The sequence below is a fragment of the Spermophilus citellus genome, assembly GCF_964194105.1.
Source record: "Spermophilus citellus genome assembly, chromosome: 2".
Classification (NCBI taxonomy): Eukaryota; Metazoa; Chordata; class Mammalia; order Rodentia; family Sciuridae; genus Spermophilus; species Spermophilus citellus.
This window is the reverse complement of record NC_138183.1, coordinates 258,391,104-258,459,414: the sequence shown is the minus strand read 5'-3', so window position 1 is coordinate 258,459,414 and position 68,311 is coordinate 258,391,104. Positions and strand designations below refer to the sequence as shown.

Here is a 68,311-nt window from a genome sequence, read left to right as displayed (position 1 = left end):
TGCACTAAGGTCAAACCCCAGCCTCAGCCTCTGAAACTACAGGTACCTCAGACTTCCTCGCCTACTGTTTCTGACTTGGAAGATGTAAATTATCTACTACCTTGTTCCTCCTGATCCTGCATGAAAATTCTCATTGAAGATTTGACTTCTGACCCCTGAACATACTGAGGTTTCTTTTGACACCAACTGTAGTTAACTTCTCATCTACAAAAACAATTTGGCAGGCTACTACCATCACATAAACATTTTAATTTAGCCTGATCTTGTTTCTTGCTTGTTATCCACTCATGTGTATCACAGTCCTGGGAATCCAACCCCAGGCATCACACATGGCAGGGACAGGTTCCACCGCTGAACTTCATTCACAGCCCTGGGAGGTAAGCAGCTCAAGGATCAGAAGACTCCCTTTCCCCAGCACCACTAAGACCAGGAGAGACAAGCCTGAGGCAGGCAGAATTCATTTAGACAGCTTAAGAGGAAGCCCAGAATTCCTGTGGTGCCTGTGCATGTTTTCTTCTCATGCATAACTCAAAGGATACTCTGGCCAGTGAGGAGTATCTCAGTGGAAGCTGAGAATTGAGAATGGGAGGATGGCAGGCTGCAAGGGATCCTAGACAGCCTCATGAGACTATCTCATAAAGAGCTCACTACAGCCAGCAGCCAAGAGGCAGTGCAACAATCTTTAGTAGCTTGTGGACACAGTGCTGTGGGTTGCGCAAAGCATGGGAGCCTCAGTCCTGATGGCTGTGCATGGGACCCAGTCTGCCTTTGATGCACCAGTTCACAGAAATACATAAGTGGATAACAATAGAAGATGGCAATAGAACAGTGGGAATCAACAATTGTGCACAGGAATCTCTGGGAGATGTTTACTGTACACCACCTGAACTTGGGACAAAATTGAAAAAAACACCATGGAAAGTGTGAAAACTGCCAGTGAACCCTATTCCCCTCTAACAGAAGAAGTAACTGAAATTAAAGAGGCACTTTCAGGAAACCCAGGACTGTGAACCAACCTTTTTATGAAGATTATCGGCTGATGAAGATAAAACCGAGTGACCCTTCAGAACTGGATGACTTAAAGAGTAAAGAGGCATTTGAAAAATATGCAAAAATCTATTGAGGAGTGAAAATGGCACTATAAGTAAACTAGTGTGGAATAGCTTCAGCATATTTGTCTTAAGTTAGTGGGGGAGAAAAGACTTAAAGAGGAATGATTCTCAACACTGCTACTGGAGGAAGATACCCTTAACTTCTCAGTAATTGCAGATAAACACAATATGCACCTTCTACAATTCCTTATGATTTTTAGAGTAGGCTTTAGGCTTTGGTATTCAGAATTCATAAAATCATCATGGTAAAAACTACTTATAAAATTATGTAATTCAAGGACAATCTTGTTATAAGCCTATATAGTATTGTAACTTGCTTACATCCATCACTGGATTTGGGTCAATATACTTAAAGATCTTCCCATTATAAAAAACTGGGAATGGAGAAAAGTGTTCTTTGTACAGTGTTAGAAAAATAATACTGTCTTGGTTTTATAATATACTGCATTTGCTGGTGTTGCTTTTATGAACTGAAGCCACAGTTTTGTAGTAAAATAAAAAACAAAATATTCAACTTCAAAAAAAGCAAAAGGAGACTGGCGCTGTGAGGTAGCATGCCCCTGGTTTCCATCCTCATGTCCACAAAAAAAAAAAAAAAATCTTGTGCTCTTTGTCCTTCTTTTACTCTTTCATTATTTATCTTTCTTGAAAGGCAGCATGAAAGAGAGAAACTTGACTCTCCCCTTCTTTTTCTTCTCAGTTTCTCCACTGGGTTGGCTGATCATAGGCCTTTACACCTGCACTCACATGACTCTCAGCCTCAGCTTCTGGCAAAGCTGGAACCATAGGCCACCACTCCTGCTGCAGGTACCAAAGGTTGCCACATCTGTTGCTGGTATCACAGGCTGTCACACAGACCTTTCTTCCAGTACCAACTCTAGCTCAATTCTCCACTAGCAATAAAATTGTATAGGTTACTAGCATCCCATAAATGTTTTTTTTTCTTTGCTTTATATTTTTCTCTGATAATTATCCATCCATTCACTAATTTATACTGCAGTCCTGAGAATCCATTTCTAGGCATCCCAGAGAATGGCTCTACACTGAGTTTAATACCCAGCCATGGGAGTTACCACCTCAAGGTAGAGGAGGCTCCATGTTCCCCAACAATTTAAAGATTCCAGAAAGAAAGGCAGAATAAGAGAGACACTTGACTTTTCATTCATGGTTTCTTTCATGACTTTCCATTATTTTCAGCCTTTCTTTTTCTCTTCAGACTCATGGCTGTGTTCCCCGAGCTAGGTTTCTACACCTGCCTTAATGCACTCCCTGGTCCCACCTTCTGGAATTGCTGGTTTCACCGCCGACCACCAATACTTGATTCTGATCATGAAAGGTCCAAATTATCTTCTAATTTATTCATCCTGATCATGCACAAAATTTCTCCACAAAGATTTGACTCATGTCTTCTTGAACACACTTTGATACATCTGACACCAACCACAGTTAACCTCTCTGCTAGAAAAAAAATCTGCAGGCTATGAGCATCACATAAACATTTTTGTTGTGCCTCATTGGTTCCCATTTATTCAGTCATTTATATTGCATCCTGGGAATCTAATCCCAGGCATCACATTCCAATGATAGGCTCTACCCCTGAGTCCTCTCCAAATCCCTGGGATGTTAGCACTTTGAGGTACAGAGGACCCTGTGTTTCCCTACAATGCTAATCTATAATTGACAACCAGAGGCATGCTGAATTTGTTTGTTTCACTTAAATATGAAGCCCAGATTTCTTTGATAACCATGTTTGTATTTTTTTTAAAAAAATGGCCCAGTGACTAGGAAGGCTGAAGCTGGAGAATATGAGAATGACAGATTCAAAGTGATCATGGGCAGCAATGACAGAACCTGTCTCAAAATAAAACATAAAAGAGGAAGGAGCTGTGAACTATCATGCACCTCTGTTCAATCCTCATATATGAAAAAATCATTTGTTCTCTTTTTTATTCCTCTTCCACCCCTCTCTTTCCTTATTTCTTTCTTTTCTGCAGCTTTTCTTTTCTGGAAGAAAGGCAACACAAAAGAGAAAAACTCAACTTTTCTGTTTCTTTGGTGATTTTTCATTCCTCTCAGCCCTTCTTTTTCTCATGGTCCCACTTTGTTTGCTCAGGGCAGGCTGGTACACCCACACTTATGTGTTCACCCAGCCTCTGCTTCTGGAATTGCTGTGAACACAGGCTTCTATAGCTACTCATTTTCAATTTTGTAAGGTCAACATCATCTTCTGATTAGCTTATCCTAATCAAAACCTAAACCTAACCTAAACTCTGACCCTAACTCTCTAACACTTTCACTAACCCCAGCCCCAACCCCTTCCCCAACTGCAACCCCTGACCCAATTCTAATATCAACTCCAACACTTCCTACCCACAGATGGCAGCAGATCTCAGATCCACAAGGCAGACTCCTTCAGATGCCAGTTGAAAGCAGCAGGTTCCCAAGTGACCTAACCTCCTGTTCAACTTGGATACAAATGAGAGGTTCCATGACTTCCTTCTGTTTGAGTCACTCGCTGAAGTGGCTCACAGCAGCCAGGAAAGCAGTGTACTTAGTTTTGCCAATTCACCATTAAGTATATCTTTCAAATATATCTTAAAAAATATGCTTCAACAGGCAGATGATAACGCACACAGGGAAAGGTAAGTGGTAAAAGGCATGTAGCTTTCATGGCCTCTCCAGACAGCACCCTCCCAGCACCTTCAGCAACAGAGTGCCCTTCAATCATGTCCTTTTGCTTTGTATGGATGCTTCATGAAATAGCCATGATTCATTAAGTCATTGCCCAATTGTGATCAGCTGAACCTTCAGCTCCTCAATCCTCTCCAAATGAGTGGGAATTCTCAAGTTCCAACCCTCTAATCTTAGGGTTGGTTCCACTGCACCCAGACATCCTGGGCACCCAGGAGCCCTAGACTGGCATTCGCCTCACTGGCATCAAACAGACACTCTGCTTCATAGATTTTAGGATCAGGAGCTAACTGCAAGGAAACCGGAGCAGAGACCAAATGTGTATTTCTCATTAGGGCATGACAACCAAAAAAATTGAAGAAAATTTTTGCTATATGTTTATATATACCTGTAATAATATAAAATGTGCAGCCTGTGTGGAATAGTTTGCTGTTTCCTCAAAGAGTTGAAAATAGAATTATCATACCATTCAGCAAATCTGCTCATGATATTTATTGCCCCCCGCAACGAACTGAAAGGAGGTGTTCAAACAAAAATGTGTGCATGTGCTTTCCATCTGTTGAAGTCATGAAAATGAGGGACAGGCTTAAAAAAGAGTTCCAGGGAAAGAACATAGGTCTGAGTGGAAAGGAGAATTTTCCTCAGTTGGAGCAGGTGGTGAGAGTGGGGACTGATTACCATGGAGAAACCTGCTGATGTCCTGAGTTACAGGTTATGTGGTGGTCACCTAGGAGTGGCCCTGCATTGAATAAAATATACTGCAGTGTTTCATGTGGAGGTGCAAATCTGGTAGAGAAATTACCACTGGGGAATGTGAAAGAAAAGATATAGAGCACTTTGTACCATCAGTGCAGGGTTTCTGTAAGCTTAGCACTGTCAGGAAGTCAACTGCTTTCAAACAACCAGGTTGATACTATGCCAGAAACCAGACGCATCAAATGTCATTAGAGAGGCTGACCCTCAAAAACCCAGTTCAGTCAAAGCTGTGACATCATTGCACTTGTAAGAAAATCTGTCCAGAGGTGCAACTGTGAGGACACATTAGTATTAGAGGTTAGTTTTTAGAAGTTATGTTAGCAATAGGAGGCCACTGAATGATTATTACATTTATATGAGAGAACAGAGTATGGATATTATGTAAGTGAATGAAGGCCACTGTCTGAATGTTATTATTATCAAGTGGTCCTGGTAAGTAATATCACTATTAGAGGCCACTCTGTGAATATTATAATAGTATTTTGGGAAACAGTATGCATACTATGTTAGTACTAGAGGCCACAGTGAAGATATTAGTATTAGAAGCCACATGGGCACATTAAGACCACAGGAGAGATATTAGTAATTGAGGCCAAAGTAAAGACATTAAATTAGTGTCAGAACCCTCACTGAGGATAACATGTTGCAAAAGCAATGGGGAGTATATTAGTGAGAGAGGGGCTATTAAATGAGTTCCAGAATCCTCATTCAGAATGAGTGTCAGAGAACAAAATGGAGATGTTATATGAGGGTCAGAGGCCACAAGGATGATATTATGTGAGTGTCAGAAGCCACAGTGGGGAAATTATGTGAGTTTCAGAGGTGTTAGTTATAAGAAACAGCAGCCTCAGTGAGTATGTTATTTAAGTATCAGAGGTCACAGTGAAGGTATTATATGAATACCACAGTGATGATATTATGTGAGTGTCAGTGGCCACAGTGAGGATATTGTGTCAGAGGTCACAGTAGAGATATTATGTGACTGTCAGAGATCACAATATATTATATGTGAGTGTCAGTGGCCAAAGTGAGCCTATTATAGAAGTGTCAGAGCCCACAGTGTGAATTTATTAATATTAAAGGCATGTGCAGCTATTATATTCATTTTGGATGTTATATAGTATGGATAGCAAACTCATATTAATAAGAATACAGGGCAGCTATTATATTAGTTTTAGATGCTATAGTGTGGGCAATATATTAATATTAAAGACCACAGTGTACATTTTATATATATATATATATATATATATATATATATATATATTCATTCTATACTATTGATATCCCATGGATATTAAAGTCCAAAAGGCAATTTTTTAATATTTATTTTTTAGCTGTAGTTGGACACAATACCTTTATTTTATTTATTTTTATGTGGTGCTGAGGATCAAACCCAGGGCCTTGCAGATGCTAGGAGTGTACTCTACCACTGAACCACAACCCCAACTCAGAAAGGCAATTATTTATTAGTTTTATATGTGGTATTATGGAAATTACATTAATATTAAAGGAACAGGAAACTATGATATTAATTTTATATGCTGTTGTGGATCACAAATTAATATTAAAGCATACAGGGCAGCTATGATGTTAGATTTATCTGCTATAATATTGATATAAAATTAATATTGAAGGCAAAAGGACACTTATTAGTTTCAGACACAATAAAACAGATGTTATAAGAGCATTAAAGGCTACAAGTCACCTATCATATGAGTTTTAGACATTATTATGATATTTTATTATTAATAAAGGCCACAGGGCAGCTATTATATCAGGTTTGGAAGCCAAAGATTGGATATCATATTAATTAAAAATCACATTAAAAACCATAAGACAAATATTTTATTAGTTCTGGAAGCCACAGTATGAATATTATATCTAAAATGAAGGTCAGATGGCAACTATAAAATTAGTTTTAGATAAAAGTATATGAATTTCATATCATTATTAAAAGCCACAGGGAAGCTATTAGTATCAGATATTACATACTAATATCATATTAGTACACAGAACCTATTTATTTGATTTTAGATGCAATATTATGTATATTATATTAGTGTTAAAGGCCACAGGGAAGTTGTTATATTAAATGCTATAATATGGATATAAAATGAAGATTAAAGTCCATAGAGCAGCTACTCTATTAGTTTTGGGTGCTATAGTATGGATATTATGTTATATTACAGGCCATTGGGCAGTTTTATGTCAGTTTCAGCTGCAATAGTATGAATATATTATTAGTAATAATCCCACAGGGGAGCTATTAGTTTTACTTGCTAAAATATAGATGTCATATTAATATTAAAGGCAAAAGGAAAACTATTACATCCTTTCTAGAGGACACACTCTGAATATGATGTTAATATTAAGGGACAAACAGCCACTTTGGATTAGTTTTGGATGCTATAGTATGGATATTATATTAATAACAAAGCCCACAGGCAGCTATTATATTACTTTGAGATGGTATAGTATTGATATTATATTAGTATTAAGGGCCACAAGAATCAATTTTATTAGTATAAGATACTGTAGTATGGGCACAAATTATTTAAAGGTCACACCACAGCTATTATAGTTTTAGATGTCATATATAGACATAACATTAATTTTTTTAAAAAAGAGAGAGAGAGAGAGAAAGAGAGAATTTTTTTAATATGTATTTTCTAGTTTTTGGTGAACACACATAACATTAATATTAAAAGCCATAAGACAGATATTATATCAGTTTTTGATGCTATAATATGGTTATCATAGTAAAGGCTAGGAAACAACCATTATAACAGTTTTATGTTATAGAGTTATATTAATATTAAAAGCCTTGGGGAAACTATTATATCCATTTTAGAGGCCACAGTATGGGTATTAAGAGAAAATTATAGGCCAAATGGCAGCATAAAATTCGTTTTAGATGCTATAGTTTGGATATCACAATAGTATTAAAGGCCATAGGGAAGTTATTATATTACTTTAAGATGCTAGAATATGTATATTATATTATTTTTAAGGCCAGAGGGCAGAGCTACAGTATCAATTTTTTTATTAATATCAAAGGCAATGGAAAAGGTATTGTTTCAGTTTAAGGTGCTATAGTATGACTATTACATGAATATTAAATGTCATAATACAGCTATATTAGCTTTAGATGCTATAGTACAGATATCATGTTGCAATTAAAGGCCACAGGGCAACTATTATACTAGTTGAGGAGGCCACATTATGGATGTTATGTTAATATTAAAGACAAAATGGGGGAATGGGGTTGTATTACAGTGGTAGGAGTGCTTGCCAATACTAATATCATATCCATAATAAAATAAAGGTCTATCAACAAATAAAAATAATTTTTAAAAAAAGATCTCAAGGACAATGTCATATTAGTTTTAGATAATATAATAAGAATATATATAAGTATGAAGGCCACAGGGCAGCTATTATATTAGTATTAGGTACTACACTGTTGATATTAGCACTAAAGGCCACATTACAGATATTGTATTAGTTATGGATGCTGTAGTATAGATACTATATTAATATTAAAGTCCACAGGGCAGCTCTTATGTCAGTTTTATATGCTATCATATGGATATCCTATTAGTAATAAAGGCCATATGCAGCTATTTTATTAGTTTCACATGCTATAATGTGGATATTACATTAGTAATAAAATCCAGAAGTCAGCTATGGCATCAGTTTCAGATGCAACAGTATGGATATTATATTATATTAGTATGGAAGGCCATAGGGACGCTATTACATTAGTTTAAGATACTATACTGTGGATATTATATAAGTATTAAAGCCACAGGGCAGATACAGTTTTAATAATAGATGCTTCACTGTGAAATTCATATTAGTATTAAAGACCAGAGTTCAGCTATTGTATTAGTTTTACATATTATACTATGGAGATAATATTTACATTAAGGGCAGCTATTTTTATATACATATATATACAGTTTTATATATATATATATATATATCTAATATATATATCTATATATCTAGTTTTAGATGCTAGAGTATAGATATCTTTTTAATATTACAGACCACAGGGCAGCCACTGAACTAATATAAGATGCTATAGTATGGGTATTATTACATCAATAGTAAAGGCCAAATTGCTGATATTGTATACTTTTAGATGCTAGAATATTTATGTGATATAGTATTAAATGTCACAAGTAGATATTATATTAGTTTCAGATGATATAATATGGATGTGGTATTAATATTAATCACCACAGGGTGGCTAGTATATTAGTTTCAGATCCTATAGTATCAATATTATTTCGAGTTAAAAGCCACAGGGAATGTGTTATATTAATTTTAGATTTTATATTATTCATATTTTATTAGTGTCAAAGATCATAGAGCAGCTATTATATTATTTTTAGATGCTACTATGTGGATATTATTTAGTATTAAAGGCAAGAAGACAGCTAATAAGCTAATTTTTGATGTTATGATACAAATATCCTATATTATTAAAGTCCACAGGATAGTTATTACATTAGTTTTAGACGTCACAGCATGGTCATTATATTATTATTTATCACCTACAATATTAGTTTTATGTGTTATGTTATGGATGTCATAATAATATTAAAGGCCACAGTTTTAGATGCTATACTGTGGCTATTATATTAGGAAAAGACATAGGACAGCTATGATATTAAATTTAAATGTTATATTATGAATACCATATCAGTATTAAAGGCTACACAGTAGCTATTACATTAGTTTTAAATGGTGTAATATAGATAAGGGATTAATATAAAATGCCATAGGGGAGCTATGATATTAGATACATTTGCCACAATATGGATATAATTTAATATTAAATTCCATATGTTAGCTATTATACTAGTTTTAAATGCTATAATATGGAGATCATATTATTGACAAATGATTATAGGACAACTATTATATCCATTTTACAATGTATAGTATAAATATCATATTAGTATTCAAGGCCTACAGAGCAGCTATTATTTTAGTTTTACAATATATGGTAGAATATTATATTAGAATAAAAGGCCATAAGGCAGCTGTTATTTCTGTATCAGAAGCCACATTATTAATATTATATTAGTATTAAATATGCAGAACACCTATTATATTAGCTTTAGTTGCTATAGCATGGATATCACAGTAGTATTTAAGACCACAGTGCAAGTATTAGTACTAGTATTAGTACTAGTTTTGGATGCTATAGTATTAACATCATCTTAGTATTTAAGGTCACAGGATTGCTATTATATTAGTGAATAAAATCCATTCCCACCCCTTTAACTGATGTCAGCTGAATTTATCTTTGACATCACCAGAAGTGGAAATTCAGGAAAAAAGAAAAAGGAGTCAAGGAAACCACTTTCCAAAGATTACAGTACCCACATTCATCTAAGCAAGCACTGCTGCAGCCCAGGAACCAGGCATGGAGGATCTATGAACACTCCAGTCTCTGATGGCCATATGTCCCCCCACACTCCACACATAACACCTGACATGTCACCTATATGCCTAGGGGCTGGGACACAGGCCGGAAATGGAGGCAACTGCAGAAGATTCTGGGAAGCGTAGTCTTTGAGACCAAGTGACTTTGCCAGGAACTGGCTCTGTTTAAAAAAACAAGTCAAGGGGCTGGGGTTATAGCTCAACAGTACAGCGCTTGCCTCACATATGTGAAGCACTGGGTTTGATCCTCAGCACCACATAAAATGAATAAAATAAATAAAGATATTGTGTCCATCTTTAAAAAAAAATAAAAAATCAAACTCTGCATGGTATCAACACCTGTAATCCCAGCTACATAGGAGTCTGAGGTAGGAGGCCAATTCGGGCAATTTAGCAAAACCCTATCTCAAAATAAAAAATTAAAAGGGCCGTGGATGTAGCTCAGTAATAAAGCACCCTGGGTTCAATCTCAAGTATTGGGGGGAGGAAGAAATGAAGTTGAAGTGGCCACCATCAAAGTGAGGAGAACCTGCAGTGCAGAAGTGACAACCCCAGTAGAAACTGCAGGCTGCAGGCCACCTTTCCCAACATTGCACAGGGGGATTCTGGTAATGCAGTCCATCCTACCAGTGCCTCTCATATTGCAGGCACTCCTGGGATCTCGGACCTCAAGGATTCTGGATAGTGCAGTTTGATGTTCTGTCCACACAGTCCCCACCCCAGAGGCCCGGGGTGCAGGGAATGCACTGGGGATTCTGAGTAGTCTTATTCTGTCACTCTACCAATGCAGCCCTTGCTGCAGAGGCTCATGGGAGTTGCTGGCCCCTGTGGATTCTGAGTAAAGCAGTCCAGTCTTTTGCCACACAGCCCTCGCAGTAGAGGACCATGGGAACTGCAGGGCACTCCTGAAGATTCTGGGCAGTGGAATCTGGCATCCTGCCTGAACAGTTCTTATCACAAGGACTTTGGAGTGGCAGGTCCCCAAGGATCATGGGTACATAGCTTGGCATTCTGCCCAACCAACCCTCACCACTGAGAACAAGTGGGGTCCTTGGTGTACCTGAAGGGAAAGAATTTTAGCCGACACTAGTCAGAGACACAGAGATTTATTTAGGGAAGCAGATGCACATTCAAGGGAGAATACAGGCCGTCTTGAGAGGGGAAAGCTTTGGGGTAAAGCAAGGAATCCACATTTGAGAGGGAGTTCAGGACATCTCCAGAGAAAGATAGCAACCCCTTGGATTGGGTTAGCAGCAATTGGGGATTGGACTAGAATTACTTTTTGGCAGGCAAGGACAAGGGCTAAGGCCCTGGTCTGGGCTGCAGGAGTTGCTTGTTTTGCATTCTAAAGGCTCATGGGCATCTCCTGCATTTCCAAGGTAATGGGTGCCTTTCTATTGAGATTCAGCATATCTTTCTTTTTCTGTATCCCCAAATTCCTATTTTATATCCACCCAACCCTCCTCAAATAGGCCTCAGGGAGCTGCAGGATCCTGAGGACTCTAGATAGCAGAATCCAAACTTGAACCCCAAAACTGACCCTAATCTTAATTCAAATCTGAGTTTGAACTTTACCTTCCCCTTGAACTTGACCATGGACTTGACACTGAGATTCACCTTGACTTTTGACCTTGAATCGGAGCCTAAGCTTGATGTTTAACTTGGCCTTAAACTAAGCTTGAACTTGACTTTGAACTCAAGTTTTGACTTCTGTCTTAAACTCTGTCCTGAACTTGACCTTGAAGTGAACTTGACCCCAAAGTGAAACACAATCCTGACCTTGAAGTGCCCTCGTCTTTTTCCAGGTCTGAGGACTGTCAGAGGTGTGATGGGTTATAGGAGAGCAGTGTGATGGCCTTCCAGACACTGGACTCCAAGGCTCCTTTTGGAGTGTTGACCCAGTCCTGTGGTGGCTGCCTATTGATTCTGCAGACCCTCCAGCAGGGCACACTCCAAGGTAAACTTTCAATTAAAGCACACCCCCTCCCAGCACCTGACACCCCTCCCTATTCTCTCTCACCCCCACCCCCACATGCGGGCACCCACCATCCTGCCCACAGGCCCCACCCCCTTGCATACCTGCAGCCCCAGCCCTATGGGTACCCACCCGCCAGGCGCCAGGCACTCTGCAGCCTCAGAAGCTCTGTGCCTTGGGTCACTGCCCAGCTGCTCCTAGTGGACACTGGGGTGGACTGCATAGGGAGATGCCAGTAGGATAGAGTACCAGGCTGACTTGAGGGGCCTGTTGGAGCCACATAGGGTGATCTCCACCCTCATGGCCCTGGTGGCCCAGGGGCATCCCACAGTCCAGGAGTCTAGAGCTACTACTCCACTCCAGCAGTACACCCAGACTGGGTGTTGCCCTCTAGCAGTACACCCAAACTCCCCTGAGGTAAGGAGAACAGCCCTGTACCCTCTAGGGTTCTTGCTCCTTCATCTGCCCAGTGGTCTAAACTCTGAGCCCCCCACCCCTTACAATAAACCAGGGATGCAAATGGAGAGCTTGGTTCTGGGAGAACAAGGCCACTGATAGACTGGAACTGAAAAGCCAGGGGAGGGAGAGTGGGGGTCCACAATGTGGGGGACACAGGCCAGCCTGGTTTACAACCTGGCCCCCTGTCCTGCAATTTAGCAATTCTAATGACCCTGTACTCAGCCTTACCTCAGTGCAGTTGGGCTGTTTACCCTCCTCACAGAGGTGAGGATACAGGGTTGGGCCTGACTGCACAAGTCTTTGTGAGCTTACCCTGCCCCTCTTACGATCCAGAGCAGTGGTCTGGAGCCTGAGGGCAGTCCATGGACCATATACAAGCTAGACACTGCCTTTGGGCTCCTAGCGCACAGCCTCTGCCTCCATTCTTCGCAGCTTGAAAACATCAGCCAGCAGTAGACAGAGCTGAGGAAAAGGTAGGAGGCAGCACCAGTCCTTGCTGAGTTCTACTCTGAGGAAGATCCCTGCAGCCAAGGAGTGCAGACACTGAGAGCTGGAGGGCAGAGCTGACTGCTGTCCACCTGCACGCACCAGCCCCTCAGCCTCGGAGACCCACAGATTCCAGCCTGGCCCCGCCCTGCTGACTCTGAGCCTCAGTTTCCTCATGTGAAAACACAGGACAGTCAAAGTACCTGTCTCGGCAGCTGTGAGCATCCCAGGATAGTGCCATGGAATGTGTCAGGTCAGAGTGTGCTGAGGCCTGTGGGGGCAGGAGCAGCGTTTCTCCTTGCCGCCATGCCATGGCCTGAGAGGGCTGGTGAGGGAAGACCTGATGGGGCATCTAAAGGCTCATGGTCTACCCGGCTCTGGCAGCACAGTGAGCACTGAATTTCTGCTCTTTTTATCCATGCATCGTGTAGGCAGGAACCATATTACCCCTCCAGCCAGGCTTGACCCTCAATAGGTGGTGTAGTACCACAGGCTCAGCAGCAGAGGCACATGGAACTTGTGGGTCTCCTTTGTGATGGTGAAAACAACTTGAGAGAAGCAGTGAAGGCACCAGAAGAGAGTGAGGGTCCGCACAGGGGCTGCCTGGCCCTAGGGCTCCCTGGGAAAGCAGCTCGGACAGTGGAGCAGGGTCTGCTGGAGCCCAGTGGTGGACTGCATGTTGGGGAGCCACTCTAAATGACCCACGCCTTCCAGTCCTGAAGCAAGAGGCTGTGACCAATCACTACATTTTCTGGTGACTTGGGTGTTGTCCCAGCCCAGGAAGTAGAAGTGTCTTCAGGCGTAGGCATGTCACCTGTGGGGTTGAGCTACACTCACCTCTTCTTTTGTAATCCTACCCCTTTGCTCTGTTTGGAAGAGAATGTTCCATGGAATTCCCTTTGTGTATCCCCTTCTCTTGCTCTGCCTTTGGGTGTGGCCTTCTTTGATGGCAGTCAAGCTGACAGCAGATGTCAAGAAACTAGACTCAACCCCCTGAAACCTGACCCCTTCCTCACTTAAATGGCTTCTCCTCAATTAAAGGGTTCAGCACATGCGGGCGCTCTCTCTCTCTCTCTCTCTCTCTCTCTCTCTCTCTCTCTCTCTCTCTCTCTCTCACCCTTAAGGTCAGAGAAGCCACCACAGGACCCAAAGAAAAAGGTGTCTCTGTCTCTTGTGTGATTATTTTGTGCAGCCCAGTTCCCCTGGAGTGACCCTGAGTGGTTTACTCATGAGAAATGTGACACTGCAACCTTCCTGAGGGCTGAGGCTGGAATGTTTTAAATAGAGATTAGGTGCCTTGACACAAAGCTAATCCTTTGGGCCTAAAGTTTTTGTGGTAGGCAGAAGGTATTAATATTCAGTCAAACTTAGAAAAGCTGTGGTACTTCCCAGGATGAAGTACCACAGACAGCCTCTGCCCCATGTCTGCCTCTATAGTCAGCTGGGCATCAGCAGTAGAGCCAGGAGCCCCTGCACTGGAAGGATATTTCCCTGGATGAAGTGGCCTCCCCTTGCTGGTCCTGCCATGGACTTCAGGAACAGTATTCATGTCTGGGAGGCAATGCTGTGTCTATCTTCAAGGGCCCCAGGGCAGCCACACCTGGGCTGCTGGGGTCCAGCCATGGGCCTAGAAGTCACCAGTCACCCTGGCTGGCCAGGATTCCTGCGTTAGCCAAACACGGCTTGTCCTGTATCAGCCATTACTGATTCCACCAGCCAGGTGGAGGGGGCAGAGGGACCTTCCCAGTGCCAGAAGCCTTATAGGCAAGTGACAGAGGAGCCGGGAGGTTCTGTTGCAGGCTCCAGCCTCCTGATTCTTCAGCTGACTCACTGTCTTCTGCTTTCCAGTTGGCCCATGGGTACCAAGGACTCATTTACTTTATTTACTACTGTCTCCATCCACATCCGAGACAGTCCTAACAGAGCACTGCTACATGAAGGAGTGGACGTTTCAAGCTTGTTATGGTTTGAAGTTCCCCCAAAAGCTCACACATAGGGCTGGGGTAGAGCGCTCAGCGGTAGAGCGCTAGCCTAGCACACGTGAGGCCCTGGGTTCGATCCTCAGCACCACATATAAATAAATAAAATATATTATGTCCAATTACAACTAATAAATAAATATTTTTTAAAAAGCACACACGTGAAACAATGCAAGGTTTGGAGAAGAAATGATTGGGTTATAGCCTTAATCTAATCAGTGAATTAATCCCCAATGGGATTAAACTAAGTGGTCACTAGAGGGAGTTGGAGTATGGCTAGAGGAAGTGGTTTATTGGGGGCATGGCTATGGGGTATATATATTTTGTATCTGGAGAGTACAGTCTCTCTCTGCTTCCTGATCACCATGATGTGAGCTATTTCCCTCCGCCACCCTCTCCCACCATGTTGTTCAGCTTCACTTCAAGCCCCGAGGAACCAGCCTTCTATGGACTAAGACCTCTGAAACCATATGCTTCCAAATAAATCTTTCTTTCTTTACACTTGTGCTGGTAGGGTCCTTTAGTCATAGCAGCAAAAAAGCTGACTAAAACAGAGCTCTATTCGGATCTCAATCCTGTGACACCCACAAAGGCCAGACATGCCCCTGGCATCCACAGCCCTACATGTTCCCCATCACTGACTGTCCAGCCCTAAACCACACATAGGGGGCCTCCAAGTACTGCAACCATCCCCCAGGCCTGTGTCTGGGTTTGTCACCAAGTGACAGAGACAGGCCTACAGGTTCCACTCCCCATCAAAGAGCCTGCTCCCCACGAAGCCCTGGGCCTCCTAAATAATGCACCACAGGTTTCTCCTTATAAAAGCTGCAGGGACTGAGGAACAGGAGGACCTCGGATTCCAAACCCAGAGGCTAGCCAGGGCCTCGATCCTCACTCACCTTGATGAACCACTGCTTCAGCACCTCACATGCCCACTGGCAGGCCTCACAGCTCTCTCTGGTAACCTTTAAATGTGCTGTTGTGCACTGAGGAGAGCACAGAGAGTGGGAGACAGAACACATGCACCCACGTATCACAGGACCCTTGGCCAGAAACAACTGGCTTGAAGACTCCAGCAGCTGGGCCCACCCAGGCCAGTCGACGGGATACATGGAAGACGAGGGCCTCATCTTCCTCAGAACCCACCCACAGCCTCAGAATAGTAAAAGGAAGGAGACTCCAGCCTCCCCACACCTCTTTGCCTGCCCTAAGAGCTGAGCCCCACTTGGGAGGAAAGAGGAACTCAACAGGAACTCACAACAGGACTCGTTTTTCCTTTTTGCAGTTTCCAAACTTCGCCTGCATCTTGCTCATCTCCTGCACCTTCTGTGGAGAGTCTTGCCAGGTGTCTGTTTTGCACAGACACTGCTGCCGTCTCCCAAGTCAGTGCTCTTTCTTCGTCCCCATGTCCTCAAGTGCTCCTGTGGGCACAGACTCAGAGTTCAGCAGGGCTAGGCCTGTATGGCTGTGGCACAGGTTGGGTGTTCTGACCACAAACTGATCTTGCCAGCCTCATATATGCTGAGGACTTAGGCTCATTTTATGTATAAACAGCAAATCTGCAATCTTAACTTATTCTGGACTTTCTAGGAATGCAGCTTTCATGCAAACTGAGAGATGGGTATTTTGTTCAGGATTCCACCAGGGCCGCTCTCCACCCTGGAAACCCTGCCAGTGCCATTATCTGAGAGACAATGACAACCACCCACTGTGGCCACACTGTGGCCATGGTGCAGTACACACTGCAGCTCTGCCTGGGTGTTTGCATGTCAGAACACTCTCTGTTACTACTTCCCTTCACAGCAGTTTGGAAAGTGTCCTGACTGTTTTTAGTTATGGATTCAGATTATATTACTTTTGGATTTCAGTGGAGAGTAGCAGAGGGGCATTGTTAAGGATTATAGAAGAGATGTTAGGTCTGGGGGACAATAAGAGCTGGGGTCTGCAGCCCCACACTGAGGTCAGGCACACTACCAGGTCAGTGTCTTGAGGGAGTTGATGAGGGCCAGATTTCTGAGCATGTTACTGTAGTCATTCCTGATGTCAGTGAAGGGCTCCCTGTAATGCTGCACCATGTACCAATGTGGTTGTTCTTCCTGTCTTCCACCTTGTGAATGTCAGTCTTTCTCTGCAGGTCAAGCCTGTCTTCATCGTCTTGTCATACTTGGCCTCAATATCTGAAAGGTAGCAGCACACACAGCATCTAGGCAGAGGAAGAACAAATGCTCTGTGGCTATAAAAATAGGTGAAAAATCCAAGAACTCCCATCATGGAGAACAAAGGCTGTGCAAACAAACAAGCTCCAAAAACAGGATGGGCTTATGTGAAGCTTTTCCTATGATGACACATTCACCCTTTTTTCTTTTTCTTTTTTTTGGAATGAGGATTGAACCAAGGGGTGCCTACCAGTAAGCTACATCCTCAGTCCTTTATATTTTTTTAGAGAGTTTTTGCTAGATTGCCAAGAGTCTTACTAAGTTGCTGAGGCTGGCCTTGAACTTGTGATCCTCCTGCTTCAGCCTCCCAAGTCACTGGAATTACAGGTGTACACCACCACACCTGGCTATGGGTAACATACTCAGTACATGGGCCACTGCTGGTCTTCCTTTGCAAGTGACAGGCATGGCTCATCTATGCCTGCACTGGGACTCCCAAGACTTACTGTCAGCAGATCCAGTGGGTGTTAACCATCGCCTGTGTGGCCATCCATCCTCAGATGACAGGACTTGATTAGAAAACCACAGACTCCTAGAGCTAGGTGCAGTGGCACATGCCTATAATCCCAGTAGCTTGGGAGACTAAGGCAGGATGATCATGAGTTCTAAGCCAGCCTCAGCAAGAGTGAGGGGCTAAGCAACTCAGTGAGACCCTATCTCTAAATAAAATACAAAAGTAGTAGAAGATCCAGAATCAGACAGAAAGAATCCACTCTCTTGAAGCCAATCCTATTCCACACACTTGGGAAAAGTCCAGCTCAATAAACCCTGTGCTGCTGCTGCTGGTTCCCTTCCTTTCCAGACTCATTAAACATACACAGAATAACATGATTCTGGGAATCCTCGCATGTCCTAACTCACTTCCCTCAGTGAGGATGCCTCTGGGCCTGGGAGGCAGTGACAGATCTGGCACTCAGCACAGCTCGGCTTCCTTGTGCCCCCTTCCCACAAGTTGGAGGGCAGCAGCCACATCTGCACAGAGGGATGAGCTCTCCAGGAGCCACAGGTATCTATCTACTGCCTCTACTTGGCCTTGCAGATGAGCTCTCCAGGAGCCACAGGTAGCTATCCCTCCCCTTGGCCCTGAGTATCTCCTAGCCAGGCAAAGGCCCCAGAATCTTGCTCAGTATCCCTGGAGGCTCCATCTTGATGTTAAAGTTCTCACTCGCTTTGACCCGTTTATAATGAAGAGCAGGATGATGAAGGTTGCCACAGTGACAGGCCCAAACAAGCACGTGGGCACAATGGGCTTGCTCTGGCAATACAATGTGTGTGGGTGGGGCGTGGAGTTAGGTTCTGAAAGAGGGGTCTGCAGGGGCTGGGCAGGCTTTGAAACCAGCACTCCTGCAGGGGAGTGTGCAGGGTTCCAGAAGGGGCCATGAACCACCAGGTGGCAGCAGGGGACAGGAGGAGAGGCGCCAGGCCACAGTGGGAGTGTCTGGACTCTCATCTGAAGAATGAATGCCCTGGGACAGTTCAGCTCCTGGCCCAGGGAGCTCAGCCCCTTCCCACAGTGGCAGGTGCTGGGACTATCTGCCCTGGCTGACCTGGCCATAGAGAGAAGATATGTTACCAGACTACAGCTCTTCTTCATCTCCTGCTCTGACCAGCCCCTACTGGTGGCTCCTTGTCACTTCTCAGGCCACCTTCCTTTCCCTGGACTCTATGGCCAGGTCCCCTCATTGCAGGAAGCCCCCCAACCCTGTGTCCTCACATGCCAGGACTTTCTCCTGCCTGCCACTCCATTTGAATAGTAGGGAGGTCCCGGCCCCTGCCCTTCCCCAAGTACGAAAGGGGCCACACAGCACATTGAGTAGAGGGGTAAAGGGAATTACAACTCTCAAGAAAGGTCTGGGCCCCACCACCAGCATCCTCAGGACCACTTGGGTATCCGGCTCCACTGCCCCTCCTCACTGACCCACACACAGGGCCCTCCCTCACCTAGGCTCACCCCCTCACTGCACTATTTGCCAACAGCCCTTCACCAATTACCCAGGCTGGTGCTGCTTAGCACCTGGTGGAAGATGAGGACATGCCTGGCCCAAGCTTACCTGCCAGGTCCTGATGGACAGGTCGGCCAACCCCTGGGCAAGGTGCCACCAGCTAAGGCATAAAAACCTGGAATCTACCAAGGCAGCTCCGGAGACTGTTGCCATGAAGGGGAGCAGCACACTCCTGCTGGTGGTCCTCACCTTGTCCTTCATCTGCGGTGAGTGTGGCCACACTTCCAGCACATTTGGGGGGCGGGGTGCCTGGGAAGCTAAAATCCCAACATCAGGTCCCTCACCATGGATAGTGCCTGCCTCCAGCACAGACCACCCACAGAAGTTTCCTGTTGAAACCAAGCCTCCATTCAGACCACCCCAGCTCATGTCACCATCATGTCCAATGTCACCCGCTGCAGCCCAATCCAACCTGACCCTGACGTGCTGAGCACCAGTTCAGGCCAGCTGTACATCAGGCGACCCCTATGTCAGGTGTTGACTTTCCTTCCCGGGAGTGGAAATAGGAGAAGCTGAGATGGGGGGTGGGGGGGCGCATCTGTGGCAGGTGGGGCTGGGGGCATCATGGAAGAAGATATACGGGAGGGCAGAAGACACAGAACTTGTAGGCTCTGTCCTGGCATCGTCTCCCTTTGCAACACAGGACTGACGACAGGGGAGGACAACAATGAGTTTTTCATGGACTTCCTGCAAACCCTGCTGGTGGGAACCGCAGAGGAGCTCTATGAGGGACCCCTGGGCAAGTACAATGTCAACGAGGATGCCAAAGAAGCACTGACAGAGCTCAAGTCCTGCATTGACAACCTACAGCCCATGCACAAGGCGGAGCTGGTCAAGCTACTGGTACTGGGACCGGGGGTATCCCATTCTCTAAACATCTGCAGTTCCAAAACCCACCCAAGGCATGGCCTGTGATTGCCAGCCCAACACAGTACCCTGCAGCCCACCCCCACAGATACCCTAACCTGCCTCAGCTGAGGTGGACGTCCCATACTCCCCAGCCCACAGAGAAACCCCTAGGTCCCTTAGACCTGCTCCCTCACAGCCTGTGGGATAAGCCCCACAATGGCTTGTGCACATATATGCTCAGACACACAGGTGCACACACACAATGCACACGCACAACCTGCATGCACACAACACCTCCCAGCTGCAGGGAGGGGTGGGCTGCAATGTGCCAGAGCCCTTCTCCCCCAGAGATGGGTCTGTCTGCTGCAGAGAGCTCTGGCTCTGTAGTCACTAGTCACTGGCTTTCTGGTCCATACCCATCTGCCTTCCAGGTGCAAGTGCTGGGCAGCCAGGATGACGCCTAAGTGGACCTCAGACAGGGCTCCTGCCAGCCACAGGACCAGCCACAAAAGTAGCCACATGCATGCTGCCTCACTGCTTCTTTACCATGAATAAATTTACCCTTGAACCACTAAATCAATAAAGCCTCCTGCAGCCCAAGCTCTGGTTCCTCGTCTCTCCCCCCCCACTCAGGGACATACAAAAGGGCACATCAAGAGTATACTCGGGCCAGGCACAGTGGCACATGCCTGTAATCCCTGAGATTTGGGAACCTGAGGTAGTATAATCACAAGTTCAAGGCCCTAGGCAACTTAGCAAGATCCTATCTCAAAACGAAAAATAAAAAGGGCTATAGATGTAGCTCAGTGGTATAGTGCCCCTGGGTTCAATTCCCAGTAACAAAATAAAAATGTGCACTTGGGGACCTGGTCCACCTAGACAAGAGCAGCCACCCACAGGAGCACAGACATGAAAGGAACCCCATCCAGAGGGATGCACGAGAGCAAGTGCACAGGGCTGAGACTTGGCCCAGGTAGACACCACTTAGGCAGGAAACAGAGCACAGAACACAGGCAGGCAGTCATGTGGACACAAGTGGCCTCCAGAAGGGAGATGCTCTGCAGTGGAAGGCCAGGGCAGGAACAGAGAAAACACTCAGGGCTACTCTGAGCTTGAGACCCTGGATGGCAGCCACATGTACACTAGTGGAATGCAACAAGGGCTACAGGCCAGCAGGGTCTGAAGGTCAGCCTGCAGAACAGCAGTGTGCTAGCTCTTGCCCACCATGATCAACACAGATCCTAAGCTTAGATCCAGGACCCCCCAACAGCCAGAACCTTCCAGCACCTTTTCCATAGATCAGTGGATTCTAGTGGAGGCAATGCTGAGTGGGATCATCAAGCTGACTCCTTGGCCACCCAGGCTGTGGACCATGTGATCTCACTTGCTCTGTTCCACCCCTATGCACCTGTCCCAGATACCGGAGGTCAGGCCTGGAGAGGGTGCAGTCCCTAGCAAGGGTGGGGCCTGGCAAAGGTAGGGTCTTATGAAGGTGCTGGGATCCCAGGGAGGGAAAGGTGGGGTCTGGCAAGGGTAGGACCATGGGGTTCCAGGTGAGGTTTGGGCCTGGTTGGGGAATCCAGGGTGAGGATGGGGCCTTTTGAAGGTTGAGGGTCCCTGGCAAGGATGGGGTCCCTGGTAAGGGTGGGGCCTGGGGAGGGTGGGGTTCCTGGGGAGGTAGGGGCCTAACAAGGGGCCCGGGTAAAGGCCATTGTCTCCATCACATACATTGTGATCTAGAACACCCCATCCCACAGAGCCACATTCCAGAGCTCAAGAGCTCGGACCCTTCCCCAATTCTTGAAGCCCTGTGGAAGAGAGGGAGGTCTTTCTCTCCATGCTCCATTTTTGGGAACTGCCTGGCATTGAGGCCAGGGGGACAGGACTACCTGTGAGGAGGCTGGGTCACAGGTTGCTCTGAGCCTGCTCCTGCAAAGAGGTGAGGTCTCCCAAGCAGGCCCCTCCCTGCCCACTGCACAGCGTCAGCCAGAAAGCTGCCCACCAGTGTCCACAGCTCATTGTTGTGTCCCACCCAGGATCCTCTGAGTAGGAAGAACTTGCCCAGGCCCCCTTAGAGTCCATCATGGGACAGAATAGATAGCTCCTCTGGGCTTGCACCAGAGTCCAAAACTCCTTACCTTGGAGGTGTGAGCTCACTACACTACACCAAGCAGAAAGCTCCCACTGCCCATAATAGCTCAAAACCCTACAGAGGAGGCCTGTGGTTCTGTCCCATTAGTGACAGCAAGACCAGAAATGGGGACATAGGAAGCTAGGATGAGATGGGCCAGGGCCTCCCCAGCACCTGGTCACCCTCTTATCCATGGACAGAGGCAGCTATGACAGAGGAGGTATGGGTAGGCACCTGGAGACCCCATCGCCCCAGGGGGCCCATCATGGCCCTCTACAGCAGCCCTGGACCCAAGTACCTGATTCCACCCACCACGGGTAAGAATCTGAGAGCTTTGGGGGGGGGCAGGGGGAAGAGCCAGGAGCAAGGCCTGGGATGCCTGGGGTGGGCTTGGGTGACCTCAGTGGCCCAGGGCTTAGTCCCTGACTCCCAGTGGGGAGGAGGGGTTTGTGGCTCCAGGCTGTTCAGAGCCACTGTGCCCACAGGCTTCATGAAGCACACACCCACCAAGCAGCGCGCTCCAGCCTACAGCTTCCGTGGGGCCCCCATGCTCCTGGCAGAGAACTGTTCCCCAGGGCCCCGCTACAGTGTGAACCCTAAGATACTGAGGACTGGCAAGGACCTTGGCCCTGCCTACTCCATCCTGGGGCGCTACCACACCAAAACAATGCTAACACCTGGCCCAGGTGAGTGACCCCACCTTGGACTCCTAACCTGAGCCCTTACCTTCCCTGCTGGGTGGCCAATGTTGGTAGCTAGTGTTGAGGCCAGGGTATGCACTAACTCAGTGGGCCTCACCTTTCCTGTGCCCTTTCTGCAGTGGGCCAGGCACCATCTGGTGTGAAGAAACAAAAACCTCCAGTTTTGCCCTCATTTGGAGTCTTGGGGCCAGGTCCACATCAGACCTTACTCCCCCAGCTCAAAAACAACCCCAAAGTCAGTATTTTCATCCTGGACACTCCTGACCAACCTCATTCATCACCCACATTGGGGCCCAAAGACCTCATGCCTGGAATGTTGGGGCACACTCCTTGAGTGCCATAGCTGGGGGTATCCACATCCTTTTTGTTCGTGTACCTCCTTCCACTGCCCCCCAGGTGACTACTTTCCAGAGAAATCTACCAAGCATGTGTTCGACTCGGCACCCAGCCACTCCATCTCTGCCCGAACCAAGACCTTCCGAGTGGACAGCACCCCAGGTCTGCAGCAGCCCCCACAATAACCTGTCTGACTGGAGTTGGGTCCCAGAGGGGGCAAACGAACAGCCCAAGAGCTGCTCTCTTAGGGTGGAGAAGGCCCGGAAAGGAGCTAGTAGGCCACATTCTGGTCTGAGGCTTCTCCTCATCCCTCCCACAGGCCCTGCTGCATACATGCTGCCTGTGGTGATGGGGCCACGCACGGTGGGCAAGGTCTCCCAGCCCTCCTACTCCATCAAGGGCCGGAGCAAGCTGGGCAGCTTCAGCGACGATCTGCACAAGGCAAGGGTCACACCAGCTGAGGGCAGAACACAGACCCTGTGAACTGCCTGGTCCTTCCTCTCAACACCCAGGGTCCACCAGTGGAGCTCTGCTGAGGCCCCATGCCCCCTTTGCCCTCTATGGCTTGTCACATGCTGGGGCTACACTTAGTAGTGAGGAGGGACCAGGGCTCCAGCATGGGAGGTTGTGGCACCATTGAACACATCCCATCTGGGATGTTGCCCAGAGGAAGGAAGGAGAAAAATAAGCATGAGCTATCTGGGGGACGAGGTTCCAGCTGTGGAAATAGCTGGCAGGGTGGGCCTGTGAAGCAGCATCAGGAGCACACACCAGGCCAAGGCCACTGCTCTCAAGCTCAAGAGGACAGCATCCCACCTGAGAAGGTGCCTCATACACACGAAAGTGGTGTGCCCAAGGTTGGCACACAGCGGGAGATTACCATAGTGAAGCTAAAATTGAGGGGGTGACATCATACAGTGGTGTTCCATGAGCAGTAGGGTGTTGTTCCAATAGTGATAGATAGCTAGGAGCTGTCCCTGGTGACTCAGGGCCTGACACCTGTCCCTGCCCTCTGGGGCCATGTGCCTAGGGCCAGCCAAACCTGTCTAAGCCCTCTTCTTCTCCCAGACCCCAGGTCCTGCGGCATACCGCCAGACTGACGTGCAGGTGACCAAGTTCAAGGCTCCACAGTACACCATGGCTGCCCGGGTGGAACCCCCAGGGGACAAGACCCTCAAGCCAGGACCTGGAGCCCACAGCCCTGAGAAGGTCCTGGACAAGCAGACTAGAGGGGGTTGGGTGAGGGTCAGGGGACCCAGTCCAGAGTGGCGGCGGGGGTGGGGAGGAGGGAGGGAAGGGCCTGTACCCTGCAGGGGCTGCTGAGGCCATGTACCCTCAGGACCCTGTAAATTTCCAGTATTCACCCAAAGGCAAACCTCCAGGTACAAAGACCCCATGCCCTAGCCTTTCCTCTAGCTGGCTGTGCCAGTCAATGCTGAGCACTGTGTTTATAGACAATGTGGCCTTGAGCCTGGCCATCTTGGCCCCAGGTTCAGGAAGAACAGCAGCCCAGCCCCAGTCAGGGTTTAGGATCCTCCTCACAGCCTTTCTTCTCTTAGGTGATCCTGACCAAGCCTTGTGCCCCGATTGTCACCTTCGGCATCAAACACTCTGATTACATGACACCCCTGGTTGTTGACGTGGAATAGCCCCAGCCACCCCTGTCAGCCTGTACATATCACATCCCACAAGAGATCTGCAGGGCTGATAGTGAACTGAAAGCTCCATCAGTTGGGCCATGGCTGGCCTGGACCTGTGGGGCAGAGCATACTTGTTTGGACAGTTGCGAAAGTGATATTTTTCTATGCTAACTTCCCATTTGCTAATCTTGTTTCCTGCTGTGCCTGAATTATTTAATAAATCACAGATTCCACTTGTAAGGTTCTACCTTGGAGGAAGGATCAAGCTCATCCAGAAAGGGGCAACTAGGGGCTATCATTGCTGGCCCACACAGGGCCCATCTGGCTTCCTGACCAGTAGTCTTCCCAGGGAAATAGGAAGGCCCAGGAGCCTTAAACCTTGCCCAACACCTGTGCTACCCTCCCATGAGCTTTCTCCCTCAGCACAGCCCTCCCTCTGAGAAGTGGGGTCTGAGTCCCTACCTTTGAATCTGGACTACCCTGAATTATAATAAGGCACAGCAGAAGTGGTATTGCCTGACTACCCCTCATGGGTCTTGAGAGGAAGATTAATGTATACAATGCCACATGCAGCATCTAGGGCAAGCAGCCCAACCAGGTCCTCAGTTCACACCAGCACTAACTTCCCAGCATGTGAGAGAGCATTCAGGGGATACAGCCCCAGCCCCATATCTACCAGCTGAGGCCTTAACATGGCAGAATGGAGAAAGCCATGCCGTGATGCCACAAATTCTGACCACAGTGGCAGTGAGAAATGTAGACTATTATTGCAATTTTAAGATGCTAAGTCTCAGGGCATCTATTAGGCATTAACAGCTAACATGAGGAGAATGTGAACAGATCACTGGCATCTCAGCTGGTTTCCAGGAGAGGGATCTGCAGAGGCTTCCAGCAGCCTGAGGCCAGGCCTCAGGAAGCAAGGTCTGGAATTCCCTTGGGCTTTGGGGAAGGTCAGTGCTGGGCAAGTGGCCCTACCCAATGCACCTGTGATACCACCACCTGTACAATATGAAGCACAATACAGTTGCTGACCCTCACTCAGCTGAGTCCATGCCAGGCTGCATATTAAAAGCATTTCATGCTCATCCCCTTATCCCTTAAAAGGTAACACTAACATCTTCCCTACTGGAAAAGCAGAATCTTGGACAGAGAAGGGACACAGTGCAGGAAGTGGTAGGTCTATGTCTGTACTGCCGCAGGTGGTCCTGCAGGAGCAAATTAGGACAAGGGGTTTGCAGAAGTCAGGGAAGGGAGAGCCTGTGAACCAGGGTAAACTCGAAGACTCTCTTGGATCCGCAGGAAATAAAAACAACAAAGAATATGTGCTTCCTTCTTCACAAAGCTATTTATTCCACATTTTTATTGTTGAGATGTGCTTGAATTGTGGCATAGCCTGGCAGCTTGTTCTCACACTGAGCCCCCATACTGGGCTCTCACCCCTCACATTGGACCCCCGAGACTGTTTCTGGAATACTGGTATTGGAGACCAAGTCAGCAAAACCCACTTACCCACAGGGTCAGGTGCCAGGTACACAGGGCTGAGCTGGAGGACCATGGTTAGAACCCTTCAGGAAACTGGCCTGACCCAGTGGCAGTAGGGCTGCCATCCCATTTCATAAAATTCATAGAATGCAAGGAGAAGAACAAGGAGCAAACAAGTAAACTAGAAAGGAACTACAAAACAGACCTGAAAACTACTGGAAGAACTGTAAGAGCTGTGGAGATAGAGTGCTGAGGACAGAGGTGAAGACCTGAGGAAGACAGCAAAAGCACTTCTCCAGGGGAAGGTCATCATGAAATACAGGTCTAAATCCTTAGTATCACAGGCAAGAGAAGTGGGCTCTGACCATGGCAAGTGTGTCCTGGCATCTGGTGGTTCCCATAGTTCAGCCACGTCCTCAGCAATATGGATGTGCCCTCTACAGTGCCTGTAGTGACCAGGTGGCGACACAACACAGGTAACTGGTACCATGTTTGGTGATGAACCAAGGGCTAAACCAAAGTTGTGGAGGGTGACAAGGGTGACAGGGCCTACGAAGAGATGCCCAAGAAGGAAGCAAAAGCCAGAACAGCCCAGCTGGGAGAGTGTCAGGGAATTAACAAAGACACAGAGAAAGGAGGCAGTGAGAATTGACTTCATGCTGGAAAAGAAAAAACAAAAGGCAGCAGATCCTCCCCCTCTAGAGGCTTAGGGGCTCAGCCAGGTGCAATGGAAGGGCCAGGAGATGAAAAAAGGGGATTGTGGTGAGGGTGTGTAGACAAAAGAGGACCTGCTAAATAGAGGAGGAGGAAGTGATAGGTGCCTGGACTGTGGCCAGAGTAAGGCAGGGCCAGGTCACTGAGAGGACAGGCTACAGCTGTTCTGTGTCAACATGGAGCTCAGAGATGGCTGGATGGACAGGCCTCACGATGTGGCACACTAGTGGGGGACAGTGAGCCAACAGTCCTGGGGAAGAGAGGGAATGACTGGGAGACAAACTAGAATGAAGACAAAAAAGGACACTGAGCTGCAGGGCTAATTCCTTAAAGATACTTTTCATGTGAAGACCAAGGTGCGGACCCTCAGTAGCTGCTGGCTTGGCCAGCCCCATAGTTCAGTTTGTATTGGCCTAGAGCTGGCCAAGTGAGTGGTGAGGGTCAAGGAAAGACAGGTGGAAAGGGCAGTCTACAGAGTCAGGGACAAAGATGATAGCTCAGAGCAGCCCCACAGCAAGTTATGGGAGGGAGGGCGACTAGCTGTGGGAGGCAAGGTAGGGCAGAGCAAGTGGAGGTGTAAAGTTCTCACTACAAATAGCACAGGTGATCTCCACCCCTATAAGGAGGGTGCTTACAGGGAAGACCTCCCCAAGGAACTGCCTGACTTTGTAAAGCCACACTGGCCTGTTTCTTGATTATTTTCCAGGGGATACATCTTAGGCACTAGGGAGCTCCTAAATCCTGAAGACGTCATTTATGCTCCTAGACATACAACTATGTGACCCAGAAGGCTCCCAGCCCAGTGCCTCCAGGTAAGGTAATGATGCACTCCTGCATCCACAGCCCCTGATCTTCATGGGAAACTGATCTCATCCAGGAACTTGAGAGCAAAGTCCTTAGAACAGGGCTCTTGGCCCACACTGGTCCACCCAAATAAGTACTACATCCAGGCTTAGGACCCTTCATTGGAGGAGACAGCTCAAATGGGGTTCTCAGCCATACCCGCTCCCTGTGTCAGCCTCGGGCTTTTCAGATCACAGACACAGCCTCATCCAGGCATAGACAACACAGGGCAGAAAAGCCTTAAGATATCAGACCCCTGAGGACTGGGAGGCTCAGAAAAGAGCGGCTGGCCATGAGTAGACTCATTCAGGACTCAGAGCTGCTCTGCTCAGAATGGGTGTCTCTGGCATCCAGGAGTAGGGATGGGGGCTGGGCCTTGGTTTCCCCTAGGCAAGGAAAGGGTCCCCTTCACAAATGGAACCAGGCAAAACGAGTTCATCAGGTCAGAGGCAGTCACAGTTCCCACCACAAAGGAAGAAGATTCCTGATCGTGATGATAATTTCAAAGGAATATTTTGTAGATTTAAGTCCTGAAGAGCCCAGGATACCAGGCTGAAGAAAACCCTGGCTGCCCTTGGCTCCCACTGGTTCACGTCCTTGCCCTTGACAAGAGGTAGGAGAGGATGAAGAAGGCCACGATCAGACCCAGAGCCATACCACACAGAAGCTTCCGGTTGTCTCGCCCAGACCGTGCCATCGTGGAAAAGCGCTTCATGCTTCCAGTGAGCAGACCAGTCATGCTTGTGAAATCCGAGTCCTGGGGAAGGGGATCCAGCAGGATCACATAGAGGCGGTACCTTGACCACCCACCCACACCAGCACTGGAGAACAGAGATTGTGTAGAACACGATGTGGAAACAGAGCTGGCTGTGACTCGTGCATACTGTAGACCCTTACCATGCCGTCCAGGTACCGGTTCTGGTCTTCTGCATCCCTATCGATGTCTAGGGCCAGCTGGTCAAAGAACACAAAGGGAAGGATCAGGCTAAGGCAGACACAGAATGTAGCACTCGCCCTCCCTTAAAACCAGCCAGAACTCTGCCCACACTCTGCCAGATAAGGTACCACCAACAAAGATTGGAAAAGTCCAGGTATCACCTTGAGCCTCACTCAGGTGAGCCAAGCCAGGGACAGATGGAACAAAGAGTGTGGATGACTGCCCCAAATCCCTCTGGGCTCATCTATCCACCCTCTGAGGCCTACTCTTCCACCAGGAGGGAAAAAGGGCCACCACTGACCGATTTGAGTCTGGTAACCTTGGAGGCCAGGCTGTCAGCCATCCGCTTGTTCTCCCGGTCTAGAATCTCCTCCACAGCACCAGGGTTCTGAGCTGAAAGAAGAGAAAGGCTGAGGATCTGTATCCACTCATGAGTGTAGTCTCTGATCCCTCTACTATAATTGATGCTGGCCTAACCAGACACTTGGGGGACTAGGACAACTTAGTCTGCTGAGAAAGTCCAACCCTAACCCAAGTTCCAGTAGTTGAACCATGTATGTGTGAGACTGGCTGTTAAGCACATGTCACAAAAGCACACATCCTGCATGCACACCCAGGTGAAGGTAGGCAGGCACCCCCAACACACTTGGTCCAAAGGTCCTTTGCTGATATTGAGTAGGAACCTGAGTTAATCCCAGAAATGCTAGGAAGTTGCAACACTTGCCTCCATGGATATCGCCATCTTTGAATGCCAGACCGGTTCTCAAAGAAAAATCTGGTAGAAGCACAGAAAAAGAAAGAAAGAGCGCCCAGAAAGGTGACAGGAAGACCCTGCAGGGATGAGCTCCAAACTACACTCAGAGGAAATGACAAGTAACCAGACCAGAATATCAGGAAGGACCTTTAACCCTAAGAAAATGAATGAAGCCCCTAGCCCCAAAATGTGAGCAGATGTGAGCCCACCTTGCGTCCCACACAGGGCCTCCTGCAAACCCAAAGCACAATGGGTGCAGGAACCTGACTATGATGGGTAGGACCAGATGATGCAAAAGGGTGACAACCGCCTTCCCCCAAACAGAGTACAAATTCCCGCTGGTCCAATGGACAAGAAGAACCGACATGAACCGCAGCCCCAGGAATCACTGGGGTGTACAGACTCCAAATAAAGGGGTGTCAAGGCCCGGCCAAGCACTTCATGTTCATTACTCCCTTTAGTTGACACAACAGCCCAGGCATCACCATCTCCTTTGGGAGACGAGAATAAGAGCTCAGAGAGGGGACCACAGGAGGTGCCCTAGGCCCCTAGTCCACGGAAGCTTGCCTGGCCCTTTCCCGCCACAGCTTCTACCCCTAAGGACTGGCCCAGCCAAGACCCCTCCAGACTCCAGCTCACCCACATGACACAAAGCACCTCCGGCTTCCGTCCCCCAGCCGCCTGAAAGGCCCAGCCTCCAAGTCCCCGCGCAGAGTCCTTCCACCGAGGGAGGCAGACAGAGACTCGGCCCCCGGCCCGCTCTAGTGCGCTCACCTCGAGTCCAGTCCGCCATGGCGCCCCGCTCCAGTCTCGAAGCTAGTCCCCAAGACGACCACCCGTGCCAAGGACGTGGCTCCGACACCTAAAGAGGCTTCCGGCTCCGCCCCTCGTAGGCCACGCCCCTTTGACTCAAGCTCTTCCGGTTTCTGGGTGGTATCGCGTGGGAACGGAAATGACGAAGGGGGGCGTCCGCTCTCACGAGCTCCTGTGGGTTGATGCTGTTAGTGCTCGGTGAGGTCTGTCAGCGGGGTCCTTCCAGCCAGAAGCTCACAGGTAGGAACTGGACGGAGGGACGGCCCGGGCCCGCGTTCTAGCAGGTGGGTTAGAGAGGGACTCAGGCGCGAGCGTGGCGCCACCGAGCACGGTACCGTCTCTGTAAAGTGGAGATGGGTGCCGTAGACACTGCATAATACGCAGCTGTGAGAACTACAGAAAGAAAGGAAGGAAGGACCGCTGCGGGGCCGTAGGAGCCTTTGAAGCAGCACTCGCGAGAGCTGGGCACAAAGCAGGTGCTCGGTGACCTCTCGCTAAGAGTGAGTGGGCTGTGCCCACCAAATGGAGCCTAGCCTGCGTGTCATTTAATGCTCAGAGCAGCCCCTAAACCGCGCACTTTTACCAGGGTGTCTGGGTGCCGCCTTGACCGCCCCTCCCGCTCCCCACCTTCTCTCGGCCTACCGAGGCCATCGCACGTGGCACCTGCCGCTCCTTCTGCTTGGCTGGGCCTTCCTCCAGACCTTTCCTGGCCGCCCTGACTCCTCAAAAATGGCACTTCCTCGGGCCCTCTGCAGCCCATCGGACACCCTTTTAAAAATAATCGTCGTCCTCTGAGCGCCTCACGCCGTCTGGTTCGTTTCCCCCCGTCTTCCCCTCTGGAACGCGAGCTCCACGGCGGCAGGGACCGACGGGTGCCGCCCTCCTGCTTCCCCAGCGTCTCTCACGCGGGAGGCGCACTGCAGACTCCCGTCTGAGCGGGGAGCGGCCCAGGACTGCCAAGTCCCGCCGACGCCTCGCTTGACAGCCTGCGGTGCGGGGTCTGAGGGCCTCTCCGTCTGGACACTCGTACCCCAGTCGCCGGGGCACAGAGGAGGGGTCGCCGTTCGGTTCCGGGGCGGCGCGGACCTAGGTCGGCTGGTCACCGGGCCGGGTGGCGTTGGAGGCCAAACCTTGCGGTCTCCGGTGCCTCCGGCCGCACCTGCGGGGCCCAGCCACCTTCAGCCGCGCAGCCTGAGGCCCCGCCCCACGCAGCCGGTCCCGGCGTCCGTCGCGCGCGGACGCTGAGCTTCCGGGCTAGGGTGGGGCCGGCGGGTTCGGCTGCTGGCCTCTGCCCGGCCCGCGCTTTGCGGGGCAGGTTCTGGGGACCATGGAGCCCCGGGCGGTTGCGGATGCCCTAGAGACGGGAAAGGAAGACGTGATTACGGAAGCTCTACGAGCCTACAACCGGGAGGTGAGCGGCCGCCGGCGGCCGAGGGGCGTTCCGGGAAGGGATCCCGTGGCCTTAGCGCGGTGGGCAGGGAGTGTCTAGGTGCGGAAGGGAACCCTTGGCCGTGCAGCGGAGGAGTGGGAACCCGGTCTGGGGTGCTGTGGCCGAGGGGCGTGTGGGTGGACGCCGAGTGTAGACCCTGCCACCTGTTCAGAGTGGTGTTTGCTGCCTCAGAATCAGAGGCAGGGAGGCCAACCCTAGAAACACAGGCCCTACCTGCGTGTGGCTCTGACTTCACTGGGTCTCTCTGCAGCACTCCCAGAGCTTCACCTTTGACGAGGCCCAACAGGAGGACAGGAAGGTGGGTGCCGGCCCAAGGGGAAACGGTGCAGGGATGGGCTGCCCAGGAAGAGGGCCTAGTGGAGTCGCTCTTCTTCCTGCCCACAGAGACTTGCAGAGTTGTTGGTCACAGTCCTGGAGCAGGGGTTGCCACCTTCACACCGTGTCACCTGGCTACAGACTGTCCGTATCCTGTCCCGGGACCGCAGCTGCCTGGACCCATTCACCAGTCGCCAGAGCTTACATGCACTAGCTTGCTATGCTGGCATCTCTGCCTCTGAGGGGTCTGTCCCAGAATCCCCAGATATGGATGTCATACTAGAGTCCCTGAAGTGCCTCTGCAACCTCGTGCTCAGCAGTCCAGTGGCACAGACACTGGCAGCAGAGGCCCATCTGGTGGTGCGGCTAGCAGAGCGTGTGGGGATGTACAGCAAGAAGAGCTTCCCACATGATGTCCAGTTCTTTGATTTAAGGCTCCTCTTCCTACTAACAGCACTCCGCACTGATGTGCGCCAGCAGCTGTTTCAGGAGCTGCATGGCGTGCACCTGCTGACCCACACACTGGAACTGACACTGGGCATGACCCCAGAAGAGAGCCCACCTGATCTCCTTCCTCCCCAAGAGACTGAGCGGGCTATGGAGATCCTCAAGGTGCTATTTAATATCACCTTTGACTCCATCAAGAGGGAAGTGGACGAGGTGAGTGGTGGCCTGAACCCATGGGTGGTTGCTAACTCAGCTGGGACATTTTGTGGACCTGCCTTCCACAGTACCTTCAAGTTCCTGGGTGTCAGGCATGGTGTGGACCAGGTGTGCAGCTGAGAAGGTACAATGGTTAGTGCCGTAGTCCTGGAGTGCAGCAGTTGGGACAAGTGGGGCTTTCTCTCTCAGAAGCCACTTTCTGTCTTTGTCAGGAAGACACTGCCCTTTACCAGTACCTGGGAACCCTTCTGCGGCACTGTGTGATGGTTGCTGCTGCTGGAGACCGCACGGAGGAGTTCCACGGGTGAGGACAGGGCCAATCCTGGTAGGAGGGACATGCTCTGATGTCTGGATTGCGATCCCCCACCATGGCACTGGACCAGAACCACCTGGGAGCCCAGACCCTACCTTAGACTCTATATGGGCAGGACGGTATCCTTGTGTTTACATGGATCCTCAGGTGCTTCTGTTGTGTGAGTAGGATAAGAGCCATGAATTTAGGGCCAGGGTGTTGGGCAGTGGCCAAGGTTGGCATGGTATTAGGGCAGTATAGTCCCTTGCTCCTGTTCTTGGTGAACTGTGCCTGGATTGGCCTGTGTTTCCAGAGATCAATCAGTACTTCAGCACACAAATGTTGGGGCAGATTGCCACTCTGGGGACCACCATACACTTGGGCATATTCCTGAGATCAGTCCCTACCCTTGGCTGTGATCCCTAGAACTGTTCTTCAGGCTCCCGGACTATGGCGCACATCTGTGGCCCCTCCAGGGATTGTACCTGCACTTAGGATTAGCCCTGTCAAGGCCTCTCTCCATCTGTCCCCAGCCACACAGTGAATCTCCTGGGGAACTTGCCTCTCAAGTGTTTGGACGTCCTCCTCGCCCTAGAGCTGCATGAAGGCTCCTTGGAGTTCATGGGAGTGAACATGGATGTGATTGGTGTCCTCCTCGCCTTCCTAGAGAAGCGTTTGCACCAGGTAGGCAGGGTACCTGCTGGGCAGTCCTCTGCAGTGGCTCTGACCTTGGCTGTTTGCACAGCTGTGGTCATTGTTTCTACATGTGGACAACCTTATTCATTCAAGGTTTCATTTCTGCCCACTGCTACAAGGAGTCAAGTTTTTTTTTGTTCTAGCAAGATGCTAGCAGTCCCTTTGTGGTTCCCTCTTTAGTAATCTTGAGAAGCCCCTGCTTGTGACCCTCAGCCTCCTCATATCCCTGTGCATGAGCAGCCCCCTTGGTCATAAGCATAGCTGTCCCTCTTAAGGAGATTCACCAGGGATTTCCTGGTGAGCCCACAGGACATCCAGACAGCTGGAACTCAGTCCTACCAGAGCTTACAGACATTAAGCCAGCAAAAGAGCCACAGACCAAGATTGCCAGATCTCTGGGAGCCATGTTGCTGGGGTGGAGTATGCTTGCATGCATGTGAACTGAGTGAGGAGGGTGGCTGCCTGTCCTTATTGCTGCAGCTGCTGGTGTTATGCTCTGGGAGATAACAAGGGAGGCCGGCAGTGATAGGAGCTCTCTGCTCGCTGTCCAGGAAGCACAAAGAGTAAAGGTTCTGTTGTTTCTTTCTGCTGTCATTTTCTGAGAGCAGGATGCCAGTGGTGTGTAGACAAATTGGAATACTTTGTGTTCTGCTTACAACCCTGGTTTATAGATGGTAAAGTTAGACTTAAAGCATTGAGTCGTTTGCTCCAACTCATAAAGCTTTCAACTAACTTCCTGAGTTTAGGCCTATTCCCATCCCTTTCAAAACTGACAGACACCTACCACCAGCTCCTGGCCCTTGGGGACTCCCAAGTCTCTGCTTCCAGGACTAGCCAGGGCATGTGTAGCTGCCACCCTTCACCCCAAGTCAGATGGAGTACTGCCCAGTGATGGGTCCCTCTGCAGACCCACAGGCTAAAGGAGAGTGTGGCTCCTGTGCTGAGTGTGCTGACAGAGTGTGCCCGCATGCACCGTCCAGTCAGGAAATTCCTGAAGGCCCAGGTACTTGGCAGAGGAGCCAGAGCTTGGGGGGGTGGGGTGAGGTGGGCGTGACCCTGCTCACAGACTTCAAGTTGCTCCAAGCCTAGGCTGAGTGCCAGCCGCTTCCCCAGGTGCTGCCACCTCTGCGGGATGTGAGGACCCGGCCTGAGGTTGGGGAGCTACTGCGGAACAAGCTTGTCCGCCTCATGACACACCTGGACACGGATGTGAAGAGGGTAGCTGCTGAATTCCTCTTTGTGCTGTGTTCTGAGAGTGGTGAGTGTGGGAAGCCCGAGCCCCAGGCCTGCCCTACCCCAGCCATATTCACCCACTGACCTGTATCCTGGCCCCCAGTGCCCCGATTCATCAAGTATACAGGCTACGGGAACGCCGCAGGCCTCTTGGCTGCCAGGGGCCTCATGGCAGGTGGGCGGCCTGAGGGCCAGTATTCAGAGGACGAGGATACGGACACTGACGAGTACAAGGAAGCCAAGGCCAGGTGTGTACCCCAACACACTTGGGATTCCCTTCACCCCCGCCTCCATTCCTGCTCCCCACCCATCTAGACTCCTGTGGTTGATGGGACAGGATGAGGAATGGAAAGACCCTCCAGAATCTGATACCTGTTCCCAAGGGATGTTGTCCTGAGCATGCAGGGAGGGCTTGGGCACCGGGAGTGGGCCAGGCAGGAGCTTCTCCTCCTGGAGGGTGTTTTCTTCTGTGGTTGCATGCTCCCCTCCCTCCACCGGGTAAACCTGTGTCTTGCCACTCTAGGCCTGAGCAGGAAGGTGGGCGTCCACCTACCCATGTAGCCCCTCTTGTCCTGGAGAGTTACTAACACCTTGTCCATTCCCCCTCTGGGATGCAGCATCAACCCTGTGACAGGGAGAGTGGAGGAGAAGCCACCCAATCCTATGGAGGGCATGACAGAGGAGCAGAAGGAGCATGAGGCCATGAAGCTGGTGAACATGTTTGACAAGCTCTCCAGGTGTGTTGGGAGGAGTGGTCTGCACTTGGGAGGAAGAAGAATGGACCCACATCCCAATGTGAGACCAGAGAAGGGCTTAGGGTCCTGAAAGGCTGCGTGACTGATGTTGGAAATCCTTGAGCAAAGTTGAGGTTAGATTGATATTGTGCCTGTGTACAGGTGATGAAAATGAGGCCAGGAAAGTAAGGGACTGCTCAGTGTCTTGAAGCCAGGGCAGCAGTTGAGATTTGAGCCCAGTTAACACAGGGTTCTACCCAGGTGGCCCCGGCCTTCCAGCACACCAGGCCTCTTCCCCAGTCCTACTCACCTTTCCCCAACAGGCACAGAGTCATACAACCCATGGGGATGAGTCCCCGGGGACACCTCACATCTCTGCAAGATGCCATGTGTGAGACCATGGAGGGACAGCTCTCCTCAGACCCCGACTCAGACCCTGACTGAGGACAACAGCTCTTCTCCCCTCCAGAACTGGTGCTGCTTCCAGAGGCATCCTTAGGGCCTCAGCCTGGGGAAGCCACACCCACCTCTCCAGCATGGAGACACTTTTCTACCCAAGCTCTGTTAGTGCTTTGCCTGTGGTCTGATTTCTTATCTTTAGGATCTCAGTGGTCTTGTCCTGCTGTAAACCTGGGAACTCAGTCTTGACTTCCACAGATGAAACCATGTCTTTGATAAGTGCTGAGGATGCAGGGGTGGTGGCTGAGGATAGGGCCTGTCTTGACACACAGGCCAGCATGCCTTGGGAGGTGGGGCTCAGCAGGGGAGCACACAAGGCAGCTGTCTGGGCTTGGCATTCTGAACAAGCTAGTGTGTGGGGCATGTGCTGCCTTTCACAAGGGAAACAGTCTGCTAGAACATGTCAATGTGTCAGGAACATTGAGCACCCAGGTAAGCGTTGTAAGCTCTGCTGTCTGTCCTCACTATGGCCTCTTCTACTTTCTTCTTGGCCCTGGCTCAGTCACCTGCTACAGTATCCACACATCTGAGCTCTCACTGGTTGTGACAACTGACTCAATGCTATCCACTGACTTAGATGATAAATACTTATGTGAAGGCAGATGCCCCTCATAAGGCTGTAAGTTGAAATCTCAAGATTTCTAAGAGCCACAAAAACATCACAGAATAAAGAAGTATTTCGGGTAAGACTGTGTGAGAGAGAATATGTGTAAAATATCAAAAGACCATCAAAGAAACCACTTTTGTCCTTTTCAGAAGTAAATACTTTTCCTAGATCACCACGCATATTTTGTCATCACTAAGGAATAAGGTCATGGGACCCCCCTTACATGTTTAGTTAAGTCTGACCCTGTCGGCTCCAGCCCAGGGACAGGAAGTACTGCCCTGGAAACACAGAGCCTCCAGAAGGGAGACAGGTGCTGGGTGGAAGAGGGGGCTGAGATCCCCTCAGGATGAATCCACGAATAGGTGAGAACAGTTCTGTCCCCTGCCAAGAGAGGGAGATGCCCATACCCCAAGGTTTATTTTCCATGGTCATGTCAACACTTGCTGTTCCTTTGAGGGAAACAAAAAAGGAAGATGCCATTGTTTAAATACTAAAATTTATTTCATGCTCCAGACTTTCTCTAATTAAAAATAACCCTACTGCAAATACCAACATGCTAGAAGACCCGGTACATTACCAGGGCCCCGGGAGGGCTGCTAAGCTCTAGGCACTGTAAAAGCAAATCAGGTCTGAGATTCCAGTTGTCTGTCTGTCCAAGAAGGTCACCATCAGAAGAAAGCTTTTTGTATTAAGAGCTTCTAACAGTGAAGAACTGGACACAGTAAACAGGCCATGCAGTTCCTTTCCATCTGTGACTGGGTGTTACTGAGTATAAACACCACCCTACCTGCAATACAGTCTGAGGGCAGCCTCAGATGTCCACTGTGTCTGCAGGTCACATGTCCTGGTTTGGCCAAATTTTGTAAACCTACCAAGCTGTCTGCAAGCATATGGTCTCACTAGAAATGAGGTGTGAGTCTCTCCTGTTGCCATTGCTCATGCATGCGGCAACCATCACCCTCCTATCTGTCCCGTCCATCCAGCTAGAAGAGAAGAGAGGAGATCAATTAAGTGTATATACCCAGGCAGGCCAGCACATCTCAAGCCTGGGTTGAACACCTTGCTGAAAGCAAGCAAAATATTTCATGAGATGCGCTTTTCTCTGCAAAAAAAAAAAAACAAGGTCCCAGCAGGCTTGGCAGAACAAGGCAGATAAAAGGAGACCCGTTCTGAGGATTTTAAAGTTCCCAGTTGAGGTGTACTGATGCTTACATGCTCAAAAACATTACTATCTGATTCCTTGGGTAGCAATTAAAAAATAAATCCCGGAAATCATAACCTATTTTTCATAACTTTCCATGAAACCAAGAAATCACACAGATTAAGTCTTGTAGGGCCATTTCCAAAAATCAGTAAGGGCTATTAGTCTCCTTTTATATGGGAACGGGACTCAAACCAGGAAGAGGCTTCAGGACAAGCCTGTCAGGCTGACATGACCAGCTCTCCACTGCCCTGCAAGATGGCCAGGGGAGCACCTGCCTCAACGACATTTTTTGCTGAGTTCTCTGCTTCTTGAATGGAGTGGCCAACGTGATTATGACATTGGTGGTCTTTACTCCTATCTATAGTGAGATGAGAAATGGCACCAGCCTACATCAGCCCTCAGAGCCAAACTGGAATGAAAGGCCATAAATAATAGTGGTAATGATGTCTAATGTGTGTGGAAACAGCAAGTGCTAAGTCTCATCCTTAACAAGTCTCAGACTGCAACCAGAGGCTGGGGCTTTTGCCAATGGAGGCAAGAAGAGGGTGCTTGCCCTTGGGCAGTATCAGACCTGTCTGTAACCTTAAACCTGGGCTTTAAATGCTATTGACTCCTCTAGAAGTTACATGGTTTTCCTAGGAACCATCTAGAAAGCATCAACACTCTGGCTGTCTATCCTTGGCAGGCTATATGGATAACAACTCCCATGGACCACTTCTTAAAAGCATCCCAGGTGGGGCTGAGGTTGTAGCTCAGAGGTAGAGCACCTGCCTAGCATGTGTGAGGCACTGGGTTCAATTCTCATCACTGTATATAAAAAAATAAAAATAATAATAAAGGTTCATTGACAACTAAAAAAAGTATTTTAAAAATCCCAGTTTGAGCACCATCCCACAGAAAGGGCAGAGAACTTCAGCTTCTCAAAGTCCTTATACATGGGTCATCTCAGTCATCCCAACCCTCAGAGGGGAATATGGCTGCTTTGTTTTAGGAAGGAAAGGCAACAGACTAGAATGACCAGAACTACCATCCTTCCTTAGCCACCATTAGCTCTGAGGACTCAGGAGCATGTACTTGGCATCATTTGTTCCTGTCAATGGAGGTGGTGGACCCAGGTTAGTGCCCAGTATAAGACCAACAGTAGCATTGTGGTCTGTACCTTCCCAGTCTCCCGCTGGACAAGGTCCTGCATTTCTTCTGTCCAGCCCAGAAGTTCCACCAGCCTTTCTACACTGTGAATCACATCCCCCAGCTGAGCCACATCCCTTCTGCGAGGTCGCCAAGTAAAGGGTCCCACCAAGTCCCGGTTGATGAGCAGCCGGGGCACTGAGCTCCCCACAGCCTCAGACAAGCTGGCAAAAGGCTCCACCTGAAAAATAACCCAAACATGAGGAGCACAGTATCCATCCCACAAGCCCATCAAGTCACCACACCATGGCCATGAGACCTAGAGGGACAGGAGAGATCACCATGCTTCAAGCTCAAGCAGCCTCCTATGCTTGATCTGGATGATCCTGTCCTCCCAGGCCTCCCTCACCTCTTGCTCCCCCCACCTTCCTCCTTCCTGCCAACTGTGCGGTGGGCATCTTCCTTCCACCTGTCCACCACTCTACTCGCCCTGCTGCAACACTGTCCTGCAAATCTTCTCATCTGGCAGGAGAGGCCTGGAGCTGAGTTACGATCCCTCCTCAGTCTTCACCATCTGACTCTAGAGAGATGTAAACCATGCCATCCAGCTTCTGCATCTGGTTCTCAAATGGAATTCAATCTCAAGAGTAACAACATAAAAAATAAATAAATAAATAAATGCTAACAAGGGTGGTTTAGTATCTAGGAGGGAAATGCTTAATTCCTGCCTTTCATTGGGAAGGTTTCAAATGAATTAAAGATTTAGATGTAAACAAAAGCAGTTCATGAAGAAAATTGAGGGTCTATAGGTAAGGATGGGAAAGGACTTTTTAGGAATGGTAACTGAAGTAAAATAAGACAAATGAAAATGACAGACTGTATAAATGCTATCACAGTGGTATCTCCATAAAACCACTATGTAGAAAAATATTAAACTCATCATCGTAAACAGACTGCAATATATACAACATGATAATTTATACTTCTACTTGCTAATTTAAAAACATGTAATTTAGGAACTTATTTATTTTGCTAATTTATAACCCAGTGAAAGATGGGCAAGAGATAGAGGAACTGCACTATTACAGAAGTACAAGACCTCTTTTAACTGATCAGACTGGAAAAAAATTAAAGATAGGAAATTTTAGTATTGGTGAGGATATGTGCATATGGCCCCTTGCACCCTGTTAAGGCACTGTATTGGTACTTCCTGGAAACTGAGTCTTGAATATGCATCAACATTTACCCTTTAGAAGTATTTCTGTGAGTGTAAAAATGTATACACTTGGATATTCACTATAGGCACTTTCACTATAAAATTATATATGGATATGTTTCAGAATTCAGAATATTTAAGATTCTGAAAAAAGATCATATGGTTTATGTACCATATATTGTGTCATAGCTCAAGAAGATCCAAAGCAGTGCTCCATAAGCCAACACATCAATATTTCTTCACAAAGCAGACAAGGAAAAGCCTGTGCCTTCCACCGGAGGATCCAGGTCACACTGGTACGCACTGGCAGGCTGGCTTCAGCTGGAACCTTGCCCTCCCAGGGCAGCTGCAGCACCTACCACACAGCTCCACGTGCTCACACCAACATGGACATAGCCAGTCAAAGAGCGGGATGTACAGCACTGCACAGAACAGCAGCACACGAGGACAGACCAAAACACACACAGTTGGGATGGAAATATAGCTCAGTTGGTGGAGTGCTTGCCTTGCAAGCACAAGGCCCTGGGTTCAATCCCCGGTACCACAAAACAAACAAACAAAAAACACTAACAGTTGTTGATGGGATTAAAGATGACGCTTGGCTTTTTATACCTTTATATAATGTATGAATAGTGCTTTTATAGCCAGAAAAAAAAAAAAAAAGAAGAAAACACAACTATTTTCATTTTGCTTCAAATAGAATGATGGCTAGTGGTCTCAGTGTCCACACCTTACAGCTGGCTCAGCCCATATGCCAACTACCATGGCTCCCACAGCCCAGTCTTTGGCACCTCCGAGTGGCTTTCCTATGTCCATCCTCCATCCCAGCTCACATCTGTTTGCACCTCAGGCTCTCCTGTCCATTCACTCCAAACCCCAGCTCCTACCTCAGTCTCTGCTAGACTCCACCCCCATGCATACCTCTCCTGAGGATCCTCAAACCTGCCCACCAAAAAATACAAGCCATAACCCTGAAGCCCTGTGGGAGTCCAGGCTCTCCCACAACTCCCATTCTGGCCTGCCTTCTGCCTTCACATCCAGACTCCAAGGGCTCATGATGGCTTTACCTGTCTATCTGCCAGTGCCAGCCAATCACCACCTGCAAGAGCCTCTGCTGGGTCTGTCCCCTGTGCCAATTCACAGCAAAGCAGCCACAGGAATCATCCTGTGCCACAACCCTGCCAGATCCCTCAGTTGACACCTTCACAAGCAACCAAGCCACTCCTCCAACCTTCCTGCCTCACCTGGTATTTTTCCCATTGCACATAACAAGCTACAGAATTTCCTCAATTTATGCTGTGACTGTCCATAGGGCTGGGACAGGGCCTGGTTGAGCAGGCAGCAACAGTGATGCCCACAGCATACACTGGGCCTCTGGCCACTGGGGAGCCCCTGGTGGTGTACCCAGTCAGGCACTAGCTTAGTTCGTAGTCTCATTTCTTGCTCCACATCTTTTAGAAATTCCTTATCATTCAAACTGAGATGGAGGACAGTTTCTTGGATGTGTCTAGCAGGCATCTCCCAGGCACCTCACCACAGGTATACAGAACCCAATGTAGCATCCTCACTCCCAACTGCCCCAACCAACAAAACCCTGATACAGGCTGAGCCAGGAGCCTCTCCACCTCAGGCCACAGTCCTCCCACCCTGCAGGTGCCCATCACTCTGCTGTCTTCAGGACTGGCACATCCCTCACTGTACCCTGACCAGCCACACCCCACCTGCCCCTTCCATCCCTTGGAATCCCCACACCACATGCCCTCCCATTCTCCCCATCCTCTCACACAGCTACTCCCCAGGCCTATAACATTAGCTGGATCCCATCGCCTTTAGCACCCTGGGCTGACCCCTCTGCACCGACCTCCTTCCTATCCTCCAGCAGCCCATGCCCCCAAAGCCCCTTCACAAACCTCCAGGGAGGTGCCTAGGATGAGCAGCAGATCTGCCATGGGGAAATCAACCACATGTAGCAAGAACCTCTGGGGTAGTGGCTCCCCAAAGAACACAATATCAGGCTTCACAATGCCAGTGCAGACTGGGCAGCAGGGCACCCTGTCGGCCATCACGTCGGCCTGGGGACACAGAAAGAAGGCAGGACCAAGGAAGATGCCTTTTAGGAGGGAATAAACTCAAGAAATTTCAAACAAGCACAGAAATTGAGAATAGTGCAACAGACCCCAAGTGCCCAGTTTTAGCAATTACCAACAGTTTTTATGTAATCCTCCAAAATGTTGGAGTGGTCAGAGTACTTAAAAACAAATCCTGAAAAAAAAATGTGGCATATATACACAATGGAATATTACTCAGCGATAAAAGAGAATAAAATTATGGCATTTGCAGGTAAATGGATGGAGTTAGAAAAGAATGCTAAGCAAAGTTAGCCAATCCCCCCCAAAAAATGCCAAATGCTTTCTCTTGATATAAGAAGGCTGATTCATAGTGGGGTAGGAAGAGGGAGCATGGGAGGAATAGACGAACTCTAGATAGGGCAGAGGGGTGGGAGGGGAAGGCAGGAGGCATAGGGTTAAAAATGATGGTGGAATGTTATGGACATTATTATCTAAAGTACATGTATGAAGACAAGAATTGGTGTGAATATACTTTGTATACAAAAATTGTGAAAAATTGTGCCCTATATGTGTAATAAGAATTGTAATGCATTCCGCTGTCACATATAAATAAGTACATAAATAAATAAATAAATACAAATCCTGGACCTCACCTGGTTTCATCCACAAATCCCCTCACAGGCTGAATGTCTATTCTTGCTCTGCACCTGAGCTGGTGCCAAGAACACACCTGGTGGACCCCAGGCCTTGGACAGTGCTCTGTGGACATCTGCCCCACAATGGGAAGGCAGTAGGATGCTTAACCCTGGTCAGAGCTGAAGTGACCAAGGCATACCTCAGCCCTGCAGGTGTCAGGCTTCCTGCACTGGCCCCCCAGGACACCTCCCAGAGGACCTGGGACCCCTTCCATGCCTTTCTCATCATACACACACACACACACACACACACACACACACACACACACACATACATACTGGGGTTCCATAAAGAAACATGCAGGGGTTGGGGAGGTTGGGATGCTGACAGCACTATGGCTAGTCTGAAGTTTACAAAACCTACCAGAGCTTCTCTCCCTCTTACAGAAAGGCTTCATCTGGTCTCTGTTACCTGCAGTACTATGGTTCTCAAGTCTGTGGTTTCCACCCACACCTCCTTCCTGCGCCTCCTTGGACTCGGGCCCAGGACATCTTCCTAGACCCCTCCATCTCCACCTCCAAACAGCCCTGCCTCCTGTAGCTATCTCATTCTGTTCACTGTGTCTGCTCGACCCATGGCTTCCCTATCTCCTACCCAGATCACCCACCTCCCCATAGTAGGCTCCTGACCCAAGAAATTCAACCTGCTGCCCACATAAGCTAAGATGCGAACCTTTCACGTCCCTTTCCTGCTTTAAAATTCTTCAGTATCTATCCAGTGCTAATGTACATGCTTTAATCCCTGCGACTCAAGAGGCTAAGATAGGAGGATCGCAAGGTCAAGGCCATCCTCAGCAACTTAGCGTGACCATCTTAAAATAAAAATAAAAAAGGGCTGGCGGGTGTGGCTCATTGGTCAAGCACCTCTGGGTTCAATCCCTAGTAACCCCCCACACACACAAAAAAGAAAACACCCTGGCCTGCCACACTCCAGTTCTCCTGTGCCAGGAAGGGCTCTGGGATCCAGACTGACTCATCCCTACGGGCCCCAGTCACTCTCTTCCCATAGCTGTGCAAGAGCTTCTTCCTACACCTGGCACTCCGTTTGTTTTTGCATCCACAGCACCCACCCAAATGTCTGGCACTTAGTAGACTAAACTGATGAAGAAACCAGTCATTCAATGGATGTGTTGATGAAAAGATTAAACATGCACCTACAGTTTCCACTATGTGCTAGACTCCCATTTCCTGATTTTAAAACTTACCACTGGGCTGGGGCTGTGGTTCAGTGGTAAAGCGCTTGTCTCATAAGCATGAGGCACTGGGTTCAATCCTCAGCACCACATAAAAATAAATAAAATTAAGATATAGTGTCCATCTACCACTAAAAAAAATATTTAAAAAAAAAAAAAAACTTACCACAAAGTTACAGTAACCAATACAGTGTGGTACTGGCCTAAGGATGTACAAATATACCAATGGAATAGAATTGAGAATTCAAAAATAATCCACACATTTATGAGCAACTAGTTTTCAACAAGAGTGAAAACCATTCAATGGGGAAAGACAGTCTCTTCAACAAATGGTGCTAAACAACCTCACACTCTCTATAAAAATTAACTCAAAATGGATCAAAGACCTAAATATAAGAGCTAAAAACCAGAAAACAGGCAAAACTTCATGAACTTGGAACTAGCAATATTTGTTTTAGATACAACATCAAAAGCATGCACAAAAAAAGAAAAATAGATAAACTAGAATTCACTAAAATTAAAAATATTTGAATAGCTGTGCATGGTGGCACATGCCTGTAATCCCAGCAGCTTGGGAGGCTGAGGCAGGAGGAAGGCAAGTTCAAAGCCAGCCCCAGCAATTCAGTGAGGTCCTAAGCAACTTAGTGAAACCCTATCTCAAAATTTAAAAATAAAATGAAGTCCTAGGACATTATATACTGTTATGATTTTCCCCCAAAAGCTCATGTGTGAGACAATGCAAGAATGCTCAGGGGTAAAATGATTAGATTACTATAAGAGGTGTGAGCTAATCTGCAGATTAAATCATTAATATGGATTAACTGGGTGGTAAACGAGGCAGGTAGGGTGTGGCTGGAAGAGGTAGATCACTTCAGTCATGGTTTAGGGGTTTATATATTGTCCTTTCTGCTTCCTGATTGTCAAGTCCTGAGCTGTTTTCCTCCACCATGATGATCTGCCTCACCTCGTCCCAGAGCCATGGAGTTAGCCCACCATGGACCCACTCTTTAAAATCATAAGCCAAAATAAACTTTTCCTTCTGTGTTGTTGCTGTCAAGTCCTTTGGTTACAATAACAAGAAAGTTAACTAAAACATACACCAAATTGTTAAAGGTGGGCAGTAGGAACTAGTTGAAAGGAGATTCATTCTGTGCTGTCTTAGTTGTTTATAAGCATGTATTATTTTTCTAAATTAAAAGTAAAGAAAAGGGCAAGTGAAGTGGAGCACACCTGTAATCCCAATGACTTGGGAGACTGAGGCAGAAAGATCACAAATTCAAAGCCAGCCTCAGCAAATGAGCGAGTCCCTAAGCATCTTAATGAGACCTCTCACTAAGCACCCTTGGGCTAAATCCCTGGTACCAAAAAAAAGAGAAAAAGAAAGAAAAAATATTTTCATGCTATTATACCACTTTTCCAGATCACCTCCACTCCCACGAATTGCAGAAGAGAGAGACTATCAGTGGAACAACTCACCCAGAAGTCCTCCCCAGGGCAGGATCTTCGGCAGACTGTGCAGGTGGCCGAAGCAAAGGTCCCATGAGCTTCAACTAGCTTCGAAGTGGGGATGCCAGACACTGAAATCCAACCAAAGCAAGCATTGCAGCCTTGGGCTGGCATGAATACCAAGTCGGAAGCATGACTTTTGGATGTGGCAGCATCCTGGAAGGGATTTCAGCCCTCAGGAAAGCCTGGTGTCCCTGCCTATATTGCCAATAGTGATTCTCCACCAACAGAGTAAGGCACAGGGGCTCCCAGCTGGAGCTAAGCCACATTTAAACAAAGCCTTCACTGGGCACACCTGTAATCCCAGCGGCTCGGAAGGCTGAGTCAGGAGGATTATGAGTTCAAAACCAGCTTCAGCAATTTAGCAAGGCCCTAAGTACTCAGTGAGACCATGTCTTTAAATAAAATACAATAAAAAGGGCTGGGGACGTGGTTCAGTGATTAAGTGACCCTGAGTTCAATCCCTGGTACAAAAAAAAAAAAAAAAAAAAAATTTCAGTACAAAGGCCTGGGGTATTGCTCAGTGGTAAAACACTGGGCTAGCATGCATAAGGTCATGGGTTCCATCCCCAATACCAAAACAAAACAAAATCAGAACAAAATCCATCGGATATAAATTCAGATAAAATTATGTCTGATATTGCTGGGCACGGTGGTGCATTCCTATGATCCCAATGACTTAGGATGTTGAGGCGGGAGTTTCACAAGTTCAAAACCAGCCTCAGAACTTAGAAAGACCCTCAAAATTTAGCAGGACCTTATCCCAAAATAAAAAAGAAAAGGGACTGAGGATGTAGCTCAATGGTAGAGTACCCCTGATATTCTACAAAACAAACAAACTAATATATATGTGTATATGTGTGTTTGTTTCTAACATCTAGCAATACTCACCCTATTCTATAGACATCAAGTAAAAATGAGGGTATAGATACATTTCCAGAAATTTGCTTGGTGAAAAAATAGACAAAAAGTAATGCCTTAGGAATTTCTCTGTTTGTGCTATCAAGGCCCAGGCAAAAGGCCAGTCAGTGTAGACAATGACAATGAATGATTTGGTGTGGCTGATTCAAAAGGAAATAAAATGCTAATACCTCCAGAGTACTTCCCCTCCTCCAACCTGTTGCCAAAGTTACCTGCCTCCAGGGAACTGTTCCTCCCAGCAAGGAGCTGTTAATTGCCGGGTTTCTGTTCTCAGGACTAAAAGGCTCAAGGGTCACTCCAGTTGAACTGGGCTGACTGGGCTGCGCAAAATAACTACACAAGTACCTTTTTCTTTGGGGTCGCTGTGACGGCTCCTCTGATCTTAAGGGTCCGCAGGAAGAGAGAGCCAAGAGCAGCGCTGACCCCTTTTACTGAGGAGAAGCTATTCAAATGAGGCAAGGGGTCAGGTTTCAGGGGGCTGAGTCTATCTTCATGATGTCTACTGTCAGCAGGTTGACTGACACCTGGGTAGGCCACACCCAAGGGCACAGAAAGAGAAGGGAACACACACAAGGCACTTCCATGGAAGATTCTATCCTAAACAGGGCAAGGAACAGGTGAGCAGAGTGGAGCTTCACCCATGGGGCTGTGGCAAGACACACCCATGCAAGAGACACCGACCCTCGCACCCAAGAAGGGTAGGGAAAGCTCTGCCACATTTCTGCAAATAAGCGCCTCAGCACCCAACTGGGGAGTGTGACTCAGTCACGAGTAAGGTTGGTCTCCCACAGTTAATAAATACCCACTGGATGTTGCCCTTCCTGCCTGTACCCCTGGGCAGCTTGGTACCTGCCTCTGGATCACTCCACCTTTTGATCAGGTAAGCAAGATGGGAGAAGGGGGCATGAAAACAAAGGAAATCTAAAATCTTTAGAAGAGGCAGGACACCCTCTCTACAGAGGAGCTCCCATCTCTCTCTTCTATCCTTTAAATAAAACTTTTTATTCTTGCCTCAGTGTTTCTCAGGTGTTCAATCTTCCACCTGCAGGTGGCTTCCTACATCCCCATCACTGTCCTAACTGCAGTGCTGAAACTCATGGCCAGGCGGCTCCCACCTTCCCACAAGGCCAGCTCTCCTGACCCTCGGTAGCAAAGCCTCCACAGTGTAGCCGCTGCTGCCTCTGTGAGTCCAAGCCAGAGATTTCATCTCACATGAAACAGCTCCTGAGCAAGGAGACACCTCTTGGGATCAGGTAACTTGCTGCTGGCTCACTGACTGCCCTGCAGCTGCCCCCACTACACCTAACCCAGGTCCCCCCAGATGCTTCCCTGAGATGCATGGCCTGACCTGTCCCCTCTTGTGAATCACTGCTGTCCTGACCCAGACAACACTGAGGGGCCATTAGTGGTTCGAGAGAGTACCAGTTATTTTTTACAGTCTGTATCTTCTAGAGATACTCATTGATTTACTTCTAGATTGTTTCTAGATTAAATTTACAATGTGATGGATTTGCTTGAAAACATCCTGGAGGTGAGAAAGAAGGTGGGGAAACAGACAAACAAGGACTGGGCCATGTGTCAGATATGGAAACTGAGTGGGAGGACAGAGGATTTCTTATACTTTTTATTTCTACATGTTCCACAGATTTCTTCTTTCCCCGCCCCCCCCCCCGTCACAGCGACCCCAAAGAAAAAGGTATTTGTGTCTCTTGTGTAGTTATTTTGCGCAGCCCAGTCAGCCCAGTTCAACTGGAGTGACCCTTGAGCCTTTTAGTCCTGAGAACAGAAACTCTTAGTGAGACAGTTTCACTAAATTGCTTAAGGCCTCACTAAGTTGCTGAAGCTGACCTTTGAATTTGCAATACTGTCTCAAGTTTCCTGAACTGCTGGGATTACAGACCTAACCACCATGCCCAGCTCCATGTACTTCTTAAAACAGAAAAAAATGAAAGAAATATTCATACCAGATTAGCAAAACAATGTCAACTTAAGTTCTGTCCAAAACTCACAACTCTGCAGGAAGACAGGCCCACAGGGAGGTCCCAACAGAGGTCTAGTTGGCTCAAAACAGCACCAAAAATGAGGTATTAGCAATGGCCGGAGCCCCACCTGGAAACAGGCACAGATGTGACATGGCGAGGAAACAGAGGCTCACCTCTCTCAAGTCCATCGATGTTCTGTGTGTAGAGACGCAGAAGCAGTCCCTTGTCATGAAGCAATCGGAGAAAGTAGTGAGTGGCATTGGGCCTATAGTTTCCAGGGTACAGCTCCTTGGCTAAGGCGAAAAAGGGCTTGGGGTTGTGGAAAAAAAATTCCAGTTCAAAAATGGCTTCGGGGTATGGGATGTTGTACTGCTGGAGGTTGCTATAGAGGCCGCTCCCTGGAGATCTGCAGAGTGAGAAGGAAGAGGTTCTGAGCCCACCAGGAGAGAGTGGGGAAGCCTCAGCAAGGGTTACCGTGGTACCTGAAATCTGGAATGCCGCTGGGTGTGCTGATGCCAGCACCCACCATGACCACCACCTTCTGACAGGCTCGCACTCGGATCAGCTCAGCGATGTCCTGCAGGGACAGTTTCTCTTTCTCACTGTTGCCTCCACTTCCAAAGATGCCTGAAGCACCCACAGACAGTGAGATGGCCCTTCGTCCACTTGTAATACTGAGAGCAAATGCAGAATAGAAAGACAACCAGCTTCACGCTAGCAAGAACGAGCACACTCTACCCTTCCCACCGTCAAAAAGGTCATGCACATCACTTCAGTCCCCCCAAAACAACCAACTTTGTCACCATGGATGACCACTGGCTAAAACAGAAAGCAGTCACAAATCAGACATCAAGACTATTTGGCAGCAAAAACTTTCAGTTAATAGGCACTGTGTAATCAGGAAAGCATCACTTGTAAGTGCAGCCATCAAAGCAGTGCTAAGAAGTCCTCATAGAAACTCAAGCCAGGGCCAAAAGTATTCCTTGTGAAGGCTCTGGGGCACATGTTCCACAGAGCTACACACCTTAAGGTACATGGGAAATGATGAAAATACAGTGAGTTTAAAGTAATTCTCAGGTTTTGCATCAAAATATTATTGGGATAAAAGCTGGTCTCTCTAAAGACTATTCCAGAAAGAAACATCCATGCCCTGACAGGGGTTCAGGGTGCTGCACAGAGTTCATCTTTAATGTCTGCAGATGGGGGCAGCTCAGATTAGCAGCTAAAATTACACAATCAGGCAAGGCAGAAGGTATACTGCAGCTCAGGGTTCTCATTGCAAAGCTCTGGAAAGTTCTTAAGTCACCTCCAGAAGCCAAGAGCCAAGATTGGGAGTATGGAATGGTCTTTCATAGTAAAGGGCACAAAACACATAGAAAAACAAGTCACAGGCTTCAATGAGGCCACAGGACTTTGTAAATGACTCTACATCTGAGCAGACAAGAAAACAAAGCAATACAAATGACACAGAGCCTGTAGCAGCACCTGAAGGTCAGGGCAAGAGGCACTGCAGCTGCAGAAACCCTGGAGGCCTCCTGAGACAACAGTCTTGGCTTCTACAGCCTTCTGGACATCTCACCAAGAATCTAAAATCTAGTGGCAAAAGAAATTCCCAACTGCAAGTCTGGGCAAATAGTCTGCTTCTCATAGGAAGCCCTACAGCTTCTGTGTTAAAACCAATGGTGGCCAAGGTTGGTTTAATGGCAGCCAGTCTTGCAGATAATCTCTGTAATAAGAACTGGCTCTACAGAAGCAAGCGTCTGTCCTGGTACCTGCTCTATCCCCAGCACCAGAACAGGGCCTGTACAGAACAAGAGCTCAGTAACGTTATCCTTGATGAAAATCTCTTTATTAACCTTTCAATATGTATCAGATGAATTTACCATTATTTACTTGAATATCCCCCCATTACAAAGCATCTAAGTTTATATCCTAACAACTACGGACCTTAAGATTTTTCCATATGTAAGCTCAATTCCCCATGTAAGGATCAGAGTGCCTGCCTAGCATGTGCAGGGCCCTGGGATGGATTGAGTGGCATTCCAAAAAGGGCAGTTACTGGGTGTAGTCACCTACACGGCAGTTTTAACTGCACGACCTTACGTAAAGAAGGCCATTAAAACGTTAAATGCATATACTTTTAGACCTAAAGTCCCAATACTAGGAATTTATCCAAAAAACAAGGTACAAGCAAAGTAATTCGGCACCACGTCATTTGTAAAAGCTACAGATTAGACACTATTTCAACACGTGAATGATCAAAGTAGTTATGAAATACCACGTAATGGACTTTCACAGACCAGTATAAGGGCCGAACTGCCGCGGACGGAACCACTAGACCCACGGTCAAGAACTGAAGAGGCCCTGCGCGCGACCCGGGGCCTCCGGAGGCGCACCTGCCTGGCTCCCGCAGGCCGCGAGCACAGACGCTATCCGCCCCGGCACACACCGTCCGCCAGGCGCGGGACTGTGGGGCCGGCGCGGGGCCAGGCCGCCCACCTCCCGGGCCCCACCATCTGAGAGAGGCCAGCCACCGTCGGCCCCACAGCGCCATGATGTTCCTTCCGCAGGCGTCCGCAGGTCACGTGCCCGCGCCCCGCCCCGCCCCGCCCACGCCCCGCCCCGCCCACGCCCCGAGCGCCATCCGGGTGAGCTCCGGCCCCACCAGCTCAAGTCCCGCCCCGTCCCGAGGGCCTAGCTGTGCGCTCGAGCCCCACCGCGCACACGACCCCTGCAAGTTCTAGTCAGGGCCCACGTCCCATCCCCGTGACCCGCTTCCCTGTCCCTGCGAGCTCCTGCCCCACCCAAAGAGACAACCCCGTGTGAGCTCATCCCCCGCCCCGAGCCCCATCCCCGTGAGCTCGTTCCCCGGCTAGAGCACCATCCTCGTGAGCTCCTGCTCCTCCTCCACTCCGAGATTCATTCCCGCCCTGCCCCTGCGCGCTAGGGTGGAGGTGGACGGAGGGTGGGGTTGTTTCCCGGGTCTGCTGGGCTCTGGCCTCTGGCCCTAGCCGCGACAAGACCTTCAGCCGCCACGGAGATGATAACTAATCCTAGTCCCCGCAAGACACTCCCAGGAAGGTGCCAGTACCATCCCCATGGGAGAGGATCTCGGATCTTCAGGCTGAGGCCGCACGCCAGTCGGGGCCGGTTGGCCGCTGGCGCCCGTTCTCTTTAATGTCTCCAGAGCCAGGCCTGGTGCAGGAAGCCGGTACAGACCCAGGAGAGAATTTTGCCCGAAACACGTCTGAGTGTGGTTGCCCTGGCGACAGCGCGCCGCTGGAGCCAGCGGCGACGCTCCCGGCACGCCCCGCGCCACACGGGCCGGAAGTGAGTGAGCACTTCCGGCCGCCATCCCTGCGGCCCTGACACCTCGGCGCTCTCCCTGTCCCGGCTTATTCCTGCCATCATGAAGGATGTACCGGGCTTCTTACAGCAGAGCCAGAGCTCCGGGCCCGGCCAGGCAGCCGTGTGGCACCGTCTGGAGGAGCTCTACACGAAGAAGTGAGCAGCGACACAAGGGGCCAGGGCCTGTCCGAGACAGGCTGTGGGCGCTCGGACCCGAGGCTGGGAGGCCCGAGGAAGCGGGACGTGTGGGGAGAGTGGACGGGCTGTGCCAGGGAAGGTCTGTGCAGTCCTGAGGGTGGCGGCCTAGGACGAAGAGGGGCCACAGCCCAGCAGGACTAAGGGCCAGAGCTGTAGGGGTCTGGGATCTAGGGTTCACTGCTTTCCTGCCCTAGGCGCTGTGACTGAGGCTTCTGAACTCTCCCTTCTTCTGGTGTCACTACAGGGGTTCGGTGTTGGCCTGTGCTTTTGCACACTTTCAGAGCCAGAGTGCCACCCTTGTGGGGAAACAGCTCTTGGAGACTTGTATTTAGCCACGCCATAGTGTGAGTGAATCTACAGTTAGTTTTCTTATGGTCTGAAACCAATGAGCCGAGGTTTTCCTTTGATTCTATAGCTGATCACACAGGGTGCAACCACTGCCGCTCTCCCATTGTTTCTACTTTCTATAATATTTCACACTGGCTTTGTGCCTCCAGAGATCTCAGAGTTTGAATTCCTTCAGAAACAGGGTGAACTTCAGAACAATTTTTTGTTGCTAAGCACCAACCTCTATTTAAATGAGTAGAGTAAATCGTTAGTTTTGGCCTAGACCTTGCTCATAGGGAAACACATCTGCTGTAGGAACCTTCCTGATGGATATTTAGCATAGAATCTTTCACAGCATGTCTTGTTTGTTATTAATGGTGTTGGGCATTGAACTTAGGGTTTCACACATGCCAGGCAAGGGCTCTGCCACTGAGCCACATCCCAGCCCATGCACAGCATGTTTTGATGCTGTTCAGTAGCCTGCTAATAGCAGTTTTTTGGAGAAAAGTATTAGTATTTGGCAAAAAAATTGCTTTGTGGGTAGTATTTGTATTTATATATATTTATATTTTTTAGTTGTTGAACCTTTATTTTATTCATTTATATATATGTGGTTCTGAGAATCAAACCCACTGCCTTACACATGCTGAGAAAGTGCTTTACCACTGAGCCACAACCCCAGCCCAAAGTACTTTTTATTTTTTAAAGCATTTTATCTGTACTGTTAAATATTGGCCCCCCTTTTTTTTTTTTAAGAAATGTGCTGTGTCAATGTCCTGCAAGTATATTATTAGCTTATTTCTTCCTTCGTGTCCCATTCATGAATGAGGAAATTGAAACTTGGTATCCTCAACTTCTTTGAGATACTCACCCAATGAATAAGAGAGACTAGATTTCAGTTTAGCTGTCTGATTCCAAAACTCTTGTTTCCAGTTGAACCTCCTGATTTTTTTGAAGTAGTCTAAACAGAAATTCTCTGTTTCATAGCTGGGAAACCTGTGTTTTAGAGTAAGTCAGCTCTATGTGACATAAACATTGAGTGAAAAGAACTGAGGTCTATTACCATCTGTACTAGCCTTCTTCTGTGCAGCCAGGACTGGTCAGCTTTGTTATCTGCTGGAACACTGAGGTTCCAGAGGTCTCAGCTACCTTTTGGTTGATTATCTGAAGGGCCTTGTGTTTTCCAGGTTATGGCATCAGCTGACACTTCAAGTGCTTGATTTTGTGCAGGATCCATGCTTTGCCCAAGGAGATGGTCTCATTAAAGTAAGTGATTTGTGTCATATGAATATTATAAGAATATACTCAAGGACTTTTCACAATAATAGATGATAATGATAATGAACTACACGTATTCAGAAATAACTTTGTCTCCAGGAATGTTGTGAGGAGTTTCATATTTATTCCTACTCTTCACATCAATGTTGAAAGACAAGTAGTATTCTTATCTCTTTTTCTTTTTTAGTGTGGAAGCAGGCATAAGGGGTTAAGTAATTTTCCATAGGTCACAGCTAATAAGCCACAGAAGAGCATTCAGTTTCTAAAATTCTAAACCAGGGCTGGTGTAGCCCAATGCATGAAGTATGTGCTTTCCATCCCCAGCACCACCAAACCAAAAAAAAAAAAAAAAGAAGAAGCAGCAGCAGCAGCAGGCACAATGGCATACGCCTATAAACTCAGGAGGATAAGATCAAAAAAGATCCTGAATTCAAGGCCAGCCTGGGCAACACAGCAAGACCCTATCTCAAAAAGTAAATAAATTTCAAAAAATAAATAGAATTCTAGCCTAAAACACTGTCTTATAGTGTGCCCTGGTAAAAAAGAAATTTTTTAATTGCCGCTTTTGGAAAACTTTCTCAAAAATGGAAAATAAAAACCAGTTAGGGGACACAGTAGGAAACAGAAGAGAGATATTGCAGTAGGTCATTTTCTAGGTAACCCCTTTACTCCTCTCCCTCACCTGTGTCTGACTCTGCTTACACAGACATCTGTCCTGAGTAATGTAGAAGACAGGGCACCTTTTGTACGTTAGTTGAGAATGGGTAGTTGGAGGGGGGACTGCACAATATCATGCTGCCTCAATAATAGAGCACTTTTAGAATTTTTTCAACAGGAAGAATAAAGAGGATACACACTATTCCTAGCCCTCTTCAGATCCCTAACAAATCCCCATGGGTGTGTTCACACATGAAGCCTCCTCTTTGAGGTCTTTCCTGACAGCTTACTCTTTGATGACATTCTCTGATTTTGAGTTAGATATTGTTATATTATAGCTAGCTTATAATTATAGCTTATTTCTCCTGAATATGTTACTTTATAGTGCACATAGTAAAGGTTACCACCTACCTTATCATCATTTTTTTTCTTTTTTCTTAGTTGTAAGTGGACACAATGCCTTTATTTTTATTTATTTTTATGTGGTGTTGAGAATCGAACCCAGTGCCTCACCCGCCCCAGGCAAGCGCTCTACCATTGAGCCACAACCCCAGCCCCACTATCAGTTTGTATACCCATCAATTTGACATTTTTCTACCCAAGAAATTTTCAGTTATCTGTGAGCCTGAAGATTTTGCTGAGCATTTCATCTTCTGAATCATGTGGAAAATGAAAAAAGACCTGGGAGTGCTTGTACTTGTCTGTAATTCCAGCAGCTCCAGAGGCTGAAATAGGAGGATCATAAGTTTGAAGCCTGCCTTAGCAACTTAACTGAGACCCTATCTTCAAAATAAAAAGGACTAGGGATATAGCTTAGTGGTAAAGTGCACCTGCATTAAATCCCCAATCCAAAAAACAAGTCCTAAGACATATCTCAATACTTGCACTCCATGATTTTACATTATAAAGACATATAGTTCACAATTAAACTGGTTGTGTTTTCATGTATGAACATAGGAAAGTTATATCCAATTCATTCTATTGAATTTCCCATTCCCATCCCTCTCCCGTTACTTTCTTATCTTTAAATCACTTTTACACACATGACAAAGAATTTGTTCAACCTCAGGTAATGTGACATTCAGATCAACAGACTTGTTTTCTTTTTTCATGGATAAAATAGTCCTCAAAAATTGTTCAGAACCAGCCCACATAATTGTAACATGAATGGTGTTCATGAATTTATAGTCACCAGAAGAAATTTTGAGTTCCTGGACTTGGTAGACTTCTTTGTTTAAATAACTCCAAAAAGGGCTGGGGTTGTGGCTCAAGCGGTAGTGCGCTTGCCTGGCATGCGTGCAGCCCGGGTTCGATCCTCAGCACCACATACAAACAAAGATGTTGTGTCCGCTGAAAACTAAAAAATAAATATTCTCTCTCTCTCTCTAAATAAATAAATAGCTCCAAAAATTATTAGAGGTGTTAGAAAATTAAAACAGTGACAACTGGGCTTCAAGGAATGAAGAGGTGGATGTTTGGTGTGGAAGAGAACATTCCAGATAGGAACAAATTACACCGTGTTTCAAGATTACTTCTGAAGGACACAGAGTGGGAGGCACTGAAGACTGGTCTCTGTCCTAAATTTTTAATGTAAATGAGGACGATGTCTTTGAAATTGCTCCTGTAGTATACAGGTTACTTTGTTGAGCTGGATGTGTTCCAGATGTAAATATCTAACTGCCACAGGGACATTTCCATCTTTCTCTCTGCATATCCAACAGGAAGTTCAGGTTCTTCTTATCCAAACTGAAGCTTCCTTCTCTCACACCGGGCATTCCCTTTTCCTGCTTCTCTGGTCACTAGCCCAGGGGACACTTCTTTGACCAGCTGACGTCTGATCAAGTCTGATTCAACTTACTGACAAACGTCTCTCAGACCCTTTATCCATCCTCACAGCTGTTGCTCCCCTCTCTCCCCTGAACTGGTATCTCTTGTCATCTTCCTTGCAGTCCTCTATCCTCAGTCCTGCTTCCCTCCCTGGTTCAACCTTGCCTTTAGAACCGAGACCAATCCTCAGTGCCTCCCACTCTGTGTCCTTCAGAAGTACTCTTGAAACTTGGTGTAATTTGTTCCTATCTGGAATGTTCTCTGCCTCACCAAACATCCACCTCTGCAACTGCTCTTCATTGCTTGAAGCTCAATTGTCACCACGTGGGAATAGCCTTTGGATCCTCACATTTGGCTGACCTTCTTATATGCCTTTTTCCATTTCTCTTAAACTCATGTTATTGTCATTCATTCATTCTCCGCTATCCCAGGAGATCCCTGAAAGCTTAGGATTTACCTCATTCTGTATCTACAGGCCTAGCCAGGGTCTGAGGATGTAACCCAGTGTATGTGAGTGGCTAAGAAATTTAGTAATGAGACATAACTAGCCTATAGCCTTTTAAAATCTGAAGGAACTCTGTTCTGTTGGATTAGTGGACATTCCAGGTGGACAGTTTTTTGTACTTGGAGTACCTTGGAGAAAGAATATAGGAATTGGTCTTTAGAACAGTGTCCTCATTTCCAAAGCCAGAAGGAAACCCTGGTGGTGGGTTTTGTTTTGTTCTGTTTTTAATAATACATTGTTAGTCATGTATATGAGCTTAAGTTCTAAGGTGGGTGTCCTGCCATCAGCAAACATGTACACAGCACTTATTCTGTGAGTAAGTACATGTGGTGAGCATTGTGGTTTGGAAAGCCAAAACTTGATAAGAATGGTGTTTAGAGTCTGATTTTTCCCAATGAAAGACATCCTGTACTTACTCTCCACGATTGGTTCCACAGCTTTATGAAAACTTCATCAGTGAATTTGAACACAGGTAAACTCTTTTTGTCACTTTTTTACTTTGCAAATGAGTCCACTAATACTCCTTGACACTCAGAAATGGGGTATTTTATATTTTAGGGTGAACCCTTTGTCCCTGGTAGAAATAATTCTTCATGTGGTGAGACAAATGACTGGTAAGCCTCACTTTATTTCATAATGGAGAAGATTCAAATGGTAAAGTGCCCTTCAACTATAATTTAATTGAAGTATAATTGGATAGACATTATCAAGCCCTAAAGACTGTCCTGCCTAAATGTGTCTCAGCTGCTAGAAACATACTATTGATGAGTCTTCTGACTTAGTTCTTTTTCTTCTAGATCCTAATGTGGCTCTTACATTTCTGGAAAAGACTCGTGAGAAGGTGAATGTGGGATCTGAACAATACTTTCTGGACTATTTGTGACTTACAGTTTGTGTCCATATTCTTAGAAAGCGTTCATCTTCCAGCTTGTGGATTGGGTTACTGCACGGGTAGGGGCTCGCTTTGTGGTTTTTGGCTGTCCTGGTTTTTGAGACTCCACTGTGCTTCAACATCTTCAGGTGAAAAGCAGCGATGAGGCAGTGATCCTGTGTAAAACAGCAATCGGAGCTTTGAAGTTAAACATTGGGGACCTGCAGGTCACCAAGGTGAGATTCTGTAAGAGATTTCTCTGACTTAAGAATGTTTATTTAAAAATACTTTTGAGGTTACAGAAAAGTTGGGAAAGTAGCACCAAAAGCTCTCATGCCTTTGGCCCAATTCCCCATTGCTTTTTACTGCCTTTGCCTCATCTTTCTGTGAGTGCATGCATACTTTTTCCAAATCATTTACAAGTAAGTTGCTGATATGATGCTCCTACTCGTCATCAAAAGAGCACTCCCTGTGCCCCTATTTGTCCCTCTTCTCAGGACTCCCAGGGCCTAAGCTGGGTTCACTATGACCAACGGCAGTATCCCCGGCACTGCAGGTCATGTGCTGCTCCCCCATTCTCTCTCTGCCCCCTAGATTGTTGTTGAAGTCTCCTGTCTGGATTTATGCCTTTCTTATTTTCACTTTTATGCAATTTGGAGGACACGTGTCAATAAGAGTGGCAGCAAAAACCACACATGTGGTTAGTCCACCTTATTTAACCAGAGCCTGGGTGTATTTTTTGTTTTGCTTTGGTAATGATAACATTAAAGAAAATTTAGCAATAATAATTAAAGTGTTCATGTTCTCGTTGTTCTCATTGCTTCCCAGTCCTAGCCCATATGCATACTTGTTGCATTTTGTTCTAAAGTACTTAAGACACACCAAAAGCTATAGAGAACTGTAAGGAATACTGTAATGGGCACTCTCCTGCCCCAGCCAGCTCAGGACTAAAGCAGCACACATGCTCCTCCCCAACCTGACACTTTCAGTCCTGCTGCTTCATCCTCTCTTAGTGGGTAGATGCGTGTCACTGAGTCAGAGTTGAGTCACTGTGTTGATACGTGGAACCAGTTCATTTTTACTCGTATGTAGTGGTTCATTATCTAAGAGTTTCACAACATACATATCTGGTCTCCTGTGAAGGGATTTGGTTACTGATAGCTTATCAGCCATTCCATTCATGTCTTTACTTCTGTAAAATTGCCTCTGTCTTTTGTCCATTTTTCTATTGTGTTTTACCAACCAATTTGTAAGAGTTCTTTATATTTCCCTGGTCATAATTCCTGTGGGATTACGCATGCTATAATTGTCTTTTCCTAGTAATAAGTTGTCTTGGGGGTGTCATGGTAACTGAGACAGGAGAAAAGGCAAGTTCTGGGAAACGTAGTGAGACCATGTCTCCAGACATATAGGATTTGGGGGGTAATTCAGTGGTAGAAGCACTTACCTAGGCCTGTGTTCAGTCCCCAGTACTACCAAAGAAAAATACACACATACAATAAATATATACGAATATTTATATATCACCTATGTACTTTTTGCTCTGTTTTGTATAAATTGAAGGTTTACATTTCTCCATGTTTGCCTTTGTGGCTTGTGCTTTTCATTTTTATATGACATTAAAAATCTTTAAAGTCAGAAGACAACTTTACTACTTGTGTGTAGGAAACAATTGAAGATGTTGAAGAAATGCTCAACAACCTGCCTGGTGTGACATCAGTTCACAGTCGTTTCTACGATCTCTCAAGTAAATACTATCAAACAATTGGAAACCATGCATCCTACTACAAAGATGCCCTGCGGTTTCTGGGCTGTGTCGATATCAAGGATCTGCCAGGTACGTGGCCTCTATGGTTCATGTCACACTGGAGCACGTTCTCATGTAGCAGCTGTAAGATGGCAGGGAAGCTTGCCCACATGGATTCATCCCTTTGGGAAGAATAGGTGGAAAGATTTCTTTATGCTTTAGTTTCTACCTCATATTTGCCTGCAGCATTTAATTCAGATGACAAGGCTGGTTCCTCCCAATCCCTGTGCTCCTCCTCCCCCAAGCGTGTTGTTGTCCAAGTCAGAAATCTTATAGGAAGTACAGCAGTGTAAGTACCTCCTCATCCCCTGCAGGATGACGACTGCCTCAAATCCCTGACGCGGAGACCCTTGTTCTGAAATTGAATCTCAGATCCATGGGAATGAATTATAGTCGTTAAAGGGCCTGAGTGTGGAAATAAGTAACCAGAGAATTTGGGGGGAAGTGCAAAGAGTGTGTATTTAGAAAGATAACTTTTACATAATTTAGATGTTTCCCACATTGTATAGAAACCACCACTTCTTAAATACGTTGATGAAGTTTTGATTGTAGTATCTCAAAGTGTATTGAAGAAGCAGCTAATGCAGTCAAGAGGTATAGGACTGGGCTGCATGGGAAAGCAAGCAAATGAATCATAGTTTGGAGGAGAGGGGCTGACTGACTGGGATGTGAGACAGTGGAGTGGCAATGTGACTCCACAGCAGGCGAAGTGTTGGAGGAACTCATTACTTCAGGAGGTTGTATACACTGAAGAGCAAAGAGATGCATATATTTAGGGGAAAAGTAATAAATGAACATTCTTTCCACAAAACTTGTAATTGTGATCCCTGATATAATCCAGGTCAGTCCAGTACTTTAGAAGAATCATCCAAACGAATGCTTTGTGAGGTTACCATTACCAAGAATGGCTTCTTTACTTTTTGTTATATGTGCTTTTTAATGCCTAACTGGACTAGTATTTGTTGACTTGGGTTTGTTGCCATAGTGTCTGAGCAGCAGGAGAGAGCCTTCACACTGGGACTTGCAGGACTTCTTGGAGAGGGGGTTTTTAACTTTGGAGAGCTCGTAAGTTGATCCAGGCACTGGCTCCTTGGCATGGGTTGGGAAGGGGCGCAGGGAGGAACTGGCCTTCTACCACCTGTACTGTCTGTCCCCACAGCTCATGCACCCTGTGCTGGAGTCCCTGAGGAGCACAGACCGGCAGTGGCTGATCGACACTCTCTATGCCTTTAACAGTGGTGATGTAGACAGGTTCCAAACTCTGAAGACTGCCTGGGGCCAGCAGGTGGGTCCATAGGCTTCTGGCCCTGCTTGTCCTCTCACATGCCCACTGTCCAAGAGTGTTGGTCTAGCATCTTCCCCACACACTGCAGGCACCCAGGCGACCCTGGGCATGGAGGAACCGTGGCAGGCCTGGCCTCACACAGAACAAGGTGTCTCATGGGCAGTGACTGCACTAAGGAAAGGTAGAGGGTGTGTGGGGGAACAGAACACAATGCACTTTTCATCTCTGCTGAGTGGAGTGGGTGTCAGAACCCTCCCAGCAGAAGTGCTGTGCTCTTTGTGACCATGGGGTGGGTGGAAAGACATAGGAAGAACTGAGCACTTTGCTGACAAAATAAGTGTGAGCAGACAGGTGATGGAGTAGGAGGAGGTGTGGTGGTGGAAGAAGAGCTCCAGGAGTGGGGCATCTAGGTGGTAGGGATGGGCTCTGAGTGGTAGGGATTCTAATGTTAGACACAGATATTACTAAAATGTTAACTGTGATGGGAATCATAGTTGTCTTGTTTTTGTACTTTTCTGAAACTTTAAATTTTCGCAAAGTTTACAACAACTTACACCAGTTGTATGCAATGGGGTAGGGTTGTTAAGGTGCTATGAAGAGGCAGAAGCGTCAGGCCCCATCAGGCCTGGCTGTTCCTGGTGACACATCACTGTCTCAGCAAAAAATGTACCACTCAGAAAGGGAGCCGTAGCCAGGCATGGTGGGCTGAGGCAGGGGGATCACTTGAGCCCAGGTCTTTGAGACCAGCCTGGGCAACATAACAAGACCTTCTCTTAAAAAAAGTGAGGAGGGAGGAAGCTGGCTAGCCACAGCAATTTAGAAGAAGAAAAGATACTCAGAGGTGCATGCTCCCTATGCCTGTCCAGTTCCTGTGCCAGGGTGTGAGCTGCCACTCATGTGGTTTAAGCTACCTGTCCACTCTCCCTGGCTGGCTTCACCTTCGCTTCACCTCTGTGGAGAGCCCACACACTGCATGGGTCTTGCAGAAAGTGTTCTCGGTTCCTTGCAAGTCAGTCTTTCATTATAAATTGATCACTTGCTCTTTGATCTGTGTGAACTCCAAGACTCGGGGTTCTCCTCAGACTGCACTTGCACTGTGCTCATAAGCAGGCAGTGCTACCAGGGCTGCCCAGGATAGGTCCTTTGTCCTCTACTAGCAGTGCCTTGTGCCACGAGTCTTGAAAGGCCTTCTAGTGTTGTAACATCAGTACATAACTCTTACAGATCACTTCTCTAGAGAAACAGCCTATCAGTCAGTCTTTTCTTAGATTTCGTAAGAAAGGGAAACTTCAGGTCACTTAACTGTTAATGAGCCTCAGCAGTCTGCAGTGTACATGTTTGGATCTTCCCCGCAGCTTTTTTTCCATCCACCGTGTAGGAAAAAAAAAAAAATTGAGAACCCAGGTAAGGTCACTTGGTAAGCACAGACATGAGAGTCAGCTCCTCTTTCTGTGCTTCACAGCCTGACTTAGCAGCCAATGAGGCACAGCTTCTGAGGAAGATCCAGCTCTTGTGCCTGATGGAGGTAAGTGGCACCAAAGCCACTGTTGTGCTTCAAGACCTCGGTCAGTGAGCAGTGCGTCTCCCATCTCCTGTGTGGTGTTTCTTCCTCATTGCCCCACTCCTCATCGTCCCATGGCTGGGACAACCCCTCAGACAGGTCTTCCCTCCTGGGTAGTCTAAGCTGAAAGAGCTGCCCCTTCCTCCCGATGATATGGCACATCCTCTCTGGTCTAGTGCTTGTCTGTCCTTCCCCACCAGAACGTGAACTTCCTCAGGAGATGGAGGTTCTGTTTTTGGTTCCCCACAGTGTCCCCTGGTCTTGGGATACATGATGGCTTCAATTACCTGTTCAAGAAATAGTAGTGGCTATTGTTGAAAATTCCTGCAAAGCTTATTTTCACCTTTAACCTTATTAATAAGCGCTGAAAGTTTGTTCCTAGTGGTAAGACATATGACACATTAAGAAAATTTTATTGTATGGGGTACTCAGAAGATGATCTGTGTTTTTAAAATGTATGTACCTATCAGATCTCAGCCCATTTTTGTTTGGAAAAACAATTTTAAGTAGTTAATCAGCATTTTATTTTTTTTCAGATGACTTTCACACGACCTGCCAACCACAGACAGCTCACTTTTGAAGAAATTGCCAAAAATGCTAAAATCACAGTGAACGAGGTACAGTTCTTAGGCTTGGGGTATCACAGCAGCAGAGCTGCCACCTGTCAGAGCAGGACACTGGGTATCTGACAGGAGCCCTCCCACACAGGTGGAGCTGCTGGTGATGAAGGCACTCTCGGTGGGGCTGGTGAGGGGCAGCATAGACGAGGTGGACAAGCGAGTGCACATGACCTGGGTGCAGCCCCGCGTGCTGGATTTGCAGCAGGTGAAGCCACTGAGCCCCTGGTTTGCCTTTGTTGGGTTGGGTTATGTCTGCGCTGTCTTGGTTTCATGGGGACGGAAGTCACGTAGGAAGAAGGCGTCACGGTACACATGGTTTGGGGAATGGATTATTACTGTGGGGACTGAAGCCTTTTCTTAGAACCCAGTTGATGCAAGCCTAGGGTCTGACTCTACACTTAGAAGTTTATTGTGACAACGGTGTTGGTTGTACTGATAAAGCCTTTTAATCTTAAAAAAGTCTTTTAATCCGAAAATTGGTGCTCTGATCAAACATGTTCCTGGTTTCATGATCTGAGCATAAATCCATCTTATTTATATTTGCTGGAAGTTTAATCCTGTGGATTTCCTCTATTCTTGCCTGTTTTCTTTAATGCAAGTTTTCTTGTGATAAGAATTGACCTGGGTGATCCCATTGCACACCCCCACCCCAGCTCTGATATCCTCAGTTCTGCCCCAAGAATGAGTTAGAGGTTAGACCTGCCCCAGTTGGCCTGTGGCTCCTGCATATCTTAATGCTCATGTGGCCCTGATTTGCCCTCAGATCAAGGGAATGAAGGACCGCCTGGAATTCTGGTGCACAGATGTGAAGAGCATGGAGATGCTAGTGGAGCACCAGGCCCATGACATCCTCACCTAGCACCCTGGTGCCCTGTGGCCCCACCTCACCTGGGAGGCACTTCTGTGGCCCTGAAGCTGGCAACAAAGATCTGCATCGAATTGGGGTGTGGATTTGGATCCTGTTGGGAATAGGGACTACTCACTGTAAAAATGGTGGACTGTCATTTATGGGAGCCCAGCCACAGGGGAAGGCTCTTAGGTGGGGGTGTCTTAACCTGCAGTGGGGTAGGGGTCTCCAGGCCTCAGGAGGGAGGGCAAAAGTGAGTGGGAAAGCTCTCAAGTCTGCAAACACCCCAAGGTGGGTCTCTGTCCCATCCACCCATGTGTGCATATTTTCCAGTGCATTCAGGATGTTTCTGTAATAAACCCCTTCACTTTACCCTGCTTATGCTTCTGTTCTTGGTCTTACCATCCAGGACAAGCCTGTGCCTAAAGAGATGAGAAAGCCTGAGCAGAAACTAGGGAGGGCTTGGTGGGGATGTGGTCTTGGCTCCCGTCCTGCCACATACAGGGGACTGGGGCAGAGCCTTGCTCTTGGCTACCAAGCAAGTAAGTTCATCGGGAGAGACACAAGGGTGTCCATTCCCTCCTCAAGCCCACTCAGGATTCCTCTCAGACATAGGTTTCCACACCATTGCCACCTTTCCTCACTGGTAGCCGGCCACTTCTGTACCCCAGCATGCCCCATTGTTGACATTGAGCCAGCTCCTGGACAGTCCAGTGTTGGGTGTCTGCAGGAGACTCCCTGCAGTGCCTGGGCTGGACATGGGTACATAGAAGAGTCAGTGTGAACAGCAGGTAGAAGAAGGAGTTTAATGTGCTTTTCTAGGACTGCCCAGGTGGCCACAGGGCCTTCATGCTACAGAGCTCTTCTTGTAACTCTCCAGATGGGATAAAACCCAGCCTGCTGGAACCAGGAAGCTCACAAACATGGTCGAGATCCCCACAGCCTGCTCCTGGTGGAGGAAAGCACATGAGGCCTGGTCACTGAAGGAGACTGCCTGCCACTGCCCCCCCCCCCTCCACTCCACTCCCTCTGACTCGGCCAACTGTGTTTCTCCCACATGCCTTCAGGCTGTTCATGTGTACCCTGTACTGACATCTGCTGTTGTCCCTGAGGGTGGCCTTGAAGACCAGGAGGAAAGCCCTGGGCTCTGGGCCCAAGACCCTGGCTGCTCTCCACAGAGGGACAGCAGTACACACTCCCCTCCAATACCTGTGGCCCCACAGGCAGGGTGCTATGCTGTATGGAATGGCAGAAACAACTGGGATTTAAACTGCTTGTAAATAAGTACAGCCCTTTCCATGAAGGATAATTCCGTTCAGAAGCCTGGTGGGGAGGTCAGCTTCCACCGGCTGCACCTGTGTGTCTGTGCATGCCTGTACCCCATTTGTGCAGAGGGACCCCACCTGGAGCCACGCCTTCTCACTGGCTGAACTTAGAGAGCCCCGACCAAATTTCACTTTCAGTTCCCCCCTGAAAAAGCCAGGGTCAGGCCTCCCACCCCTCTATCTTTCTAAAGCTAGGTTGAGGGCGGGGTTAGAGTCCCTCCTGTTGACTTTAACCCCCGGAGGCTTAAAGGCATATGTAGCCTGGGCTCAGGTCTTAGCTACATGACCTTGAGCAAGTGACCCTGTAAACCTTGATTTGTTTATTCTTAAAACACTGCTCTGGAGTCAAGACAGCAAGGTCCGCACAGCATTGAGTGTCCTCTGACCACTGGCCTTTGCCAAAAAGTGAGAGGCCTGAGAAGGGGAGCCTGGCCCACCACTGAACTGGGCAGCCACTTTGGGAGGCTGTCCTGCAGGAAATGGCTTTAGGACCCCTTTCCTGGCATTCAAGACAATTGTCTTGACAGAAGCACTGACATCCAGCACCATGGTCGCCTCCCCATTAATAGCCTGGACTTGTGTTTTTGCCCCCAAACCTAGGAAATGGGCCAAGTCCTCAGAATGACCTACTGCTGTCTTAGAGGTCACTTACCATAGGAGAGGTAGGTGTTCTGGCCGGCTTGGCAGAGATGTGGGCCTTGGGAACTGCCCAGCATCTCAGGGGGGCTTGGAACAGCTGTGTGATAGGGGGCAACCTCAGCATGGTTCTGGGGCCGAGTTCCTTCCCAAGTCAGCTAGGTGTCCCGAGGGCTGAACGTCCTCTGCTCACTTGGTGTCAGGTCTTTTTATAGCTGGAAGGAACTGCAGCTGTCCCCTCCAGTCACAGGGCTTGGCAGAGAGTAGGACTGGGAGAGGCCTAGCCTGGTGTGCTGTCCCCATATGACACCAAAAGGCTGTGAGCCCTTAACAGTGTGGATAGATGTAGACCTTTCTAGAGAGAACTGTCACTTATTTGAGGAAAAGGAGGACCTCAGTGATAGAGAAGGTCCAGAGGAGTCAGGCTTAAGAATGCAAGAAGGAGAAACTGATGGCTAAAGGTGAATCTTAGCTCTTAGGGTGCCAGCCCCTCAGTACCATGCAGTTTCTGTAAAATTCTCCAACCTGTGGATTCCTCGTGCAGCCCAGCCTCCCCTTCTCATATTCAAGGAGAGCAGGCACTGACCGCACAGCAGAGGAACAGGGTGAGGAGTAGACACTTTCTGAGTGCCAGCTATGGGCCGGGACACTGTCTGACCCCAGACTCCTGTGCCCAGTTAAGGCACCCAGGGCTGAACATGCTGGGCTGTCCAGTCCCAGTGCACAGTCCACTGAGCAGGCTCCATAGCTTCCCAGGCTTGCTCCTTGCTTCTGCAGATAGTGGTTGTCCATTCCTTTGCACTGCAAACAGTATCGTATACCACTGATCCAGTCTCTGTCAGTGCTAACCCCACTGCTGCCCTGGGGGCCTGTCTACACTGCCTCCCCACAATTCCATGAAATACAAGTTCAGTTCCCCAGCGTAGTTCTTGGCTCCCTCCTCCAGCCCCTGCCCGACCTCCAGTGGCACCAGGCTTCTCTCATTCTCTCTATCCACCTCTCCAACCTCACCTGGCCATAGTCCAGATAGCCTCAACACCCCCAGCTGCTCCTCATTAATCACGATGTCTGGAATCTGTTAGTACGTGCTCAAACCCCACTTTATGGTCCCATTTCTAAGGCCCTGCAGGGCACTCTCTCCTCCCTCACCCACTTCAACTGTGCAGACAAAATGTCTAAGCAGCAGCCTCAGTGCCCCCTGGAGCTTACACTCCAGGTCCTGCCTACCAGCAGCACCACGCCCCAGGGTACTGGTTCCTCACCCTCCCCAAGTCCCTCTTCAAACATTTCTTCCACCCCAGCTCCTCCCCCAGCACCAGGTCTTGTCACTGCCTCTGCTCCACATCCCCCAACAGGCTCCACTGCCATTTCCCACACAGCACACTTCCATCCCCATACTGGTGCCTTCGTGTTCTCATGTGTCTCAACCGATCATGAGACTTGATTCAGATGACATCTCCTCAGATAACATCTTGCTCACTGTCTGCTTCCTACCTAGAGTAGAAGCCCTGTGAGGCTGTGTGTCCACCACTGAATGTTTGGGGCCCAGAGCAGCAGAATATGGCTTAGCTGAGTTTTCAGTCAGTGTGGGACAGTTGGGGCATCGGGATAGATAGATAAGGGGATAGATGGAGTGGGTTGGTGGGTAAGTGGATAGATGGGTGGGTGGGCAGATAGATGGATGGATGAGTGAATGTAGATGGATGAGTGGATGGATGAGTGAATGTGTAGATGGATGGATGAATGGATGTGTGGGTAGATAGAAGGATTAGTGGATGGGTGGACAATTGGAAAAGTTGATATAAGGATGTATGATGTTTCCATCATGAGCCAGGCACTGTGCTAGATTCAGGAGATGCAAAGCTGAGTCAGGCATGAGAAAACCTGAAGGGAAGATGCTCCACCATCAATGATGCAGGATATTGTCATGATGGTAATAAAGGCCACATCCCAGAGGGTGTGGGAGACCAACCTGACACGTGACTGGGTCACACTCCCCGGCTGGGTGCTGAGGCGCTCAGTCACAGAAATGTGGTCGGTGTCTCGTGCATGGGTGTGTCTTGCTACAGCCCCATGGGTGAAGCTATACTCACCTGTTCCTTTGTAATATAACCCCTTGCCCTGTTTAGGATAGAATCTCCCATGGAAGTGTCTTGTGTGTGTCCCCTTCTCTTACTGTGCCCTGGGGTGTGGCCTACCCAGGTGTCAGTCAACCTGCTGACAGTGGACATCATGAAGATACTCAGCCCCCTGAAACCTGACCCCTTGCCTCATTTGAATAGCTTCTCCTCAATAAAAGGGGTCAGCGCGTGCTCTCGCGCTCTCTCTCTCTGCGGACCTTTAGGTCAGAGGAGCCGTCACAGTGACCCCAAAGAAAAAGGCATTGTGTCTCTTGTGTGGTTATTTCATGCAGCCCAGTCAGCCCAGTTTAACTGGAGTGACCCCTGAGCCCTTTAGTCGCGAGAACAGAAACCCGGCAAGAGGGTACTCTGGTTGTTTCCAGACCAGATTAGGGG

The 68,311-nt window shown here is 48.0% G+C and overlaps 7 protein-coding genes across 15 annotated transcripts; 4 read left to right on the top strand and 3 right to left on the bottom strand.

The window, feature by feature from the left end:
- Positions 1–19,201: 19,201 nt before the first annotated feature.
- SCGB1C1 (secretoglobin family 1C member 1) lies at positions 19,202–20,522 on the top strand (the record flags this gene model as incomplete). 2 transcript variants are annotated; one of them, XM_081282440.1, is made up of 3 exons in its annotated part: positions 19,202–19,346; positions 19,784–19,983; positions 20,421–20,522. In XM_081282440.1, 3 exons carry the CDS (start codon positions 19,202–19,204, stop codon positions 20,451–20,453), a joined length of 378 nt encoding a protein of 125 aa, XP_081138566.1. In that variant the 3' UTR covers positions 20,454–20,522. The 2 variants fall into 2 exon arrangements, with proteins under 2 accessions (XP_081138566.1, XP_081138565.1); XM_081282439.1 differs by lacking the exon at positions 20,421–20,522 and having other exon boundaries at positions 19,784–20,139.
- Positions 20,523–22,328: 1,806 nt separating this feature from the next.
- On the top strand, positions 22,329–24,806 carry CIMAP1A (ciliary microtubule associated protein 1A; the record flags this gene model as incomplete). 2 transcript variants are annotated; one of them, XM_081281805.1, is made up of 6 exons in its annotated part: positions 22,329–22,437; positions 22,606–22,806; positions 23,218–23,319; positions 23,477–23,598; positions 24,226–24,366; positions 24,717–24,806. In XM_081281805.1, 6 exons carry the CDS (start codon positions 22,329–22,331, stop codon positions 24,804–24,806), a joined length of 765 nt encoding a protein of 254 aa, XP_081137931.1. The 2 variants fall into 2 exon arrangements, with proteins under 2 accessions (XP_081137931.1, XP_081137932.1); XM_081281806.1 differs by lacking the exon at positions 24,226–24,366.
- A 1,317-nt stretch (positions 24,807–26,123) lies between these two features.
- Positions 26,124–30,441, bottom strand: BET1L (Bet1 golgi vesicular membrane trafficking protein like). Of its 2 annotated transcripts, XM_081282441.1 has the most exons (5): positions 30,302–30,438; positions 29,498–29,548; positions 29,075–29,166; positions 28,734–28,790; positions 26,124–28,593 (listed from the first exon to the last, which is right to left on the bottom strand). In XM_081282441.1, exons 1-5 carry the CDS (start codon positions 30,318–30,320, stop codon positions 28,426–28,428), a joined length of 387 nt encoding a protein of 128 aa, XP_081138567.1. In that variant the 5' UTR covers positions 30,321–30,438; the 3' UTR covers positions 26,124–28,425. The 2 variants fall into 2 exon arrangements, with proteins under 2 accessions (XP_081138567.1, XP_081138568.1); XM_081282442.1 differs by lacking the exon at positions 29,498–29,548 and having other exon boundaries at positions 30,302–30,441.
- A 1,175-nt stretch (positions 30,442–31,616) lies between these two features.
- Positions 31,617–36,659, top strand: RIC8A (RIC8 guanine nucleotide exchange factor A). Its single transcript, XM_081282429.1, has 10 exons — positions 31,617–31,751; positions 32,041–32,088; positions 32,175–32,765; positions 32,981–33,072; positions 33,594–33,744; positions 34,664–34,759; positions 34,870–35,014; positions 35,093–35,237; positions 35,607–35,726; positions 36,047–36,659. The coding sequence occupies exons 1-10, from the start codon at positions 31,668–31,670 to the stop codon at positions 36,165–36,167; spliced, it is 1,593 nt and encodes a 530-aa protein (XP_081138555.1). The 5' UTR covers positions 31,617–31,667; the 3' UTR covers positions 36,168–36,659.
- A 609-nt stretch (positions 36,660–37,268) lies between these two features.
- On the bottom strand, positions 37,269–51,944 carry SIRT3 (sirtuin 3). 6 transcript variants are annotated; one of them, XM_081282433.1, is made up of 7 exons: positions 51,795–51,944; positions 49,186–49,377; positions 48,877–49,109; positions 45,771–45,871; positions 42,248–42,409; positions 39,153–39,362; positions 37,269–37,772 (listed from the first exon to the last, which is right to left on the bottom strand). In XM_081282433.1, exons 2-7 carry the CDS (start codon positions 49,230–49,232, stop codon positions 37,752–37,754), a joined length of 774 nt encoding a protein of 257 aa, XP_081138559.1. In that variant the 5' UTR covers positions 49,233–49,377; positions 51,795–51,944; the 3' UTR covers positions 37,269–37,751. The 6 variants fall into 6 exon arrangements, with proteins under 6 accessions (XP_081138559.1, XP_081138556.1, XP_081138557.1 ...); XM_081282430.1 differs by lacking the exon at positions 51,795–51,944 and adding an exon at positions 51,004–51,318; XM_081282431.1 differs by lacking the exon at positions 51,795–51,944 and adding an exon at positions 51,100–51,318.
- Positions 51,945–51,973: 29 nt separating this feature from the next.
- On the top strand, positions 51,974–64,206 carry PSMD13 (proteasome 26S subunit, non-ATPase 13). The gene is made up of 13 exons (XM_081282438.1): positions 51,974–52,207; positions 53,764–53,842; positions 57,281–57,315; positions 57,402–57,457; positions 57,641–57,684; positions 57,864–57,950; positions 59,380–59,551; positions 60,507–60,586; positions 60,681–60,806; positions 62,269–62,331; positions 62,904–62,984; positions 63,076–63,192; positions 63,751–64,206. Exons 1-13 carry the CDS (start codon positions 52,113–52,115, stop codon positions 63,844–63,846), a joined length of 1,131 nt encoding a protein of 376 aa, XP_081138564.1. The 5' UTR covers positions 51,974–52,112; the 3' UTR covers positions 63,847–64,206.
- A 420-nt stretch (positions 64,207–64,626) lies between these two features.
- On the bottom strand, positions 64,627–65,999 carry LOC308642972 (cytochrome c oxidase subunit 8B, mitochondrial-like). Its single transcript, XM_081282443.1, has 2 exons — positions 65,812–65,999; positions 64,627–64,783 (listed from the first exon to the last, which is right to left on the bottom strand). The coding sequence occupies exons 1-2, from the start codon at positions 65,920–65,922 to the stop codon at positions 64,682–64,684; spliced, it is 213 nt and encodes a 70-aa protein (XP_081138569.1). The 5' UTR covers positions 65,923–65,999; the 3' UTR covers positions 64,627–64,681.
- Positions 66,000–68,311: the final 2,312 nt, after the last annotated feature.

What these genes read in the sequence shown, in the direction of transcription:
- LOC308642972 (XM_081282443.1), bottom strand. Translation starts at nt 65,922, where the DNA reads ATGCTGAGGTTGCCCCCTATCACACAGCTGTTCCAAGCCCCCCTGAGA. An exon ending in GAACACCTACCTCTCCTATG is followed by an intron (nt 64,784 to 65,811) that starts GTAAGTGACCTC and finishes TTCCTCCACCAG; the next exon opens with GAGCAGGCTGTGGGGATCTC.
- SIRT3 (XM_081282430.1), bottom strand. Translation starts at nt 51,257, where the DNA reads ATGGCGCTGTGGGGCCGACGGTGGCTGGCCTCTCTCAGATGGTGGGGC. An exon ending in CATCGATGGACTTGAGAGAG is followed by an intron (nt 45,872 to 48,876) that starts GTGAGCCTCTGT and finishes GTTGGATTTCAG; the next exon opens with TGTCTGGCATCCCCACTTCG. An exon ending in TCCAGCGGGAGACTGGGAAG is followed by an intron (nt 37,773 to 39,152) that starts GTACAGACCACA and finishes CTTCTCTTCTAG; the next exon opens with CTGGATGGACGGGACAGATA.
- PSMD13 (XM_081282438.1), top strand. Translation starts at nt 52,113, where the DNA reads ATGAAGGATGTACCGGGCTTCTTACAGCAGAGCCAGAGCTCCGGGCCC. An exon ending in TTTTTAACTTTGGAGAGCTC is followed by an intron (nt 60,587 to 60,680) that starts GTAAGTTGATCC and finishes CTGTCCCCACAG; the next exon opens with CTCATGCACCCTGTGCTGGA. An exon ending in CTAAAATCACAGTGAACGAG is followed by an intron (nt 62,985 to 63,075) that starts GTACAGTTCTTA and finishes CCTCCCACACAG; the next exon opens with GTGGAGCTGCTGGTGATGAA.
- RIC8A (XM_081282429.1), top strand. Translation starts at nt 31,668, where the DNA reads ATGGAGCCCCGGGCGGTTGCGGATGCCCTAGAGACGGGAAAGGAAGAC. An exon ending in TAGAGAAGCGTTTGCACCAG is followed by an intron (nt 33,745 to 34,663) that starts GTAGGCAGGGTA and finishes GTCCCTCTGCAG; the next exon opens with ACCCACAGGCTAAAGGAGAG. An exon ending in TACAAGGAAGCCAAGGCCAG is followed by an intron (nt 35,238 to 35,606) that starts GTGTGTACCCCA and finishes TCTGGGATGCAG; the next exon opens with CATCAACCCTGTGACAGGGA.
- BET1L (XM_081282441.1), bottom strand. An exon ending in AGGTTACCAGACTCAAATCG is followed by an intron (nt 28,791 to 29,074) that starts GTCAGTGGTGGC and finishes TTCTTTGACCAG; the next exon opens with CTGGCCCTAGACATCGATAG. An exon ending in ACCGGTACCTGGACGGCATG is followed by an intron (nt 28,594 to 28,733) that starts GTAAGGGTCTAC and finishes CCCCTTCCCCAG; the next exon opens with GACTCGGATTTCACAAGCAT.